The 72,089-nt window shown below is 40.1% G+C and overlaps 2 long non-coding RNA genes across 2 annotated transcripts; one reads left to right on the forward strand and one right to left on the reverse strand.

The window, feature by feature from the left end:
* Window positions 1-7,954: 7,954 nt before the first annotated feature.
* On the reverse strand, window positions 7,955-37,495 carry LOC120370598. The gene is made up of 4 exons (XR_005583822.1): window positions 37,114-37,495; window positions 13,181-13,380; window positions 12,641-12,818; window positions 7,955-8,121 (listed from the first exon to the last, which is right to left on the reverse strand). It is a non-coding gene; the product is annotated as an uncharacterized LOC120370598 (long non-coding RNA).
* LOC120370597 lies at window positions 12,141-13,485 on the forward strand. The gene is made up of 2 exons (XR_005583821.1): window positions 12,141-12,341; window positions 12,805-13,485. It is a non-coding gene; the product is annotated as an uncharacterized LOC120370597 (long non-coding RNA).
* Window positions 37,496-72,089: the final 34,594 nt, after the last annotated feature.

Consider the following 72,089-nt stretch of genomic DNA (forward strand, 5'->3'; position numbering starts at 1 on the left):
TTAGAGACATTGTACCCCGTTTTGGCATCCCTCTCATACTTGATTCAGATCGCGGACCCCACTTTACTGGTAATGTCCTTGGCCATTTAGAACAAGGACTGGGCATTTCACACTCCTTTCATACACCCTACCACCCCCAGTCTAGCGGGAAAGTTGAGCGTATGAATAGGGAGCTTAAGCTTACATTGGCTAAATACTGTCAGGAAACAGGGTTAAAGTGGCCTCAGGTACTTCCCTTGGTCCTGTTTCACCTTCGCACTCGCCCAACCCGTGTATTGGGATTATCCCCCTTTGAACTGCTCTATGGACATCCCCCTTTCAAAGGCGGGGTTGCTACCACGTGCTGATGTTTCACTATTGGGAGGGGATCATATGACCGCGTGCCAGTTTCTCTCCCTACAGGCTCGCCTCCGTACCCTTTGGAAAGCCTCACAGTTTTCCCAGACCGTGCCGCTGGAAGAACAGATCCACCTTCCAACCAGGGTCTGGGCCAAAAAGTTAGTTCGTGGCGACGCCCTCCAGCCGAGGTTTACTGGACCCCACCAGGTTCTTTTAACAACCCAGACTGCAGTGTTCCTGGAAGGACGCAAATCCTGGATCCACCACTCCCACGTCAAGCCAGCCGTAGTGGACCACAGTGACGGACCAGCAGCTCTTGCCACCACTGAGGACACTGCCTCTGACCAGTGGACCAGCTTACCTCTTTCAGACATCAGACTTAAATTGACTCGGAAAAAATGAGAGGACCTTTTATTCTGACAACTGTATGTTTTTTATTATGCCTTTTTAGTTTATTTTCTGCTTATGAAGATAATGCTTTTATTAGATATTCCCACGAGGTTAAAACTCGTATTTTAGGAAATAGAAGTAATTGCTGGGTATGTACTCAATTTCCAGTAAATGCAGAACAGGGACTCCCCTTCACACCCATTCCCCTGACCACTGCTAATATGACTTGGATGCCACCGGCTAGAATAAAAGATCCAGTCCAACACAATCTTACATGGGACAAAACAGGAGTGCCAATTAACAGATATCTCAGGGTAACAAATCAGACAGGATCACTGTGTTTTGTTAAAGAAAAAGGGTCAACTTTTGTGGGAACCAGTAAATGCAACATCTAAGGGAAATGGCTAAGAACTACTCCTCTGGCCAGCCACCTTATGATTGGTGGGGAGCCTTATGGAATTGGTTGCCTGGATTTGGGTGGGTTAAAAACCTCTTGGTGGGTATTGTTGGGGCCATAGTAATCCTTATAATACTGTGTTGCTGTATTCAGTGTGTTCCCTCCCTCATAAACTCATGTGGGTCAGTTTATTCTTTTTCTACTTCAGCCAAAGGCCTTACTCTCTCGAGTTGGCCTAGGCTGAAATCCCTTGGCTCCTTAAAATGGGGTGTAGCTGTTGGTAAATAGTTATCCCAATAGCTACAAATGGAGGAATGTTGAGTCTGAACTCTTTATGAACTGAAACTTAACTCAGACTACATGTCTCTGTCTGAAACTTTTAATCAAAAGCTTTGACCTGCGAACTACTCATGACACCCCCCCTCCCAATAAGTAGCCATCTCTTCCTTTGTCTTTTCTAATTTACATTTTAACCTGTTTTATCCTGTAGAATCTTGATTGATTATGCATGACCATTATGATCTGTTAATCACTTTGTTTACTTCTGTGTATAAACATTGATGCTCACCCCTAATAAACTTGCCACACTTACTCCAAAGCTTGGCTCTTAAGCTAAGGATGGTGTGAGCCCGTTGATCAACGAATTGTTGTCTGGTCTCTGACAGATTTCTGAGCCTTATACCAACTCCGCACAAACTCGGGTGCTGGAGAGGTGAGTAGGACTTGCTTTTTACCTAACACAACCGGTTAATGGCAGAATGAGGAATAGAATCTTTAGGTCTCCTGAGAACCAGGGCAGTGTCCTACCTAGAGCTGTGCAAAGGATGAAAGTTCTATTCATGGAGCACTTGCAAGATTTCAAACCCCGACTTTGTTGTGAATTAGAACAAACCTAAAAATTTGAAAATTCTCCCTGAAGGAAAGTTCGGGGGGGAGGGGGATTGTTTCCAGTTGAGCACACCATTTGATTTTGATTTTGACCTTTTGGTAATATATTAGTAATTTCAAAACAAAAAAAAAATCTGAGAACATTTCATTCTGAAAATGTTGAAATGTTATGATTAGAGCTTGGTGAAATTGTGCAGATGAATACTTTATTCACTGAAGTGTGCACTTTTCATCAGCCTAAAACTATTAAGAAATTTGCCGAATACTTTTGGCCAAAACCAGTCTTTGGTTTAGATTCACAGGGTGATAATGATAAGAGGATTTAGGTGCCATTCAGAAAACAGCTGGAGGAAGAGATGGTGCGAGCGCAGGTCCCCTTATAACATTTAGCCTAGTGGTTAGGGCACTCATCTGGAATGTTGGATGGACTTCTCCATGGTGAGTGCTCTAATCACCAGGTTAGTGCCTGCTCTGGCAGTAGACCTCTCTCAACCTCTCCTGCTGAAGCTGCTACGCTGTGTGTAAATAATGAAATAGTCATTAGAACAGGGATTTGAATTTGGGTCTCCCTCCCCCAATTTTTTGCCACTGAACCGAAAAATAAGTTATTCTCCCAACTCTGTTTATAACATTGTCAAAAACATTTTTCTTTGGTTTTCTCCCAAAATGAAATTCCACCAAAATCAACCCATTTTTGCAAAGCATCTTGATTCTAGCAGAACTGCATGTTCCAACTGAATATGGTTTTGTCAAAATTTCTCGAACCAGCTCTAGTCCTATCTATTGCAGCACCCAACTGCCCAATGTAGCACATTTTTGTATATATGCATTTTAAAAGCTAACTTTCTTTGTCTCACTTTCTGTAGCAACCTTAAGGTGTCAAGTTTTTTTCCTGGGAATAACAGAGGTGTCTTCTCAAAGGGTAACGTGGTGACAATGAGCTTTAAACAGATAGATATCAAAACTGTCAGGGAAATGGTTAACAGCAGGCTGAGAGACACACACACACATAAAGACTTTAGAAACATAGTCTCAGCCTGGAGGCTATTTAAGAACCCTGCATTAGGAGCACAGATGGTTTGTATGCTAAATTTATTAATGATTTGGGGGAGGGAGCGGATTGTGAGTGGGTGAAGTTTTCTGATGAAGCTCAGTTGTTTTGTTTAGTAAAATCTATGGAGCACAGGTGAGAGATTCCAGATGTATTTAAACATGTTGAGGGATTTGGGAGATTAAATGTAATGGTGATGATTCTCTGTTGCACAAAGCTCTTCACACCACTCCAGAGCATAAATGATCCCCAGAGATTACCCCTACAAAAGGGGTTTCCCCTGTGACAGTCCTGCTCCCAGGGGGCATGTTGAGGTCAAGCTAATGGAAGGGATGGGGAGAGGCTACAGTACTTTGCAATCTGCTATTCTGTGCTTCTCATGTCCCATGTGGGCCTATGGGAAGCAAAGTAAAAGCCATAGCAGCCCTGCAAATAGAAGAATACAGTTACCATCAGCAAGCCTTTTCGTAAACGGTTAGTGATTATAACAGGAAAGAACTATAAGCAAACACAAGAAGAGAGTGAACAGAAAGCTCCCCAACCTTTTAAGATTACAGGTGAAGAGCCTGATCTTCCCGAAAGCATTCTCGTCTCTCCATCTTCCATGCAACCGCTTCACCCTCAGAACCTTTACCCTGAGAATCAGTAAGGGGGAGGAGAAAGCTGAGCTGAAGTTTACACTTTGTTTACCTTCCTGTCACAGCTGAATTATGCAGCATATATCACCCGACTGGATTCAGTGCCATAGCAGCTCATCTTATCAGATTATTAGGGCAGCTAGAAGTTGTAGTAATGATATTAAAGATAACGACAGTAATCAAAGTTGATGCTTCAGGACCAAATGCGATGGCCTATAGGATTCAGGCACCCTCTCCCACTTTCTCTTATTTAAAATATACGACAGTAATGCTCTAAAATATTGCTTTAGCACTATGAACTGCTGTACTATTTTGAACCATTATATATTCTTACAAAGGTTTACAGCATTCCATGAGTACATGGTGTATTTTGGTTGTTTTAGTACCTTGCTCTGAATTATCATGCACTGGCCACTCCTAGAGAGGCAGAAAATAGGAACAGATGGACTAATGGGTGATGGTTACAATGAGAATAGCAAATGCTATGAAATATGTATCAGTTCTGAGCTTTACAACTGATTGTCTGCTTGGATGACCTAATTTAGATGATGTACACATATGGTAAATAGAATTTTTGGATTACATTTTTCGCTTTCAAATTATCTTTTGAATTAGAGGATGGAGACCACATTTACCTCAGTCATTTAACATTCCATTCCAGAGAGTTCTGTGCAGTGTAGGGTGACCAGACAGCAAGTGTGAAAAATCAGGATGGGGGTGGGGGGGGTAATAGGAGCCTATATAAGAAAAGGACCCAAAAATCGGGACTGTCCCTCTAAAATTGTGACATTTGGTCACCCTAGTGCAGTGTAGCTCCGTGATTTACTGGCTGAAACTTCCTCAGAGGCTGAACACAGGTTCCGAGAGTCCTACAGGTAGCCCATACACAAAGCCTGGGGCATTGATTTGGCCTTGTAGCCATGATATGAAGTACATAATACTTGGTGCTTATAGTCTGTCAACACTGCAGTGACACAGCTTTTAGTTAATACCCCTTATCTAAATAGCAGAAGTGGCAATGCATCTTCTCCTATCCTCCTATACTTGAGAGATATATCTGAAACCCATCAAAATGACAATGGGAGGGATTTCTATGTTTCCTTTCTCTTTTTGCAAACTTTGCCACAATAATAGTTTTCAGGCTTTTTTTTTAAACCACCATGAAGAGAAGTGTCTAGATTTTAAGGAATCATATATTTCTTGATGAATAACATTAAAACTACAGGTTTCAGAGTAGCAGCCATGTTAGTCTGTAGCTGCAAAAAGAACAGGAGTACTTGTGGCACCGTAGAGACTAACAAATGTATTTGAGCATAAGCTTTCGTGGGCTACAGCCCACTTCATCGGATGCATGCAGTGGAAAATACAGTAGGAAGATATATATTATATATACACAGAGAACATGAAACAATGGGTGTTACCATACACACTATAAGGACAGTGATCAGTTAAGGTGAGCTATTATCAGCAGGCGAGAAAAAGAAGCTGAGAATAGCTCACCTTAACTGATCACTCTCCTTGTAGTGTGTATGGTAACACCCATTGTTTCATGTTCTCTGTATATATATATATATATATATATATATATATATATATATATATATATCTTCCTACTGTATTTTCCACTGCATGCATCTGATGAAGTGAGCTGTAGCCCATGAAAGCTTATGCTCAAATAAATTTGTTAGTCTCTAAGGTGCCACAAGTACTCCTGTTCTTTTTATTAAAACTACAATAACTTGATGTATGGAGGGTTCTGTTATTTAATTTGATGGCTACTTCTACTCACTATTTAAATCTCAATAACCTGCGAGGACAAGATAAATTGGAGAGCCAGTCAAAACACAGACTATTTTAAAGGTCAAATATGTAAGCTATTACATATTTCTCTCAATTTTCAGACAAATATTCTTGATCATGGGCTTTTGTTTCCCAGGTTGGTCGTGCCTGTCAAAACAATTTAATGAGACAAAAGTGAAAGCTCCATTGCAAGCACAAAATTAGATCTAAGAATATAATGGGCCAAAACCTCACCTAATGTAAATCATTAGTGTAGTTTCATTTACTTCAATGGAGCTATGCCAGCTTACACCAGCTGAGGATCAATCACATCTGAAGACCTTCTGAGATCAAAGATGAATTGGTCAGAACCTCAACTGGTGTAAATTTGTATACGTCAACTGACTTCCATGGAATTTTACTAGTTTACATCAGCTGAGGATCTCGCTCCAGATATTCAAACGCATGGAAACAATCATGAAGTAAACATAATCATAAGACTTGATGTGAATGAGCAATGATTTACAAAGTAAGGGTCTGTATGATACTGCTGGTCAGTAATCTTATGTCTCTACCAGACAATGCAATGCATCTGGATAGATTTTTTGGACAACAAACATGACAATGCATTTTATCAATCATATTTTCAATGCAGGAACATTTAAGCATCACAGATTGCTAATATTAAAGCTATTTGCATTTTCTGCATATAATTTTGTCCTCATTTTGTAAGAAGTTGTATAGTCTCTGCTTTAAGACTCTGCTTTCTTCTTGAACTTCTGTAAACCTACATCAGCATAGATAGTAATATAATATATTACACTTAGGTAGCCTAATTCTCTGCTATGGTTTCATGCTAGGGTAATGACTTGATTTTAAAAGAGTTTAAAAGATTTTAAAAGAGTTATTCATACTGTCATATGATTTTGATATGTTTTATACAAAGTATGCCTTGTGAGGTATCATTTTAGATGTCTTGATTTGCTGAACATTAATATCACGTTAGTTTGTATGTACTATCATTGTATTTCAAGTTATGAAGTATTGCTATATGTGTTACTGAAATATGTTGTCAGGTTGGGAGATGCCCACAGCTGTCCTATCCCTTGCAACAAAGGAGCAGCTATCACTGGCCAGATGGGTGTTAATGGCCCATCAGGAAGAATCCACTCTCCCAGAGGCTGTACGCAATGGGGACTGCCTGACCAGTGGAGACTGAGCAAGGACTTTTCTAGCAGCTGAAAGAAAGTATAAAATAGGGACAGTGACATCATCACTTGGCCTCTCTCCTTCCCCATCTCAACACCTGGAAGATCATCTGGAAGACAAAGACTTTGAACTGGGGAGATTGGTCCCAGCTGGAAGGGAGTTTAGTCTGTGTATTAGAAATTGTGAGCTATTAGGGTCAGAGAATGTTTGATTCAAATCTGGCTTAGTCTGTTAAAGTTAGACTTTAGACGTTGTTTCTATTTTTATTTCTTAGGCCTTGTCTACACTGCCACTTTCTCACTCAGGGGTGTGAAAAAACACCCCCCCCCCGAACGCTGCAATTTTCAGCGCTGTAAAGTGACAGTGTAGACAGTAAACCAGCACTGGAAGCCTGGCTCCCAGTGCTGGTAACTACTCCCCTCATGGAGGTGTTTTTTTTATAGCACTGGGAGAGCTCTCTCTCAGCACTGGTGCCGCGACTACACAGCCACGTTAAAGAGCTGCCACGGCAGCACTTTAATGTTGCTAGTGAAGACGTGCCCTTAGGTAATCACTTTTGAACTCTATGCCTGCTTCTTATAATCACTTAGACTCTATCTTCCTGTAGTTAATAGATCTGTTTTATATTTTACCTAAAACAATGTGGTTTTGGTTGAAATGCCTGGGGAATCTCAGCTTTGAAGAAGTGGAAAACTAATTAATGAGCTTGCACTGTCCAAGGGAGTCTTGAGCAGTGTATATTTCTAGGATGCAAGGGTGGGGGGCTAGGGTGATTGGCTGGTGCTTCTCTCTATGATTCACGAGTGGCTCAGGGAGCATTAATTCAATTTAGCTGGGTGTGGGCTCCACATGTTCTTGGCTGAGTGATCACAGCACCTGGAGAGGTTTTGTTGCTTGTCCTTGGCATAGCATTGTATGAGATGACCAGGCTGGAGAGTTAAGGAAGCACAGTGGTCCCACAGTTCCAGGTTGTACCCTGCGGATCCCGTCACAGTACATATGTAACAAGCGCATACATTCCAAGGGAGGTCAAGCAACACAAGGTAATATCAATGAAATAAGAGGCAATACATTTAAAACTGATAAAAGGAAATGCTGCTTTTGCATTAAGCATGATTAATCCTTGGAACTCCCTGCTGAAAGTTGTCACTGGAGTCAAGCGTTTGACAAGATTAAACAAAGACAAGACACTGATAATAATAAGAATATCCACATTTATTTTAAATAGAAATATGTAAAGAGGATTTAATCCTTCAAGCTTCAGAGCATAATTAACCACTACTTGACTACTGCTTCTTCTCTGCACAGGTTAGTCCATAACTATCCATAAAGGGGTTTTGACATCTTCCTCTGAATCATTAGTTTTGGCCATTGTTAGAAGAAGGATAATAGACTGAATGGACTGATCCATCATGGAAATTCTGGTGTTCCTATGAAGAAAGAAAATATTATGGGCTCAATTTAGTAAAAAATAAATGTGGCATGATAGAAATACAAAACTGTCCCATTCTGCTTCAACAAACTGACATGATACAAAAGACCCCAAACGGATTTTTAGGATGGTTTGAGGTATTGCATGTACTCAATTTCCACTGAAGTCAATTGGAGCTGGAGACATTTGTGGCTTTGTAGAAGATGCTTCGCACCAGTCAAGATTTGCCTTTCAAAACAGTTAGCAATTGAAAGATTAGTTAACGTTTTCTTTGTAATCACTGTTGTTTTGGAGAGTAAAACATTGAGATTGTGAATATTCTGTTATATAAAAATACCATATTTAGTGAAAATTCAGAAACAAATCATGATTTCCTCATTTAAAACCATTCAGTAAAAACAGTTCAACTATTTAATAAAGCAATAATTGTTATGCAAGAACTTTAATAAACGGGAACCTGCAAGAATTCCACGAAACTCAGAAATTTGCAGATGCTAAGCCATAGTGACATATCTTGTTACTGAAAATGGTGTGTCCTAAAGGCCAAATAATACACAGAAAAGTCCAGTACTCTGAAATACAGAAATGCATCAAATAGGAAACCTCATTTCAAAAGGCAAATTGTCTGCATACATAAAAGATGCAGAAGGATGTACATATATCCTAGTATACTACCACATTACAAATTATGTTTAGTAATAAGGTTTTGATGCAACCAAAAGAAGCAGAGAAGTTGAAATATAGGCCGACACTACATTCCTAGCTCATGTCAATGTGCTTATTGTTTCTACAGCACATAGTGTAGAGGACACAGTCATGATGGATGTATCTCAAAGGGCCAGATCCTCAGCTGGTTTCAATCGGTGTAGCTACTTTGACTTTGCAGATTTTGAGTGCTCAGTTGAAGCAGGTTCTAACATTCTGAGGTGTTCTTCCCTTCAGTATCCTTCAATCCAACCCAATCAAATCACTTTCTTCTAGAGCTGTGAGGAGAAAGGGAATTCTACTTCATAGAGGATATTGATATTTTGAAATTTGGTCTCATACTGATTTGGAACAAATCCAGTGCCGTAATGAGGGCAAGGCATGTGAGGCACTTGGCTCGGCACAGAAAGTCTCTCCTTCGGCGGCAAGTCCTTCCCTCTGAGAGGGACCTGCCACCAAATTGCCACTGGCCATTGGCAAGGGAGAGGGGCGGCACGTCCAGCTCTTCAGCAGACATTCAGCATCGGGTCCCCCAGTCTCTCTCGGAGGGAAGGACCTGCCGCTGAACTGCCACCAAAGAATGGTGGCAATTTGGCGGCAGGTCCTTCCCTCTGAGAGGAACCCACCACCGAAGAGCCAAACGTGCTGTCCTTGTCCCTTGCCTCGGGTGCAAAAATCCAGTACTCTGAAATACGGCTCTGAAAAAATAGCCAGAATTTTGAAATTCTCCAAGACAGGAAATGGAGCCTGGCTCTGCGCAGTCCACCTGCTGGGCTACCTTGGAATCATGGAGCCTGGAAGCCCTGAGCTGCCAAAGGGCCATGAACCTGGGAGCCAGGGCTCCCCAGCAGCCTGCCACATTGGCTACTGAAGAGTGAAGCTAGTGAACTGGCAGGAAACCAGGAAGGTTTCAAAACCTGCCTGGCAGGCAGTATTCCAGTCGGACTTGAGATCAAACTATCTCTGCAGAATGCTTTGATTTTGATGAATCTGCAAATTCCAGCAAATGTTTTGCCACAGTTTTTCCAACCAGCTTTACTTTCTTCCTTGACCCTCTTCTTTCCTTGTCTCCCTTCTTTATCTGCACTATCTCAGGGGGAGCTCAAGGAGGGATTACGCCTAAGAGAAGACTATTTTACGTTCAGGTTCTCAATGATCAGACCTGATTATTGGAGGAGCTGAGCACCCACAACTCTAATTGAAGTCAACGGGAGCTGTGGGTTCTCAGAATCTCTGAAAATTAGCACCTCCAGAGTCTCAAAGTTGGGCACCTAAAAACGGAGACACCCACAATACAATACCATTTTTGAACAACTGGACCTATATGACTTGTTCACGGTCACAGAGAAAGTCTGTGGCTGAGATGGTGCTGTAACTCAGGTCACCTGACTCCCAGTCCAGTGTTTTGCCCCATTGGCACCTGCAGGGGGGGTGTGTTTTATCATTTACTTATCTGATTTTCTGTGCATTGGACCAATAGTAGAAACTTCCTCATTTTGCATTATGATTAAGAGTCAATATGTTGGGCCAAAATCTGCTCACAGTTACCCTGATGTGAATGCAGAGTAATCCATTAATGCCAGTGGAGTTGCTCTTGATTTTCATCATTTATAGCCACAGGGCAGCATTTACATTTCAAATATGGCAATGGGAATTATTTGGTAGAGAAAAGTAATAGTACAGACATTCCACAGGAAAAAAAGAACAAGATTCTATTAAACACCAGTCTGCCAATAAACGTCACTATCTGGTCTGTTGGTGAAACGGAGGATTTCCATCAACAGTATTGCTACTTGTTTTGCTAAGTAACAGCATAGCACCATAATACGTTTACGTTACAGTAACTCCATTAAAGTACATAGGATGAATGTTTACACAACGCATTAAAACAATACAAATATAAGGGGTACAATGAGAAAGTGATGTGCCTATTTTTATAGCTGAAGCAGAAATGCAAATGATGTGCTTGCAACATTTATACATTCTGCAATGTTGTGTCAAATGTTTTGCAAGATACTGGAACGTTTAAGGGTTTAATCTACTGTTTTCATCACATTTTATATTACCTTTATTTGTGGTAGAACAAATATATAATGCCCTATCTGACTCCCAAATCTCAACTTTTTAAGCTACAAAAAAGCACACTGTTTATTTTACCTACTTTTGTAACTAGGAAAGCCTCAATGCAGTGATATTTATAGAGACGCTTAAATAGCATCGAGTATAGAAACATTTTGTATTTTCAGATTCTTTTATTTTTTTATGAATTCAGTAACTGTATACAATAAATCTGACCTAACAGTGACAGAAAGTAAGAGAATTCTATATTAATGCTTTATAATGGGCTTATAGTTAAATAAATTTTATGAAAGCATAGGTGTCTCATTGTTACCAAGCCCGTTTCCCCTGTAGCAATATTCTCACATGATTAAGTTAGAGATCAGATTACCTTCTTATGCAGTATATACCCAATAGCAATTTAAAAATTCAATATCAGCTGTATTATTCTAAAGACTCATTCCATTTTCAATGCAAAATGAATACAAAATAAAGAGATAAACTAAATATAAAATGTAAAACATGGAAGAATTTATCACTTGCAAACATAAAAGCAAAAAGGGGTAAAAAAAGAGAACAAAACCAAAGCTATAAAAGAATAGAGAAAAATAGATAAATCTTCAGTGTTGCATTTTCCATATGCAGTTTAGTTGGGTTTTTATTAAGGCACATACGCTTTAGTACAGGAAGTGGGAATTGTATAATCATCTCCATAATGCACTTTGCTACTGCAGACTACATATCAAATTAATTTATACCTTTGTGCAAATTTTGAGCTCCACTTGATACAAAAGAAATGGGTGTGTTATTTCAACCAGTGAAGCAACCTATGAACCAGTCCCTTACTCATTGTTCAAAAGAGTTAGTAAATATGTTCCAGTGATGAATATTTAAATCTGGGGAAACAGTACAATAATGTATGAGGACAAGAATGCAGAGTCGTGATAGATGTTCATGTTGATGCAACTATGAACTCTTCTGAATGTCAGCTGCTGTGAATCAACCCAGCTGATAAAGGGCTGTAGCAGCTTGAGTATTTTGTGTTATTGGACAAGAGACAACATTTATTGATTTATGGTAGAGATCACTTCAATCACAACAGAATTACATGGGTACTCAGTGTTTTCCCACAGAACATACAGGAGTCAGTAAGCAATTGATGCAGCTCAGAATTTCCCCATGCAATTTATTCATGCATTATCACAAAAGTGACATCATAGAGTCATAGAATTTATGCCCAGAAGGGAACACCAGATCAGCTAGTCTGATTCCTGCATGTCACAGGCCACAAACACCACTCAGCACCTGAAACCCAACAACTGAAATTTGACCAAGGTATGACAGCCCTCAGGTGACTAAACAATTATGTGCCACAGGTGGAACAGAGATGTACCAATGCCTGAGATCCCTGCAACAACAAGAAATTGATTGAGATATCCCAGAAGAACTTGTCATGTAAGCCAAACCTCATGCTGCAAAGAAAAGCGAAAAATCCCAAGGCCACTGCCAATTTGACCTGGGGGAAAATTCTTTCCTGACCCCACATATGGTGATCAGTTAGACGTTGAGCTGGCAAGAACTAGCCAGCCAAACACACAGGAACTGCCATTTCACAGTTGGAGTTTAAGGCCTCTCTGCTACGTGATGAAATGGGTCATACTTTTCTACCTTCTCACAGCAGAAATAAAATGGCAGAGAAGAGACAGACATTTAAAATACCAGTTATTTCCCCAGTTTCCTGAGCAAATACCTACTTTTTTCCTTTGTCTGACACCAATGGTTGACGGCCTTAGCCTTTCTCACCAAATTAGACAGAAGGCAGAGGACTCAGAACACATCTGGGACACAATTTTAGAAACCCTTTAGAAAAATGTTTTCTGAGTTGACGTAGTTCACTGTTTCTTCTTTTTCCATCCAGTTCTGAGACGCTTTCTGTTTGGGAAGGCACAAAGTCAGCATATCAATTTATGGCTAAAATCCTGAGTGTGGCTGAACACAACCAACAACAGTTGACATCAATGGGAGATGCAGGTGCTTAGGCCTTCTCAAGGCCTTATGCAGCAATAAAGGAGTTTAGGGTAGAATTCACCTCTCCCTACACAAAGCCAGAATACTAAGGATTTGGGGAGGAAAACAGGAGTTGGAAGATTGGAATGTAGCACCCCCCAACCTGTATGCAGTTTGCAGGGCTGCATTGCTGGAGCTCCACAGCTGCCTATGGACTGGAATAGTGATTGCTGTATCCTTTGCCGGAAGCATGGGACACTAGCTTCATGTCAGCATGGATTCTGTACCCTTCTTCTCAACTTCTCCAGTGGCCTGTCCTGTACCAATGTATTTCCATCTAGTGTGGAGTCTGTCTCAGCAGTATGCAGGAGGCTCTCTTCTTTGGCTTCTGTGTTTGTTCCTCCACCCTACTTCATAAAAAATAGTGGGGCTCAAATGACATGCTGGAGGACCTTTCACACGTCCTTCACTCCACGGCAAGTTTCACCTTTAGTAAATAGGAGATCATAGATAGAGAGAGATAAAGATACATAATTGAGCATTTCTTTTCATGTACTCTATACCTTTGAAGTAAAACACAAAGAAAAGTGAACTTGAATTCTGCCAACTTATAATAATTTGAGGACAAACTATAGTGTTTATCATGTTAAGCAGAAAAGAAAAGTTAAGGTCCACCATGCTTGGCATCTGTCATTGATGCTACGAGGCTGAGAGAAGTCCCTGTTTGAACTACCTCAGAGCTCTGAGGCTGGTAGACTGATAAGAACACCCAGCAGAGCTATCTGTGGCTTTGAGGGTTGGCTGGTATTAACTGCCCTATGTCTGATTGCCTACAGTATTAAACATAATCTTGTATTCTTTAATTCATTTTAGTAAATACATAACAGCGGCTTATTCACACCATTATCATTAAGGTAGTGCCAACAGTTCCATTAAGAACCTGTTTCCAGGAGTTTATAATAAAAGTATTTGATCTGTGTGATGATGGAGGAGGCAGAACTTTCAAGTTTATTTTTACTTTAATACCTACTCAAAGTAATTCTGCACTGCTGCTTCCTGATGTGACAGGAGACTCCAGCGCAAACAGATATTTTAACTAAGACAGAGGATTCCCCCCTCATATTGACATTGTCTTTTTAACATTCTCAGCTGTTTAGTGGATGTGCTCTTCACATGAGAACTCTGTGAGGCTCTGATTTCACCCTGCCATGTTAAGATTTGCTTTACTTAAGAGCTATATTAAGACACAATACTTACATGACTAAATTAATTCCATAGATCTGTAAAGAAAATATGGGTAGATACTGAGGATTTGGGGAATGAAAAGTTCCTAGGAACTGATAACATAGTTCTAAACGGGATCCATTTGCTGTGAGACATTATGAAAACGGGATAACTCTCTCCCCTAGAACAATATGAGCCAGATTTGGGCCCAGCTTCTGCAACAGCCAAGGAACAAGAGGGCATTAGGCAGCCCTTAGTCCCTTGCATCAGCTACCCAGATTATAGGTAGCAATATGGGGGTGAAAGCAGTCTCCATAAGGCTGCTACTTACTCCAACCTTGCAGATGGGCAGGAGTAGAGAGAGCTTGGGTTCTGCTCCCCAGGAGACTGGCTAACATAGCTACACTGGTGCTCTGGGAAAGACCATAAGGCAGATTGTGACTCTGCCCCTTGCTCATGGCAAAGCTGTCATCTGTGCCCGGTGGAAGGAGGCATTATGCCAATAAAATCTTATCATACCACTGGGACCATGGATGAACAGTGTGTGCATCACTTTTTGCTATTCCTAATATCAACCACGTGCTCCCTTCAGCCTTTTGTTGGTATGCTAGAGTGTGTGTGTAAATGCTCTCACCCATTCCTGGGCCAGACAGGACCCCATCATTCGCATCATTAGGGCCCAATCCTGCACCACTAAAGCCAATGGGAGCTTTGCAACTGGCTTCAGTGGGTGCAGGGTCTTGGTAATGACTGCTACATGTGAAGCAAGCAGGATCTCCTCCTTAAATTCCCGGGCGCCAGCAACAAAATGATGGCTGCCTCTTGCATGGGTTTGCTATGAGACAAAGGTGTTGTATGATCCTTTCCCTTCTTTAGCACTCCCATTCAGGTGGCAGTCAGAATGTCTTGCTGGACAGGCATAATTTGGCCCTTCTTGTGTAAATATTTTGGTGGTGAATACCTTCCAGCCTCTTGGTCACATAATTAAAAAATATATTTAATCACAGAGGCAAATAATGAATTTAATATTTATGCATACATAAATTCTTGGCTTGTAACAGTATGTCAGTTTTTTTAAATTTACATAATGCTAAATAGTATTGCTCACATACCCTTGGATCTTGGTGGCTTGGTTGTCATGGATACCAATACATACTTTGTTTTCTTAGAGAGATCTATCAGATATGTGCATTTGAATGCTTGTGATATTTGCAGCGGGGTTATAGGCACATTCTTACAGTAGTAAATACAATTAAGCAACTGTGCTATTCATGCTTGAAGAATAAATACATTTTTGCTCCATACTTTGCTAAATCTTTTCTTTCTGAAATTTCAAATACAAAACAACCCCCAAAACAAATGCTGTCTTAGTCAAGACTGAACATGACTTACAAGAATCTGTTGGGTTTTCTTACAAGATTATATTATACAGAATGTAGGAAATCATCATACAGTAGAAAAAATAAGAGGGTACTATGAATCTATTTATTTCAAAAACAGCTTGATTTGCTTCCAGATACTGTTTTCAATAGATAAATTTGATGGTGATGGTATTTTTAGTCTAAAAAAATCCAATATACTCTCTCTCTGTCTCATTTCCTAACAACTTCACCTTCATGTGTTAATGGATGCAATGAAAAAAAAGTATGCTCTTAGCACTTGTAGAGTGTAGCTTAAAACTGGATCTGTGGATTTTATTTCTCTGAAAGCCATCATCACAAAAGAGGAAGAGCTATAGAAGTACTGTCAGTACACATTACATAGAAACATCAAGTCCAGGCTTGTGCACAAATACACCTCTATTATTTCACTACCTCTCTACCTACCCATCCATCCCACGCTCATTGCCATGGTACCTGAGTGCCTAATGTCATGATGCATATTTTAAAATAATACCTTGCTAACAATACAACAACTTAAACTTCTACTTTAACTTATAGTGATGAGAGATCTTAAATGCATTTTGCAAATAATATTAAAATATTGGAGCCAGATTTATCCCTCATGTCTGAAGCCAGCAGAATTGCACAAGGGATGCATTTGGCTTTGATGAATTCATCTGGCTGAGTCAGCCATTACGTGAAGGGAAGTATGTCTTATATTAAAAGTTCTAGGCAATGGGGCCTACAAAAGAGGTTGTGACGGAGTATACAAACCCCACACTGGGCTCAGCCAGCCCCACCCCGTCACATCTGTAAGAGATACAAAGACTGGAAAAGGAGTTAAAAGGGCGTAGAACAGCTCATTTGGGGCAGACCAGAGAAGAGAAAGGACCTTTACCTTGCAGGTCCTCAAGAAAAGGCTGAGGGAAGTCAGGATCTCTCCCATCAATAACTGCCTAAGGCAGGACTGAGGGAAGGCAGGACTTGTTTCTGTTATTCCCTGAGAGGGAGCACTTCCCTCTCTCACATACTGACTCAGTTTGTTTGTGTTAATTTCCCCCTTTTTTTTTAAATGGACTACCTTGGAAACTGAAGAAACCTGCCAGAGGGCCAAGGCACAGGAGGAGGCAGCTGCCACCCCAAGGGGGAGAGAGTTACCATGCCACATCTGGCTGCAAAGAGGCGCCAAGTGGTGAACTGACCCCCTTCACCCTCTTCTGTTACAGACTGAGAACTTTGGACACTAGCGGGGTTGTAGGAAGCTCAAGGGAGGGCAGCCTTACAGTGCTCCTCGCTGTCAGACTCTGGTCACTCTCATGGGGCTCTGGACCAGAATCTGGTGGAATGGGAGGGCCCAGGCTCCCCTACCAATTTTCCTCCACTCTGCATGTTGAAGGGCTTAATCCCCTCACCACTAGGCAATGCTCCCCACAAGTGACAATGATCACCCAGCTGTATTAATAAGGACTAGATCTTCACTTTATTTGGAAAACCCCATGAAGGGGGAGAGTAATAGTGCTCAATTGAATGAGGTGTTTACCGCTTAATCTCCACCTCACTGAACATCGGCCTTGCAGAAACAGCAAGGGGTAGGGATCTATGAAACCGAAAAAGGGAAAGAATCTGTTTGGAAATACTGAACTCACCTTTTTACAGAGATTAGCTCTCTGTGAACCTCTCATAGTGATCTGAGCTATAACTAGCCCACAAAGACAGTTTCAGTATCTCATTAAGCAACACCCGTCATCTGAGGTGACATGTACACTGGTGCTAGCACCCAAAATAAAATTGAATAAATATAGCCATGCTCCAAAAGTCCAAACTCTCTTGTAGTTGGCTGGTGTGAAAAGATGACAAGTGAATAACTATTAACATTTTCTGTTGGCTTGTATGATAAATTGTGAGGTTTGTCTTTGATCTGTCAGTTTGAAACTGAATAAAGATAATTTTGACAGTACTAAGCAGGAAACAGTGTATTCACAAAACAAAAACAAAAAAATTGTAAATCCAGAACTATCCAAGCAGCAAAGGACAATGAGGAATATAAAAGCCAGAATCCTTTCTTCACTGGTATCTTGAAGGACCCTCTTGAGTCTGTAGAGGTAAACTATCTTAAGAGTCTGCTGCTGAGTATGAAAGCATCAGATCACCAAAGCCAGAGCAGGCACTAATAGGACATAGAAAGCTTGTGGTTATTCTTAGAAAACAGCATGTGTCAACACTATTCATTGACAAGAGGCTGATCAGGTATGGTGCAGTCAATCGTCTCAACAGCTAATCGTTCCAAGCCAATGACCTCTCATCCAGCATCTGAGAGCTAAAAAAAGTCATTGTAACAACACTGTGCATTTTATATGTTTAGGTGTGTTCGCAGACATATCTATAGACTACATTACTGTAATAGGCAAAGAAAAGTAGGACTACTCTGAGCCTCTGTTTAAAATTAATGTCTTGACTAAAGCTCCATAACATTTCGAGCATGAAGTCTGCTTCTTTAACAAGGTCCTTGATTAGCAAATTTCAAAGAAGGATCAAAACCTAAGTAAAACCCAAATATTTAAAAGAGGCTGGTGTCATTTCTCTCCTTTGTACAAAAAAGAAATGGGAAATGTAATTCTCTTTCATTTATCCGTGCATGAACAAATTAGTTTCAGAAGCAATTTTACAGTAATTATTACCATCTCCAATGGATTAGATATTTCGGAAATATTCAGACTAATGTCAAGATCACAACTATCACATCCTGATTTTACTATTTGATGTTATAGTAATTTAAGTGTTCCAATAATTTGTGTGCATGACTAGACTAGAACAAAAACACATTTACAATTTATAAAGTTTGTGACATTGAAAATTTTATGGTAAAGTGATTTTGACCTTTGGAGGATATGAAAAATTCAGTGGTAACATGATCTTTATCATTGCAGCATGGCACGTTGATATAGTCTGTCATTTCATCTCATATTCTCTGATAATGATATATGTTTGATCTTTTATATCTGGTAATATTTAAGGGTCTCATAATTACAAATATATTTGGTAATCACTCTGATAGTACTGATATGAGAATTCATTTAACAGTTATATGAATGTCACATTTCCTTTTACAGGTGATACATTGTAATTACATGCAGAGTTAAAGAACAATGCTGACTTATTTTGTCTAGTTACTTATAGACTTTATGGTAAATAAACTTTCATTTTGAGATGTTTTACTACTTACTTTAATGAATGGTTACTGTGTTGCACAGCAACATTGTCTGTATTTCCTCTGGTTTTTCACTCAAAGACCTGGGTAAAATGTGCTGATCAGAAATATATGAGTGAATGAATTCCTCTTTGGAAAATTGTGTACACATTTAAGGTGGGATTTTTCAAAAGCACTCAACAATGGCTTAACTCTGCTTCTGTTGAAGTCACTGGTAAAATTCTCACTGACCAACAGCAGCAGAGACAAATCAGACCTACAAATTCCATCCTTATATTAGAATTCTGGCACTTACCTTGCAGAACAGGGTCAGTCCCTCTGTGAATGTTCGTCTTTCTTCCAGGGGACAGAAATGACTTTGTCTGTACAAAGTGCAAGCTGGTCTCCATAGAGAAGGTTCAAGGACTGGAGAAACAAGTATCAACCCTGCATTACATAAGAGAAAATGAAGATTTCCTGGACAGACATCAGGATACACTTCTGTGGGAACAATATTCTGAAGAATCAGAACAGGCTGTGCAGCAGGGACAGAAGGATGGTGAAGAAAATTGGCAGCATGTGACCTCCAGAAGAAAGAGGATCATCCATGTACCAGCAATGCAGATACAGGTGAGCAACCGTTTTCATGTTCTCTCCACAGGTACTAATGCGGAGAGTGGGCTAGATGATACATCTGAGGGAAGGGAGCAGAAGGAGACTCCACCGATTGGAAGGCATGAGATGCCTTGACAGAACAAGGAGTGATGGTCTCAAGTTGCAGTGGGGGAGGTTTAGGTTGGATATTAGGAAAAACCTTTTCACTAGGAGGGTGGTGAAGCATTGGAATGGGTTACCTAGGGAGGTGGTGGAATCTCCTTCCTTAGAGGTTTTTAAGGTCAGGCTTGACAAAGCCCTGGCTGGGATGATTTAGTTGGGGATTGGTCCTGCTTTGAGCAGGGGATTGGACTAGATGACCTCCTGAGGTCCCTTCCAACCCTGATATTCTATGATTCTATGAATATAATCATGAAACACACATACTTCGTGAAAGTCATATCTGCACATTTTATGCATTTCATCTGCTCCTATGCACACTGCATAAGAAAGATGTGGTGGGCCATACTTATGGAGGTGCATATAACTTATTTACCTCTGACTGATGACCATTGTTTCACATCAGAAGTCTGGTATATTAGTGCTATCATTGGACACGTGTTGTGGGTGAACATTTAATTCAATATTTGTGAGGTTGATTACACTGATGCTTTTATTATACTAATAATACATATTTCTATTATTTTAATACTTCATGCATGAATGATGATTGTTCACAGCTTATGCATCCAGAGACTTTGTCTTTATTTTTATATTTTTCCATTGTGTTTAGTCTGGATAGTATGTCTAAGATATTTCATGCTCATCTGGGGACTGACAATAAAAATTACTTGAGTGCTCTCAAATCCAAATGAAGTCAGCATGAACTGAGGGCATTAAGGTCTTACCAGGAGATGCTCATCACTTTACAAAGTCAGGTTCTATGAGTGGTGACAAAGTGGTCTTAGTATTACACAGGGTAATATAAGCTAAGACATAAAGGATAAAGTAGCCACTAAAAATCTCTATGAATTTTCACTCTTGGAAATAACAGCAGATGAGTCATCTTACAGTAATTGGCATATAAGATAGTACAGACACATCATCTCATGTAATACATATGTAGTAAAGTATCTGTTGCTATCTGACTGGAGTTTCAGCCACATATACGACATCTGAATATGCTTTAGATCAGTAGCAGGTGATGGGATTTGTTTTACTTCCCAATAAGCTGTAGACTCAAGTGAGTAGTGTCTGATAGCTCCTAACTGGTAATTACATAATTATTCACAGCTTAATGTCTTAGTTGTCACATAAGCCTACTGTACAGTGAGAAAAATTCCAATAATTTAGACTCTTCTGCTTCCTGCAATACTTATTTCCTTCCGTTTTGTGTGCTGAATGGCTAAAATCAGCAATTATAAATAGTCTGTTTTTTGCTCCAAGTGATATCATTAGTCAGTTCTAAGTGAGTCTAAGGAATATTTAAAACATGTTTAATACAGTCAACATTTCTACAGGATTTACTATGAAGTCAGCATTGTCTAAGGCAATTTATCTGATTTTCTTCTATTGAGAAGATGAAGGGCTGGGAGGATGAGCCAAACAAGAAGAGTGAGAGGAAAAAAGTTTAACTGAAGTAAAAGAAAATCTCAACACCCATATTTCAAATGTGTGTATATAGTCCCTCTTTCTCAAATACCTCCTAAAATCTCATCTTGATGAAAAAGCAAACTGACAATCAAGATTATTATAGGTACAATTAGAACATTTTTCCGAGAAAGACAACTGCCATAACTTTAACCCGTCTATAAAAAACAACCTCCCATTTCTCTGTACAAAGATAAAAAAAAAGATCTGACAGACAAAGATAAATGCATCCGCTATGCCTGCAATAGGCCTGATCCAAAACCCATTTAAGTCAATGGAAAAGCTGTCATTGATCAGGCCCATGGTGCCTCTGAAGGACAAATATAAACCAGTTGTCATTTTGGATTTGTATTGCCAATGATTAGCTTTCTGCAGTGGAACTGGAAACAACTGTTTTGCTACAAATGTTCCTATAAAAATTTGGAAGGTAGGCTACCCTTGTGACTAAAGCCCAGGATTTAGGATTAGGTGGTCAGGGTTCTATCCCTGACTTTACAACAGACTTGAATGATCGTGGGTGAAGTTAAGTCACGTACACTTTCTGGGACTCATTTCCTCTGTCTGAAAAACAAGAATAGTAATAGCTACTGTGCCTATGTCAAAGGCATGATTTGAGGCTAAATTCATTAATGCTTCAAAACACTTTGCAAAATTCAGGTGGATGGCACAACAGAAATACAAAGAATTAGTACTCTGGTGTATTATATCAAAGTGGGTACTGTTTTCTTTAGGATTATACTGATTAGGACTAAATATTCTTCTCATACTATCTAGAATACATATAATTTGAGAGTACAGTTAAAATTTGTTACAGTCTGAAAGACCAAGTGCAATAACTATAACCATTTTCAATAGCAAAATGCACTATTTATTATAGATGTCATGACTATTTCTGCTTATCCCAGGAATACTCTAATTGATATGGATCTGATAACCCAGTGAAGGAAAAATGGGAATGAGTTGGCAGGTGGCCTTTCGGATTTAAAGGGCACACGGCATATTAGCTGTGCGTTGCTTACTCACCCTGGAATACTAAAGACGTCATACGGTATACTATCCCTTGCAATTTTTCTTCTTCACTCTGATAAATATTCTACTCATATTCCAAAAATAAGCATAATTTTAAAATCGATTTAAATAAGTCAGATCCATTTGTGAGTATTTGATGTGTGTATGTAAGATATGTTTTTGTCTTAATGGTCCATATCCAATCTGTAGCTAGATTTCAGTATTAGAGTTTATGCCTTGGCAATGCATATAAATAAGAGTAATTTTTTATTCTACTACTAAGACATGGAAAACTAAGTTAGTGTTGCTTCCTGAGGCAATGACTTCAAGATAATGTTTCTTTTAACACTGGCAAAGATCTCACTGCAAGAACCCCACTTCCCTTAAACTAAATAATATTTGCTGATTTTTGTAAGGAAAAGCGTCTAGGCATATGAAAAAAAAATAGACCAAGTACCCGTATTAATATTTTAAACAATGAATTATTTAGACACTGAATCAAAATAAAACAATCCAGACTAATATTTCAGTAGACTGCATGCATCTATATGTAGATTTCACATCCAAGCAAATGGAAATACATTAAATTCCACCTTAAGATCTTACTATGCTAGTTCCACAGCAAATTAGTACTAATGATGACATCAAATGTCATTCCTTGTTAACCTTACCTGTCCAAACCTGCTGACGACTCTTTCCATTTCCCATACAGCAAGGCCAAAAATCCCTCAAAAGACTAGTTCTCTTCCAAAGCCTGTTTATTACATAGGTAGAGCATGTAGTAGTGAAGGGTACCTAAAACTTCCCATTATAACCTCCCTTATCAATTGCTTATAATTTTGCCAAGCTTTAACTGCTGGAGCTGAAATTTTCAATGCTTGCTATCTGCCTCAGGTTGAATACCTTCAGAAAGTTTCAGCAAAAACAAATACATATTGATATCGATATCTATATTTATAAACACATACCAATAAATGGAATTAGATTACTGGCCACTCTCTGATCCCAGTTACATCAGTAACTCCGCTAAAATCAACTGATTTACTGCAGATTTTTAGTGATGTAAAAGATCTGAATCTGATGTTTGATACTTTTGTGAACTGCCGCACATTTTCAGAATGGAGCTCCAGAAACTGGATATGTCACTGGGAGTTTTGCCTGAATTAGGAATGCAGGATAGCTCTACAATAAGGAATCAAGCACTGGTTGTCAGTTAAGGCTTCTTCTATAGGAACAATTTAAATACACTTTCTAACAATTCTCTGAAAAAACTTTTCAACTCAGGATAAAGGGAAATGATGTCTCTTGCTCAGAATCAGCAGGAAGAAATGAAGTACCCAATCCTGCTTCCACTGAAATCAATGGGAAGGGCAGCAGGTGTGAAGTTAGTGAAAGATAACATCCCATTATATGTTTAGTACTTATTTGTTGTAGTAGTTGTATGTCAGGATACCAGGATGGAGTCTGATGTACTTACATTTGCTGTGATTATATATAGCCTATAAAGGCTAAGAAATGCCTCATCAGTGAAAGTGTTACTTTAAGGCTAGCTTCAAATGATCTCTGTGTCAGTAAATCCCTAATGGTATTGCCAATAGATAATTGTGGTGTGCAAGCAAATCACTGCCATTTCAAATGGCATCTTGCGCACCATTTGGTATGTGGGGAGTGCAGTTTCATTATGCCAGTTAAACAGAGGAAGTCTCCGTGTTTCAAGACAGGTTGTGAGTGGTTCAAACCTAGCATGCCCAAGCCAGAAGGTTTATTACACAAGAGGCTGGTGAGTACTGTTCCAGTCATCAAAGAAGATTTCTAGAGTGGGGAATAGCAGACGAGAGAAACAGAGTAGGGCCCAAAACTGAATCTGAGCTTCAGATTAGAAAAGACAAACCAATGGAAGAAACTGCAAAGATTGACCCTGATCAGGAAATTCTCCTGCCTACACCCCCTTGAAAAAACAACAAACAAAAACAAACAAACACTGGAAATTTTGTACATTTAAAAACACAGATGGCCCTTTCATGTGAAAACAGCACATAAAAACCACTCTAAATAGGAAAATAATAACTCTGTAGAATGTAGAGTTTGCATAAGTGTTAAATTTGTCAGTGATGAGCTACTGCTCTCTAAAGTGACAGGAGACCACACTGAATTTCACAATCACCATTTTTAGTCATTAGGCTAAGTTAAAATGGGGACTGTCTGCCACAAAGTCACAGGTGCTTGTTCAGTGGCTGATTCAGCATTGCTTATGAGAGGTGGCACTAGTAACATCCTCAGCAATCAGTGGAACCACTTCACAGAATGTTCTAATACAATATTTATAAATGGTTGTCTGCAGCCCTGATTCTTCTGAAACTTTGACTCCAGTTCTCCCTGGGGTAGCATTTATCTGTTGCTAGTGATGTCTTATCAAAGGGCCAACAAAAGAGAAAGATCGGGCAAAAACTTGAAGAAAAGGATTTGAGGAAAAAGCCAGTGTAAAAAGAAAACTTTCATTTGTGTAATCATGTTGGGGTTTGGGGACATAGTAGATGAGGTCAAAGGACTCAATGAAGCCTCCAGTGTTTTCAGTCCTGGATTGATAACGGTCAGTCTTGACAGTGCAGTGTCACCAATTTCCCTGTTAATGAGATAGCAGAGGCTTCCTTACTCTGCAGAAAGCCTTCTTTCCAGATGGCATTGGGAGCATAAGAACAGCCTTTATTCTGAGATGGAGATAGGAGGAAGACTATTCCAATTAAATAATATATTGTGGTAGAAGGATTGCTTCACGAAGCTTCTTTTCACCTGGTCCCCATTATTCATCCCCCTTCCAATGAAATCACTCACTATGCTCCTACCTTGTGGAGAATTAAATCTTTGATCAGTGGTCTGTTTATGAATGACTACCATCTGATGATGTTTCTCTTCCCATAAGAGATTTGGACTGCAGAGAGTTTGATATAGTGTTATGTAGTAAAGCTGTCAGACAAACATTTAGACAGGCAGCATTGTCATTCTAGGCATTCCACCCACAACTGCATTTTTCTCATCTAAAGCTGTAGGCTTTTTTACGGGATACCATTGCCAAGTGGGAACATTATCCAGTCGTTCAATTACTGTCTATGGGTTATTTTTTAATGTGAGGAATGCTTGATACTTATACATTCCAGGGCTAAACCAGTTCCCAAAATGGTACATTTCTAAGGATATTCACAGATTTGATATAAAGAATGGACCATATCTGCACACCAATTTCATTTCTAAATATTTTATCATAGAATTTGAAAGTCTTGTAACTGTGTCTGTCAGATACTTTCATGCAATAAATAATTAATGGGTGATTATTTGTCTTTCATTGTACTCATTCCAACTGATTCACATATAGTCCAAAATATTTTACATGTCATCAGACTGTGTGTGATGAGTCATGTACTAGCTAGTCATGTGTAAGGGCCAGATCCAAAGCCCATTAAAGTGACTGGAAAGACACCCAGTTATTTCAAATGGGGCTTTCGATCAGGCTGTAACTAATTTGCCTGGCCCACAACCAGAGTCCAGCAATGTTCACCAATATGATGGTTCAATGGTACGACCATGAGACTGAACCCAGACATGCTTTTTCTCCTCGCAATGATTTCTCTCTTTTGATGCTGACAACTGGAGTCAGGAGAGCTTCAGAAAATCATTCAGGCTCTCCCTGCTTGGAAGCTTACACAAGCTTAATTAAAGTCAAATTTCAAACGAACGCATAAAAATAGGGCAGCACAAAATAATTGACTCTGGGTGGATTTTCAAAAATGCCCAGCATTGGCTGAACTCTGCTTCCACTGAAGTCATTAACTTCAAAGGGGTTCGGACAAAGCTATGTGCTTTTCAGAACCATTTGTGAGAAGAATGAAGCTCCTGAGGTATGGAGAATGGGTATGCATGCGGTGTATATCTGGGTGGAATTTAGTCCATTTTTAGTTCCTTTGTATCTCAAAGTTTGATAGATAAAACACAGTGACGGGATTTTCTTTGTTTTATTTATGACACTTTGTATCATTTTACAGCAATAAAAATTAAGAAATAATCCATTCAGCAATGCTTAGGAAGATAAACAAGCAGGAGATGCTGTGGAAAGATTTTAGTTTTATTTGCTATTTTTTGTTTTCTACTCAGATGATGCTTATTGGTTTGTATCAGAACTTCACAGTCTTCTAAGAGCGTGTTTGCAAATTCATAATATAAACAGGAAATGGGACTTGAAAACTGTTTGACTTTGGGTCAAGTTAAGAAGCTTGAAATGAGTGGGACATTCTTCCAGGTTGGAAAATATTATTTCATCTTAAAATATGCTGTATCAAATGTGCCCTAGCTTCACCTTCAAAATCTTGCTAAGATTTTCTCAGTGTGCTTTCTAGAAGAATGTTTAAGGAAAGTTATCTGACTGATACCAACCTAGTTTTCACTATACCAGACAATCCAGAGGTGAGTTTATGCAAATCTAAGGGGAAGAAAAGTTTGCTACACTTTCTTACACTTCACTCAGTATGTCTGTTACATCATTAGACTCCCTTCACACTTACTTAAGCTATGTCTACACTGCCCCACAGTGGGCACTGTGGGCATGAACTAAAAGGTTCCTAGTTCGCATTAATGTAATTCTGTTTGAAGAGAATTCTATAAATGTGAACTAGGAACCATTTAGTGTGAGCATGCAGCATCCACATGGTGGAGTTATAGAGTAGCACTTTGGTGCACACTGCTATTCACACTCCCATAGTCCAAACTGCAAGGCAGTATAGACAAGCCCTTAGACTTTCTTAACTATTTAGGTGACGTAAGCTCAGCGGGCCAAATTCAGAGAGAGTGTGTAGACTAGCGCTCCTTAAACTAAAAGAGAATTCCTTATACTTCATTCCTAAAGTAGTGTAACTTAAACTCAGAAGAGCCAAGAAGACACAATTTAAAGTAAACTCACCTGGCCTTTAATTTATATCGTCTTTCTGCCTCCTCACTATTTAAATCATGCAAACTTAGAAATTGGTAGAATGGGTAGACCTTAAGTAACTCTGAGTTTGAGTTTGAGTGTAATGGAGAATAAGTAGGAGGTGGTGCGCTAACGCACACATAAATAATTGTGCTCATTGCATTCACCACATGATGCAAAATATTGTATTCTCCGGAGTCAGAATAGCATAATTCATGTGTCCTTGGTGATTTAGGGGTGGATTTTTGCTGCTCAGCTTTTTCAGCCTGTAAAAAGTCCAGTTTGATCAGGCAGACCCTTATTTTAATTTTGGCGTGAGTTAGATAAATTTCCTCCTACCGTTCCCAAATATTTTAATTATTGAGTGACTCAAATGGGTGCAGATTCCCAGAGCTTCTGCCAGAAAAACTCTTAATTCTGCTGTCATTCTTCAGAAAAAAAAATCATGCTACAGCATGTTCAGGCAATCTATAAAAAAGAGCATGTGTGAATTGGCCATGCTCTTGCAACCATGGCTCTGTTATTAGTAATAATAAAACTAGAGAGAGACCTTGGGAGGTAAGGCACACACTGATTGGTTTCAGAAGCTCTGATAGGATGTTGACTGTTCTGAGATCTTTGTGAATGCCAGAGATGCAAAATACACTTTGATTCTGAAAGTCATTGCTAGTGGCTAATGCCGATGTTTTTTGGAAGGGTATCCAGTAAGTTGTGACATTCTTGTAGACAAGTATGTGTCTACATGTCACTTGCTTTGTGACTATATTTATACTCAGACTGTTTCGAGATTTGATTACTGAGTGTGACCCAGCATTGTATAAACATACCTTGGGGTTTGAAGAATAGCTTCAAAAAGGCTTGTTAATTGTGGTGGCCTTGTCTTATCTGTACAGAGAATTTGAGGGACTCCTTCCACCATTAGTCAGGACCTATGGTAACACTAGGAGGACTGACCATAGCATTTCTACCACCAACTCACATAGACCTCCTCTGAGCAACTCTAGATGGCATGGTGGCAAAAACATCTGAAGTAGTTTTTTCCTTAGTACTCCCATCTTTGATGTGGCAGGTGTGTGATAAATCAATCATGGTTGATTTTCAGGAAATCCTCATTTTAGACACAAAGGGTGTTCCAATGACCATGTCATTTGAACCCCTTAGTGCATAACAGGAAGAATGTGAGGAAATTGTTGAATAAGATTAGCAGTTGCAGTGAAAATCTTTTGAGGGTCTAGAGAACTTTGTTTAGTAGGTGGATAGTTATATTTAGATATGCTTAATAACTCCCCATACTTCTGTCCATTGAGTCCTTGCACCGAGCACCTTCCACAGTCTAACTGCATTATCTTTCCATAGATAGTTTTCTTTCTGTGACAGTTGCATTGATTTCTCATTTTTCCAGCATAGGTCTTGAACAGTTCACTATAGAAGGAGACACTGAGAAAAAGACACTGATTTGTGTTTCCTCCACCAACTGTAATTCACTGTTTTTGTTTGTTAGATTTATTCTGCCGATTTCCCTTGTCCCACTGCAGATGGTCTGATAAAATTATTGGTGCTGCTTCCATCATCCCATTTTTCAATTTTACAGGTCACTGCTGCTTCCGATGAGAGTTTTTTTGGCCAATTTTATTTTTAGTGGGTTTCACATTAGTTGTACTGTAGATGTACATGCGTGCCAAAGGCAGCACACAAACTGATTTTCAGTGGCACTCACACTGCCTGAGTCCTGGCCGCCAGTCTGGGGGGCTCTGCATTTTAATTTAATTTTAAATTAAGCTTCTTAAACATTTTAAACCCTTAGTTACTTTACATACAACAATAGTCTAGTTATATATTGTAGACTTATAGAAAGAGACCTTCTAAAAATATTAAAATGTATTACTGGCACGCAAAACCTTACATTAGAGTGAATAAATGAAGACTCGGTACACCACTGCTGAAAGGTTGCAGATCCCTGACATAAACGCATAACAAGACCTTAGAAAATTATATGTAAGGACACCAGCGGTACAAATCATACAAAATACACAAAGACAAGTATTTTGAAAATAAACAGGCGATAAATTATTCAATACTTTGTTAACCTAGGCACAGAAAAGAGGCTCTTGGGACTAAAAGCAAAGATTGAAATTGATTCACTCCCATGTTAAGGCTGGCTTCTGCCCATGGAAACCTAGCTCAAGTTCTGTGATGATGGAAAGTCTGCCCAGAATTGGGTCACGACAATGCAATGTGCCTGTAACCCCTGCTCTGCTAAGGTCCCAGCAGCTGTATAGTACCGGCCAAGCCCAGAGAGCAGCTGATTCTGTGCGTCTCTTCAGTAGTTGGGCTCCCATATAAGTCATCTTTCTCCTGCTGTGTTTCACTTGGGGAGAGTTATCTCACTACTCTCATGGTCCTTACTTTGCACCCATGCCTAGCTGGTGTCAAGAGCTGGCTGAGAGGAAGTTTACACAGACAAGAACTAGTCTAACCATTAATCACAGTTTATTTTAAAGAAAAACTTTCAATTTGTTGGCAGATTAAGGCTGGATCCCTGGAGCACCATTATCCAAGCCTCTGATTTTGGGAATATGGAACCCTGGGTGCAGCAGCAGCAGTTTATTGAGTGAGTGTGTCTATAGGCCTCAAACTGCTCAGCCCACTGCTCCTTTTGCCTTGAGAGTTGGTACTGGGTAGTCATCCGTGAACTCAGGGCACAGTCCACAGGTCAAGTGGAGCAAAAAGATCTCCTGCCATGTGAAAGGCCTCAGAGAGGTATGAACAATGACTCTATCTCTTCCTAATGATAACACATGAGTGACGACAAGAGGGGACCAATGAAAGATCACTCCCCTGGAAAGAAATGGGAGGGAGAGTCCTGTCCCTTAACTGAAGAAGAGGGAGAATGGATGGAGACCTAGCTAATCTGAAGCTGAGGGGGGGAGAGTGGAGTGAGGGAAACAATACTCTGTTGTGTCTCTGGGAAGTTAAAGCAACGAATATGGCAGCCCAAAGGAGACATAAAGGGGTGGAGAATAGGCAGAGCCATGGTTCCATCCCCACGATGTACTGATCAGGAAGTATGGTGTGTGTCTGGAAGGGATGTTGCAATGTATATATGGAGTATCTATCATTGTTATATAAGGATGGGTCTGGCTGAAGAGACCAAACATCACCTTCCATTTTGGAAAGTGAGTTCTGGACTGCAGGAGGCAGAATATGTTGTGGCTGGCTAAATCTAACAGCATGCTCACTGCACTGTTATGTAATGTTTAAATAAATATAATGCAATTGCTAAATACTTGCTCTCCATGCCTTAATAAGAACACAGTGTGCTCTCCCCATGCACACCCAAAGGCCTGGGAGGCATGCTGTAAACTGCAGGACTGTACCTAAATAACACAGTCTACTCAGCAGGGTGAAGAAGCCACAGAACTGTGTTGTGTGCTAAAGGGAGCTTTGTTTCAAATACCATTCCACAAGTAGCAAGAATTACAACTTAGTAATAGAAAAAGAAGAAAAAATACAGGCAAAGCAAATAGTTTTTGTTTAAAGGTACCCTCTCTTTCTAAATATGATACTCGTTTTTCAAATTTGTAAAAACAAAACAACAAAAAAACTAAAAAGTATAGGATCTTACAAAAACTCCAGCAAATATATGGCAGTTTAGCCTCTCAAAACCCCTCCCAGAAAATAATACATATAATTAATCTACAGCATTTAAAATACTTTATGCTTGTACACTGCCAGAATTATTATCTACAACATAGTGTGGCAAGCCTAGAATAAATGGCTACAAAGGGAGGCATAATAATTAGTCCCAGGGGGTTAAAAGGCCTCTCCCAATCCACTGAGGAGAGATAACCAGGGGGAAATAAGGTTCAGTTGGAACAGAGGTTACCAGGGAACTAATTAGGTTCAGCTGGCTCCAACTGCTGGAGACCTTTTTAAACCCTCTCTGGCATGGAAGCAGGGAAGCTACCAGCAAGTTAGGTGCAGCAAGGCTCTGAACCTTTCCAGCAAGGAAGGCTGCACTCTGTCCCCAGAAGGGGAGAAAACAAGCACCAGGGATTGACTGAGGGAAGGATTAGCCAGACCCTGTGCTACCTAAAAGGGTCTGCTTTGCCCAAGCCTGTGTCTCCAAGGCTAAAAAGGACTGAACCTGCTGAGGAGAAGCAGGTAGTTTGCCCAAGTATGAAAGTCTTTTTAAAAGAGACTTTATGAGCAATATGATTATATGAGCTTTCATAGCTGATAACAGAACTGGGACCCGTGAGCTGAGAGAAATATGTCCAAGTATTTTCATCCCAGTGAGAGTAAATATGCACTGTTTCTCCTTTAGATCCCCATGAATTCACAATGGAATTGACATTCAGAATAGCCAGAGTAAACACAGACATATGAAGAAACTGGAAATAAAATAGTGAGTAGATATTCCACCAAAACCCTGTTTCTCTTCCTTTTAAAAATTAACATTTTTTGTCTTTACAGAAATACCAATACCACCTGAGTCATGGTAGTACGCATACTTTATGTGAATAACACTAATGTTCCATACTCTTACTACTGACTGACATGCAATTTCATTTGCCAAGGTCTATTTGTTGATGAGTAATAAGAATACTAAGCATTTGCACAATACATCATATCAACTCCTAGAAGCCATTATGATGTTTCGTGTCAGCACGCTGTATTATGCACCTGTTCATTTTTGCATAATAAGAATAATTTGCACAAGTCCCATGTTGCTATGCATATATCCTATATCATTTATCTGTGTGGAGGGGGTAAAAAAATCAATTCCAGGCTGAGAATTCTGTCAAGACTTATCCTGGCAAATTATAAAAGCCAAGCTATAAACCTTTCAAACTACAGGATTATAATGGAATTGCCAGCAGATCCTTAACTATAGGATAGCATCAGACACCATTATAATACACGGTATATTTTTCTGCACACATACACAGACATTTAATATAGACATAAACTAGCCCAAAAGACTTCTGACAGAAGAGTGTCTGATGACACTGGACCTCTCATAAGTTGTTAAGGAATAGAAATGCTAGGAAGATAATAACTCGTGATCTGAAAAGTGTATGATAAAAATACTTCTACATAATTTAGCTTCCAGCTTTGTTAGATAGTAAATAATGCATGACTGAGAAAACAGAGGGTTGGTTGCTTCCATTACAAATGTCAGCGTGAGTAAAAGGTGATCCATGGACTGATCTATAAGAAGGACTGGACTGACAGTGTGTTATCTAGATTTAATACAGCAGTTTAATTAATCAGTAAAGTTTCATTTATTTATTCATCAGCACACAGCACATTCTGCGCTGTTTTCTTTTCATTACTGTGAATGCAATCTGTCCAACATGTTACTTTTCAAATGGGTTCTAATGGAGTCTGCTGTCTGAGAGGGCTCCTTTGTGGCTGGTCATTTTTTCATGGTGTTATTGTGATTACAGAGATCTGTATTAAAAAAAAGTAGGAAATATACACTCAGCCAGAGCAACTTTAGAGAAAGTATCCTCCTCTGTATTGCTGGTACCCACCAGATGTTCATATTTCCTCCCTGAAACTATAAAATGCAATACAATCTTATTATTTTTATACACCACCCTTCAATCAGAGCACCAAAAAATAACATGGAGAGAACAAAAAGCTAAAAATGAAAGCTTTTAGCCAGGATTTAAATAGTGAGATTCACCCAAGCTAATGACAGACTGTTCATCTCCTGCATCAGCCTGGCCATCTACCTAAAGGGATTCAGTCTGTGGGAAAGAGGGAATATCGCCACCATCTGCTCTCTTTCAGTGCACACTCACCTTAGCAGTGCACAACCCCCCAGCCAGCCTGCTCTACTAAAACTGAGGTAAAGTGGTCATCAAGGGGTTAACTGAGTTATTCAGAGTATTATGGGTTGGTGCTATGTTCCACCCCTCCCTTGCTTCCTTTTTTGGTAATGGGAGTTCCCTCACTCTGTTGTGATGCAATTAAATAAAGCAGCAAGTTCTCAGCCTACAGTCATATGAGTAAAGTTTATTTTTGTTGTTGACAAAATTAGGGGTGCCACTATATTGTGAAGCCTTCCTGCAGAGCATCTTTCAGGATCAGCTCAGCCTCTGTAAATCTCACCAGTTGCTCAGGTGCTGACTTAAGGACCTCTGACATTAAATGAGGTATGCAGAGGCTGAAGTGATGCGGACTTTGTGTAGAATGAAGGCTTGGACTGTGGTTGAGTTGAAATATCCAGCAAATGGTGAAATGAGCCACTCTTGTACTGTGGGCCATGATCTGTTCTTCATTTGCCTGGAATTAATATAACACGAGCTAACTGCAGTTTACAGTGTGTTATCAAATAGCTACTCAATGTGTTGAGCAATACGTCACTCACCAAGACATTTGAGTGGTAGTCCGTTCATAAGAGCTTTTCTTCCACATTTAATCCAAACAAATCTCACCATTGTTGGATTAAGGGCAGTCAGCAGACACAGTTGGTTTCAGTGGTTCCTTTACATTCTCCTTCCTATTTTATTGCAAATTTCACACTTGATCCTGTCTTGATCCTGGCAGCATTTGCACTTGGCCTAAATAGGACATGGCAGGCTCTGATCTTAAAAGTATTAATACTCAAATGAACCTTGTGGACTATACTTAGTATTTCTGACCTCATGTGGATTCTTATGACACAATGTCCCTTGTATGGAATCCAATAATATGCCAAAAATCATTTTGATAGTTGCAATCAGATTTTATGTGTGGAGATGTCTTGGGTTTTTCTGTTGATCATCCATCCATAGTTGCTGTCTTAAATTGTTATAAGGTTTGTTTTTTGTGTTTCTCTTTTGAGCTTGCTTGTCATATTTTGTTTCAGAAATGGGTTATACTTGAGTTGTAGCAACCTCAAACTCCAAACTTTTGTTTAGCTCCTGGCTTTAAGTTTATAGATAACACTGCAAAGAGTTTGCTGTAAGAAGCTTTTTTTCTGGGTCTATAGAGCACATTTTTTAAAGTACTCTTATAACTTCATGGTCATTTTCTGAATTCTAGCTGGACCTTTGCACAATGGTTTCTGTAATATAGCTTTCAAAAGTTTGTTGTCTGTTTTTACTTCACCTGATATCTATGAAACCACTCATTACCAAGTATGAGCATTTTTATTTTACTTTGAGAATAGTTCAGTTCAGTTGTATGATAGTCAGTGCCTGGGAAGGATCTGTCACTTGGTGTCCATATTGCAGAAGTGTACATTTGTATCCACTGAGATTTTAGTGTCTTTGAAATTCTCAGAATATGTTAGTGTACAGGAGCTTGTGGGAAAACTTTCTAATTTCCAAAAAAATTTCTCTTGCCAGGTTTGAAGGTTTAAAAGACAACTACTTTTAAGCTGAGATATTCAAGTATTTTAAAAAATCATCTGCAGAAACTGACAATGAAAATGCCCCACCTCCATCCAAATAGTCTATCAAAAATCTATTAACTTTTTAAAAAGTTTTCAAAATTATACACACACACAAATCTTGGCTGAGACCAAATATAAGAAATTTTCAGTCCAAAAAGCAGTTTTTGTAATCTGTTGAAAACAGGAATTGAGAATGGAAGTGCCAAATCAAAATTAACTATAGCATCACTAATGTAACAGTAAGATGACTTCCCTGCAGGATTAAGTATAAAGAGAAGCTGGGTAGCGAGAGAGTAGGCTGTTATTTAAACACAAATAGCAGCATGGGGGTATAGAAAATTACAGCAAATTAATTTGCTTTTTGTTCTGTAATATGAGTGGATGAGGGTTCACATTACAAAAAATACTGTCACAATATGCTGCACTGTGGGAAGTCTTAGCATAGAGGCCAAGGTTTCAATTGATATGGAGACTGACTCAGTCTCAGCCTGAGAGCTGGGGCTTTCGGAACAGCAATGGGGCAGTGTGGAGATGTCCTTGTGTGTACCTACTCTGTAAATAGAGGGGTCTGTGTCCTACTCTGTCAAAGCACTGATCAGTTCAGTTGAAATGCAAGCTACAGCAACAACAAAACAACTTCCCTGTTCTCGGGCTAACATTTTCAGTTGTTGTTTTCACAGATTGAATTTTGTACAGCACTGAGCACATCATCTTTACTTAACACTAAACAGATAATGTTCACAATAAGGAATCGGTAGCTGTAACTAGTAAAAGTTAATGTACTCATTAGGTAGTAACCATATTTTTAAAGCTTGCTCTTCATTATTGTACCGTTGCTTAATCCAAAAAAAAAAAAAGGGGTGAAAGAGCTGGAAAAGGGAGACTGTATATTGAATTATTGCTCCAACCACCCAGAACACCTGTGGAATTTTATTTATAAGATAGCATAGAAAGCTGTATATTTTCTGCTACTGATTCTGGCCCTAATCCTGTAATTGATAGCGCATGGGCAGTATTGACTTCAGCGGGGCTCTGTGCAGGCTCAGCAGTCCATTGCAGCCTATGTTTTATGCTATGATGGAGCATACATCAGGATGGAAAAACATACTGCATTTACAGGCATACAGTTTGTTCACGAATTTACATGGGAGTTTATATTGATATTGTTCTTATTATAATACACTCTTCAAAGAACCCAATTAGTATTGGGCCTTGTTGTGGCAGGTAAAGTAGAAATACCTAAAAAGACAGTCTTCACTCTGAATAAATAAATAATCATGAACGATGAACATCGTGTTAGTTCCATGGTGTGATAGACCCAGGCCAGTTGGGTACAGCAGAATAGAAGAAGGCAGATATACTGGCCACTGGATTAACAGTTTTCTGTTCCCTGACTGACCAGAGCAGGGTCTGCTCCAGGCTGATGAGAACCCCTGACTCTAATTAACCTGCAAAGAGTCAGGTGAGGCCATTAAGCTAATGTGACCACCTGACTAGTTAAGGCCCTGCTGATACTATAAAAAGGGCTCACTCCAGTCAGGCAGAGGAGAGGAAGTGTGGCTGAAGGCCTAGTTAATGAAGACACCCTCAAACCATCAGTAAGGGAGCCCTAAGGTAAGGGTGAAGAAGGGAGAAGCAGGAGAGCTGTGGGGAAGTGGCCCAGGGAAATGTAGCAACTCTGGTAGTGAAAGGTTGGCTGCCAACAGCTGCTACCATTAGGGTCCCTGGGCTGGAACCTGGAGTAGGGTGGGCCCGGGTTCCCCGCAACCCACCACTACAGGAACATCTCCTGGGAGGGGAAGTCAGGCCCATGTCAGGACAGGAGGCTAAACTGTTCTGAAATAAGCCCCCAGGGACAACAGAGACTGTGGGAGTTCTCTCACCAACCTCCTTGCTGCCCCAAGATGAAAAGGGCTCAGTAGACTGTAACCCTACCCTAGAGAGAGAAGGGCTATGTGGAGGGTCACAGTGAGCCACTGAGGCTAGCATAAACTGCCTGGAAGTGCAGGATCCACGGGGGCAAGGTCAGAGCTCTGCCATAATGGTTATAGTCAGATATATAAATATATGTTTTTTCAAATTATTTATATATTTTAATGTATCTGGAGATATATAATGTCTTAAGTGCAAATGTGATGCCCTTCTGTTTGCTTAATGTCCTGAATACTCATCTACAGCTGTTCCAATGTCTGTCCCCAGCATGATCAAGTGGTATTTGGATGTAGCTGATTATCATAGGCAAATGTGTTGTTTTATTTGCCAACTTGTCAGTTGCAATGTCAGTGCTTCCTGTTCAGAATGGGCTTTTTTCCATCTCCACTGCAAACCCCCTTACCTGTACTACAGTTATCTCTCAACTAACTTTATCGGTTTGGTCAGTTCAACAAACTGGTTGGATTGTTTATTAATTTGCATCTGTGACCTGTGCCTGGGATGGACCATACTGAGACTGCCCCATTCAGGGCAGACTGCAATAAATAGGGCAGACAGTCCCCCAAACTGGCAGTTTAGTCCATAATTAGATTCACCAAGCCAGTAAGAAAGAGGTTCCGCAGTACCATACTGGTTAACAAGAAGTCAAACAGAGTCCCCTTTAGGCATTCCAGTCATTGGCTCCCATTCAGACAAACAGGTCTAATATAGTGAGGGGTTACTGAAAACCTAATTCACCGTATGCGAGGTTCTACTTATCTCAAAGCATCAGACACTTACCCCAGGGTCAATATGTGTCAACTCTTCCCCAAATATCTCACTGTCAGCCAATCATTAGTAAACTAACTAAAGATTTTTTAATAAGAGAGTTATTGAATGGTTAAAAGATGATATACATTACAAATGCTTGTGAGGCCCTTATATCAGGTTTGTAGCAATGATGGATGAGTCTGCTGGCTTGCAGTAGTCTTTCTGGAATCAGCCCAAAATGTTGGAATCCAAATGCAGCTTAGATGTAAAGTCTGTTACAGTCTTTCCATGCATTTTCCAGGTATTCCAAATAACTACTTGAAAGATCTCAGTCCCATAGCGTAAAGGTTCCCTGTTTAAAGTTCAGCAGATGCAGAATCAGGCCTGTGGTTTCACTTTTATAGCTGAAGGGAGCTGTTAAGTGTTTTGAGCACAGCATGTGAGTGAGGATTCTTCTTTGTTGAGCACACACCGACCCACCACTTTGAAGTTAACATTCAATTTCCTCTGCATACAGGTAATCTAGTTACACTCATTTGCATAAGGCAATTAGCCAGTCCTTCATTATAATAGAGATAGATAAGCTGAAGACAATGGAGATAATATTATTAGTTTCCTGCAGTATCTCATATCTTTGATATTAAGGTTAACTGACCACAGTCTCATACATAATGTAAGACAATTAAGACATGAAAAGGATTTAGCATCTAGAAGCTAATTTGGTTACATTGGTAAACGTCTAACAGGATACAGGTACACAGATAAATACATTTAGCATCTACCCTTGACTTCTATTACTACAAATGAATGGGTTAATGATTGCTGATCTAGTACATCTCTTTGAAATTCACATACAATTGTAATGCCTCTTGTCAAGTTGTTTTGGGTCATGCACAGGTTGGGTGGTTTGCCACTATCATTCATTGAAACTATGACCATTATGATAAATATGCTTTAAAGTGAGTTACTTGGATAACTGTCTGTCATGATGCTACCCAAGCTGTAAAAGATGGTTAGTTTAGGTAAAGTTCTAGGGCCAGTTTCTTAGCTCAGTTATACTATTGTAACTTCATTGTTAATTGGTATTTATTATTTGTACCGCTGTGTAGCTAAAAGATCCCAATCAGGATTGGGGTTCCATTGTACCAGGTGGTGTGCACACGCATTCCTGCATTGGAGAACATCCAATCTAGGGCCCTATTTCTTCAATGTGTAGCACATTGGCAGCTTTGGTGAGCCATTGGTAGCACTTGGCAGCAGAAAGTGTGTGTTAACAAGCAAGAGGAGTGGAGAGGAAAGAGAATGAGGGTGTGACCCTGGCAGACCAGGTGCCAACTCTTGCCAAGGCCTTAGGCCTCAGCCAAACACTGCCAAATTCATTACTGGGAACCAGTCTGTTTCCCCTGTGTGTTAGTGTGGTTACGGTGGGTATTGCACTTATAACAATGTGTTTAACGTTTAGACCTTATGAAATGCTTCTAAGGCCCTGTCTACGCTGGCAAGTTTCTGTGCAGTAAAGCAGCTTTCTGTGCTGTAACTCCCAAAGTGTACACACTGCCAAGCCACTTCGTGCACAGAAACGGTGCAGTTGTAGTGCTTTTAAAAAAACCACCCCAAGGTGAGGTGTACAGATTTCTGTGTGCATTGCCAGTGTAGACACCGTGGTCAATTACAGCGCTGTGATTGGCCTGTTCTCGCCTCTCTGGTCATCGGTTTGAACTCTACAGCCCTGCCCTCAGGTGACCAACCATCATCCCCACCCGATAAATTCCTTTGCTGCATGCATTAATCTCACTTATAATATCCTTATCACATGCTGTAAGGTAATATTTAATTTTTTGCTTTGTAAGTGTAAAAAAAAAATGTTTGCTCTGAAACTGTGATCCCTGTCAGGAGGGACTGTTGTCTTCCCATCAAGAAGGCCTGTCAAAACTAAATGGGCCATTGTGGGACATCAAAATACAAAGATTTCATTAATTGCTCCCCCACACCCATGAAGACACAATGTGTAAAAGGGCTTGTCCCATCAGTTTCAATTCTGGAAGAAAGAAAGAAAAATAGCTGACAAAGGTCTGGAGCGACAAAACAGAAGCAGAGATCAGAAACCCAGGGTCAATCTGGGTTAGCCCTAAAAGTCATTCAGAGCTGACAGATTACTACAACTGTCACCTTTTGTGTATATATGTTTGACTGCTTTAACCTTACAATAACCCTCTCATTTATTTTGAGTTAATAAATCCTTAGATGGTTTATTATAGGACTGGCTACAAGTGTTGTCTTTGGTGTGAGATATAAAGTACAAATTGACCTGAGGCAAGTGACTGGTTTCTTGGGACTGGGAGCAATCTGAATATTTTGTGATCTTTGGTATATAGCAACCAGCTATCACTAAGTCCAACTTGCATGGGTGGCAAGACGGACTGGAATGCCCAAGGAGATTGACTGTGACTCCATGGTAATACTGTTATAGTGCGTTAGGAGTTCACATTTGTTACTGGATTGGTGATATCTAATTATAGAACACACAATGAATTTGCGGTCTCTCCTTTGCTTCTTGACAGTCTGCCTTGAAGTTGGCATTCACGGCAACGTGACAGAGTTACAGTTTGACAGAGAGTTACAGTAATAAGCACATAGACCAAGGGTCCCCAACGCGGTGACTGCGGGCGCCATGGCGCCCGTGGGGGCATCTAAATGCGCCCTCGTCCTGGCCGGTGGTCGAGCATCCACCGGAATGTCACTGAATTTCGGTGGCATTTCAGCGGCGACACCTCTGGATGATGCCGCTTGCCGCTGACAAGCGACGTCATCGAGAGGCGTCGCCGCCAAAATTCAGCGGCATTTCGGCAGATGCTTGACCGCCACCACGGTCCTTCGTCTGGCACCCGCCAGACGAAAAGGTTGGGGACCACTGACATAGACTTACATAGCTTAGCTATCTGCATCATTTGGTGGTTCTGAGTCATTTCCAATGTTTTAAATATATATATATCCACGGGCCCTCTCTCATCATTATCAGTTGATTTCTGGTGGGCTTCACTTCATTTGAATTTGCCCAAGTGTAGCTGAGAGATACTTTGCCACAGGTAGAGTACAATGGTCATAAATCAATTAATTGCCAACTGAGGGTTTTTAAAATCTTGCAACTCATTTATCTGAGTAGTATTATTGCACCATCTATAGAGCTAGCTATAGAGTGGGAAAATGTATTTGCAAGTTGATGAAAAATTGCAAAACATCACAACAAATAATCATGTGACTAGCTTTTGCCTCAGGTCTCTAGGGACCCAGGCTAATTGAGGGTTGAAAAGTGGGTCTTTGAGAATGCAAACTAATGAACTCATATATTTTGGAGCTGGACTTTCAGAGGCATTTTTTTAAATGTCCTATAATGTTTCAATCAGTAATTGGTCTCTTACTGTCAGAGTACTTTCAGTGTTTCTCCTTTATTATTTACTCATGTAATGTGTGATAAAATAAATGAGACATCTGCTTATAAGTACTGCTGTATGGCTAACACTTCAGAAGGCTACAGGCTTCATTTTCACTCATCACACACAAATTGGGTAGTGAAGGGCATCCAGATTTTATTTTCCCGATTCTTCATTTTAAAGGAAATTAAAACTGACTATTACTTTTCTGGGATGGCACCAAAATGTAAATTTTACTCCAAAAGTTGGATTCTCTATTGCTGTGTTTCTGATCCGGCATTTGGATGACACTTGCAAATGCGTATGGAGAGACATTGTCAGCTGGAGGAAGCAGTCACATACATTCAGGTGCCTGCTTTTGCTTTTCAAAACTAAAATGGCTGCAAAAAATAAAGATTCTCAACTGGTGTAAATTTGTGTGGCTCCACTAAAGCAAATGGAACTATGCTGATTGATTGCCTGCTGGGGATCTAGCCTAAAATGTTCCAGAAAGAAGTGAGTCTGAACATATAGCAATATTTTCCACAGAGGCCAGATTGGAGAAAAAATGTGATGGTTCTTTTCCAAGCCCTACCCACAGGAGGCACTGCTTGCTGTACATTGTGTCTATGTTCAAAACATAATCCTGCATAATTATAGAATGCTATAAAATCAACATGGCACACATCAAATGGATTAAAAATTGGCTGACAAATCTCATTGTAACTGTAAATGGAGAATCATCATTAAACGGGTGTGTTGCCAGTGGAGTCCCACAGGGATCAGCTCTTGGCCCTACATTACTTAACTTTTTTATCAATGACCTGGAAGACAACATAAAATCATTCCTGAAAGTCTGCACAAAAATGGGTGGAGTGGTTAATAACAAAGTGGTCAATCACTGATTCAGAGTAATCTGGATAGTGTACTAAACCAGGTGCAAGCAAATAGTATTGTTTTAATACATCTAAATGTAAATGTACATCCTGGGAAGCAGTGACTCTCAAAAAGATTTGGTGGAAGTGGTGGATAATCAGCTGAATATGAGCTCCCAATGTGATGCTGTGGTCAAAAGAGCTAATCCGATCCTTGGATGCATGACCAGGCTTTGGCTTTGGAATCTGACTCTGGGCTCCTTGGACTTGGTGCTCCCTTGGTGGGGTCTTAATACACCTCACCTCAGTGCCTGGAAAAATCATGGAGCAGGTCCTCAAGGAATCCATCTTCAAGCACTTGAAGGAGAGGAAAGTGATCAGGAAAGGTCAACATGGATTAACCAAGGACAAGTCATGCCTGATCAACCTGATTGCCTTCTATGACGAGATAACTGGCTCTGTGGATATGGGCAAAGCGGTGGACAAGATAGATCTTGACTTTAGCAAAGCTTTTGATATGGTCTCCCACAGTATTCTTGCCAGCAAGTTAGAAAGGTATGGATTGGATGAATGGACTATAAGGTGGATAGAAAGCTGGCTAGATCGTCGGGCTCAATGGGTAGTGATCAACAGCTCAATGTCTAGTTGGCAGCCGGTATCAAGCGGAGTGTCTCAGGGGTCTTTCCTGGGGTTGGTTTTGTTCAACATCTTCATTAATGATCTGGATGATGGGATTAATTGCACCATCAGCAAGTTTTCAGATGACACTAAGCTGGGGGAAGAGGTAGATACACTGGAGGGTAGGGATAGGGTCCAGAGTGACATAGACAAATTGGAGGATTGGGCTAAAATCTGAGGTTCAACAAGGACAAGTGCAGAGTCCTGCACTGAGGAGGGAAGAATCCCATGGATTGCTACAGGCTGGGGACTGACTGGCTAAGCAGCAATTCTGCAGAAAAGAACCTGGGGATTAAAATGGACGAGAAGCTGCATTGGTAGGAGCATTGCAAGCAGATTGAGGGAAGTGATTATTCCCCTCTATTTGACACTGGTGAGGCCACATCTGGAGGATTGCATACAGTTTTGTGCCCCCACTACAGAAAGGATCTGGACAAATTAGAGAGAGTCCAGCGGAGGGCAACGAAAATGATTAGGGGGCTGGGGCTCATGATTTATGAGGAGATGCTGAAGGAACTGGGCTTATTTAGTCTGCAGAAGAGACTAGTGAGGGGGGGATTTGATAGCAACCTTCAATTACCTGAAGCGGGGTTCCAAAGAGGATTCAGCTTGGCTATTTTCAGTGGTGGCAGATGACAGAACAAGGAGCAATGGTCTCAAGTTGCAGTGGGAGAGGTCTAGGTTGGATATTAGGAAAAAGTTTTTCACTGGGAGGGTGGTGAAGAACTGGAGTGGGTTACCTAGGGAAGTGGTGGAACCTCCATCCTTAGAGGTTTTTAAGGCCTGGCTTGACACAGCCCTGGCTGGGATGATTTAGTTGGGGTTGGTCCTGCTTTGAGCAGGGGGTTGGACTAGATGACCTCCTGAGATTTCTTCCAAACCTAATCTTCTATGATTCACCAGGCTTTGAACATGGCTCCCCCTTTAGTGAGATCAGATGCTCCTTTGGGCCCTCCTTCACATGTTGGGCTTAGATCCTTGTTTACTGTGGGTGGGGGAAAAAACTAATGGTATTCTCCCAAGCCCACTCAGTGCCAAAATGAGCTGTCACTCATAGTATATTGTGCAGACCTCCCTAATATAATCCTCCCTCTTCATTACATGCTTTGACTAGTGAGTTAATAATTAATTTTGACATTTAAAGTATTATCATTGGCATTGAGTTACCACCCACTTGTAGGAATGGGGCAGTTCACAACTCTCAGAGCTATTGATTCAGGTTCTGCAAAGGCAGGCAGATGCAGTTACATTCAGCTCACATTTTCAAAGCTATCTCGCCACCCTAACAGCTAAAGACTTATGTTTATTTTAAATGTATGTTTGGATTCTGGAAGACAAGAAAGGAGCATGAAAGAGGTGCTTGTATGCCACACTGCTGCATATCAGCTGAATTCAAGCCCTGGTTTCACGCATGAGATAAAAGCATTATGACTGGATGGCTCAGCATGTGCTTTCTGATATTGAGGGGCATTTCAATTTTATGTTGACATTTTAAATCTAGATTTGGCTGGTAGTGACTAAATATCACCAGCTGATACTGTTTAGTGATCTGTATGTAATGAGTTTGGTCTTAGTCCATCTCCATTTGTAGAAAGTATCCACATCTCTTGAGCTATCAACCTGCTTAGTATTTTTGGCACTCTTGTTGGCATTGTCCTGCTGACAGGTCAGGCCTTGACTTCTCTATCTTGTCACCTCTAGTGGTATTTCCTCTCTGTCAGAGATGAGGCCATTTACTGAGGCAGGGTGAGAGAACAGGCATTGAGTTTGGGCCTCTGCTATGCCTATTCTGTGGTTAAATGGGACATCCTTTGGCATCCTTCAAAAGTGCTGTATTCTCATACATTTATAAAATAAAAATGATCAGAGAGTCATTCATATCTGTCTCATCTTCTCCAGCTTAAAAGTTGATAGAAAATTATACTAGAGGAAAAGACTAAAGTACACACGTAACCTTCCTGATATGGTTTAAACACATGAGTAGATCCCAATATAGCACACTCAGTAAGTTCCTCACGCTTTGAGACTTGTTTTAGGAATTGCTCTGTTTATGCACTGTCTTCCACCTCTCTGTTCCTTTCTACCTTGTTCATAATTTCAGCGAAGGAAATCAGCCAGTAAAAATTTTGGGCCTAAAAGCCAATATCCTCAGTTTCTCACTGCTTTAAAGAAAACCACCAACAGTTCAAAGGGATTTTTTAGTGCTTTAGTCCCTCTGCCTTTCTGAAACGGCTGTACATTCCAGGCTATAAGGCCCCTCTCATTCAGAATAAGCTCACAATGGAGAGATGTTCTTTTGGACATTGCCAGACATTTCAACAGCTCCATTAGCTCTTGTTCTTCGAAGAGTTTGAACTTTTGGTGCCCACAACAGCGACATTACTTTTGGTGGGTTTTTCAGGTTTATCTTCTATCGTATACCCAGTGGGAATATTAGCCTTGTGAGGAAGAAAGAGCCTACCAAACAAAAACCACTACAAATCATGAAACAACAATCCTGAAATAGACCTATCCTAACTAAACAAATAACCCCCCTGAATATGGTACCAAATGCCTTTGTTAAAGCAAATGCAACAGAATGTGCTCAATGTTCCTGAACATATATCCTCTTAGAGATAATGTGGAGACTTAGTGCAGCTGCACTATTTGTTCAGCTGCACTATTTCAGCATTAGATAAAGGAGAAACCAAAAACTTCTTCCAGAAACTTATTTGATACAATGACTCAAAGGCAGGTCAAGGTCAGTAAGACTAAGATCCTCTCAATTTGAAATTGTGCAAGAAAATAATTCATGCCTGGCATGAAGTCTCTTCTCTCCGTAAACCCAGAGACTAGGATGTGATGCCATGTGAGGGGAGATTCTTCTCCTGATCTTTGGACTCCCAATTATTCAGGTAATAGCTATGAGATGCATAAAAATGTCAGTGCTACTAATGAGTGCAAAAACTACATTGGTCTAATATTAAATTTAATAAGCTAAAACAAACGAAATCATGCAGTGATATGGCTCAGGTTCTCTTAACATTTATGCATCTACATTGCACATAAGTAATATTTTTTATTACTAGTAGAGGTAGCCAGAGAACAACCTTTCATGACAAATTTTGAGATTTCAAAATTGTATTTGTTTCATGTAGGAATGAAAAGAAAACCATTCAGATGTTTTTGCAATATTGAATTGTGTCAAAAGATCCATTTTCAAATCTAAAGAGTCAAGTTTTTATTTCTCTCACTCTCTGGAAGAGACCAGAGAGTCCACCCTAGATTTCACCAACATTCCTATAGAAGTTTTGTTGATATAAACGCCACAATATGTTTCAAATGAAATAAAATGGCATATTTTGAAGAAAAAATTGTATCAAAAATGTTCTGACCAGTTCTAATAACTAGTTACTGTCAAATATATTCCTAAATATAAGCAGTACAGTTTGTGAAATGTGATGACTTACTATTACTCTGAGCGCTTTGAGCCTTTTTCAGAGGTTTTATATCAGATTTCAAAGCAGGAGAAGCACAACTTTGGTGGTGGTAGCAGGGGGAGTTGGAAGTGCTTGGATTTTTTGAAGGATAAAATGTAAGAAATAGTCTATTTTGAAAGCATTTGTTGTGATTACTTCCTATATCTTCATAGCAATTTACACAGATTTATTACAACATATCACCAATACCGCCCTCTTATGTGGGTGGTCATTAGGATTTGAACTTGGGATTGTCATAACTAAAATCACGAGCTGCTATGTCTTGAGCTAATGAGGTGATTCCTCCAGCTAGTTGTTTTAGTAGGTTCTTCTCCACTCACATGGAGCAGTCACTAGAGGGGACAGGCACACTGAGCTAGATAGGAGGAAAGACTCTGTACTAGGTGGGTTACAGTGTGTTAGCAGATTGAGAAGTGCTTCATTTAGCAACAACTCATTGACCTGGCAATGGGAGGCCAGGCATGTCCCAGGGTCCTACAGACTCCTGTTCTCTGCTTCTTCCAGGAATGCTCACTGCGGAGGTGCAGATATAGCCCATCCCTCCCAAAGCCGCTGGGCCCTGCTGAACTGTTCTTTCCCCCTCTCCAGGAGAGTGTGAGAGCTACAGGTGCCTGCATGGATCCAGCAGTATGATCTGGCCCTAAATTAGCAGACTGTTATAACTACAGGTTTTGTAAAGGTCATTTGTGTGACCATATTTGTAATAAGTCAGGCAGGCTTTATCAGTGATGTCCCAAAGTCTTCCATGGAGATGGACTTTTTTGGGAGTTTATACAGATGAACCAGAAAATGAAACCTGACTCCTATACCCCCTGCCATCTCCCTCCTCCTCCCCTTGCTGTGACACTGCAGGAGCTGTGAGGTGGCTGGGCATGTCCTGCTGCACTCCTCTAGGGGAAGCCAGCTGCAGGCTAAATCACTGGCTTCATCTGTTTGCTTGTGATGGGAGGGGAAAGGTGTTGAGAGGTTTCCAGGTGGCAGCAGCCACAGCATTGCAGAGCCAGTGTGGCTCTGCATCTGGAAGCAGGGACTGCACCTTCCTTACTGAAGCAATGCCGCCTTGTCTCCACCCCACCCCGCAGCCCCGCCCTTTCTGCCCCTCTCATTGACTTTATCCAGGCATTGGAGCTGACAGCCACCCCCTATGGACAGGGACCTGCTGGGGCAGCCACCACTGCTGACTGCAGTGGAGCGGGAGCGGGTGTCTTCCTGCCTTGCTCCTGTTAGTACTTTTTGTAACATTAATTCTTACTTATGTCAAATATTTACTTTTTTAAATTTAATATTCTTGATTTTTCTTTTTAAGAGAAAAATAGAACTTACTTTGTTTAATTTTTATCATTTAAGGCTGAGGTTTCCAAAGGAGCTTAAGGGAGGATCCTGGCTCTCACTGAATATCAGTAAGATTTGGGTGTGTAATTTCTTAAGGCACTTTTCAAAATCTCAACCTAAATGGCTCATGTAGGCTTTGAAGTTCACCTTCCCTGGAGGTGAATGGAGAGGAGGAGTAGGCAGAGTTTGCAATTCAGAGGGTTCTGTGAGGTAAGGGGGAAAGGTTACATATCTGCTACTGTTGTTTAACTGAAGATAGTTTTTTGTTTTTTTTAATTTCTCTTCTGCCGTGTTGTTCTTGTTATATCATTGTCTGTTGCTCATGCTCAGGGCCGGTGCAACCATTTAGGCGACCTAGGCGGTCGCCTAGGGCACTAGGATTTGGGGGGCACCATTTTCTTCGGCAGCGACCGCGGTGGCCAGATCTTCGGCTGCCCCGGTCGCCGCCGGCATTTAGGCGGAGGGAGCTGGGGCAGGGGAGCACGGGGAGGGCCTCCTGCAGCAAGTAAGGGCAGGGGGTGGCACAGAGGGGAACTTCCCACCCTAGCTCACCCCTGCCCCACCTCCTCCCCGAGCACGCTGTGGCCGCTTCACTTCTCCCATCTCCCAGGCTTGCGGGGCCAATCAGCTTAGGCACTGCAAGCCTGGGAGGCGGGAGAAGTGAAGCAGCCGCGGCGTGCTCGGGGTGCTCGTGTGTGGAGCAGGGGTGAGCTGGGGCGGGGGGGGGGTGCGCCTCAGGGTGGAGAGTGGGAGTGAGGAGCTGCCGCAAGGGGGGCGCCTCAGGGTAGAGTGGGGGAGCTGCTGCGGGGGGGCGCCTCAGGGCAGGGGCGCTTGTGGGGGGAGGGCGCAAGGTGGAAGTTTTGCCTAGGGTGCGAAACATCCTTGCACTGGCCCTGCTCATGCTAAGTTTTTCCTCCCTTGTACCTTGACTCTCTCCTTCCTATCATTGTTTCTGTCTTTTATTTTCTTTTCCTATTTATACCTCAATTTTTAATGACTGTCTTTACATATTCCTTTCTTTCCTTATTCTCCACTCACCCATATATTCCCAGTGGAAATTTTCCTGATTTTACTTTAATCTCTAATTAGAGACATCACCTTGAATAGATTCCAGTGTTCCCGCAAAATACCATATTTGTTTAAGAGAGCAAACTAAAGAATACTGTCAACAATAAAGTGTACTTAAGTGATATCCAGTCTCTTTAAACCAGACACAATGGGTTCTTTCCAGGAAATATACACCAAAAAGGAAATCCTGTCTTCTCATTTTCATGCTAATACTTGCACCCAAATTCTTATGCAACTCTGAAGTGAATGGAGTTACAATGCAAGGAATTTGGCCACTATTTAATAAATGTCTCCTGATCCCTTGCTGTGTTGTATCTGAAATCCTGCCTTCTAGTTCCCCTAATCTCCTTTACTTTTCACCACTTTCATCTGAGTGTACCTCATCATTATTGCTGTGATGCCTCAGATCCTTAGGTAACCTTTCCCACCTCTTGTGGACTAGATCAATTCTCCTGCTTGAATCTCTTTACCAGCATAAGGTGTGTTTTGTAATCAAATCCTCATAAATGGGTCTATGCCATTTTACTCCTACTGGCAATGGGGCTTATGTTTTATAAATACATCAGTAATCCATTGGAGGATTATATTATGATCATGGAGATGTCACTATATTCCATGCAACCATATTTCTTAGTATATGTTTGCAGCTTCTGAGTACTTGAAAGTGGGGAAAGCCAGATCTTCTCCTGGTGTATACTGGCCAATGGAGTGAGGGCAGTTTACACTATCTGAGGATCTGGCCCTACATCTTAGTGCTCTCATATGAGGGTTTTTTTTTTTTTTTAGGGTGACCAGATGTCCTGGTTTTATAGGGACAGTCCTGATATTTGAGGCTTTTTCTTATATAGGCGTATATTACTCGCCCACCCCATCCTGATTTTTCACACTTGCTGTCTGGTCACCCTAGGTTTTTTTTAATCTGTTTTCTCATTCTACATTTGGCTTCTGTTTGCTCTATAATAATACTAGTAGCATCTTTAGAACCTACAGTATCAGAATCATTGAACTAATGAAATTTATGGAAAAACAATTAAAATACACGGAAGCACAAGACTACCGCTCTCTCTTAGACACACATACAAAACTGAGGAGTCCTGAACCAGTGTGTATCTGAAGCTCAATATGCAACCAGTTAGACTGCTCCACACCATTTAAGAGCTGAGAAATGTTAAGGCTATTGAACACTGAATTTTCACAGCACAAAGTTAGCAGAGATGTTTATGTAACTGATAAACTGGGAAAATTCACAACATTGAATGGTCCTCAAATTCACACTTCCACATGTGTCATAGTCTGGTGTTAATATACTTTGGGCCATAACACAAACCATGTAAGAATATTGGCTGGGCAGGAAAACGTGTGAAGTTTCTCCCGTCCTCTACCCGCTCCATGCAGTGTTTACCGTTTATCTATCTAGGGGTTTTATTCCCTTATGGATGACGATAAACTATTTTATAAAGGAAGAAAGTTGACAATTTGAGTTGTTACATGTGGTGTTCTCTTGAATCAAGTGCAGTGCCCACTGTATGATAACTGAGCCAACCCCTGTTTATATTTAATATTCATATAGTAGTTTATGGTTTGTTTCAATTTTCAATTACTTCCTGGTGTAAACTGAGACAAGAAGAAGAAATCTCATGAGAGAAGAGACTACTTCTTACTCAGCTGGAATATGAACCTATTACAAGAGAGGCTATTTCTAGTCAGATTTCCATCCTAATTTGGTTTGGATAACTTTAGATAAACTTCATATGAGAACTTTTGTATGTTCATTTTAACTATAGCAAATATTTGACACTTTTGTAACACAGGCAGACAAGAGTAGCAACTATTAGAATATGTTATCATGCACAATAAAATATATTACAATTTCCCAAATTGCAAAATGTCTCCTAAAACTTTTCATGAAAAAGGAATACATATGTAAAAATATAGAAAATAGATGGCTGTGATTAGACAGAAATATGCACAGCATTTCATGTAACTTGTCCTCCACTTGAAATATTTAAAAAAATGTTTCCAATTCTGGGGGTGGGGGGAGAAAATTCCTATGCTGAATGCGTAAATATAATATCCTAATAATAATTAAAATAAGGAAGATGATAAGGAGTGTAATGGCAAATAGTCACTGCAAGAATATATAGCTTCCATCTGAGAAGATATACAATATAGAGGAGAGAGAGGGAGAAATTCTATGAAAGAGAACATGAGACATAAGCCGAAATGAAAGCAAAAAGATAAGTGGGAAGATAATTTCATTCTAGTAAGTGTTTGAAGTTGTTTGAAATCATCCCACACCTCCATTCAATCTGTGGGTAAGTTTCACAAAAGAAGCAATTTCACTCATGTCTGAAGACCAGCCCTGCAAAGTTGATGGTAAAGGATTGTCACCTTCCAGGCAGACTGAGCTGTGCAAGATACAATGGGAACAGCAATACATTTCTTTGCAGCTTCAGAAATATTTTCAATTTAACTCAAATTATTTAGTAAAATATATTGTGGCGAGTAAGATACCACAATGCCTCGTGCATTAAAAAAATCGCCTCCAGAAAAGTTTAATTCGTGTACCCAGGCTGTAATATATGTTCAGTATTATAGACGAGTCCTTTGCAATGCTGATGCTCATCACTACCATTTTGCCCTCCTGAATGTGTATAGTTCTATTAAATTTGGAACCACTGAAACAAACATATTGATCAAATAATTTGCTAAATGCACTCTACCTCAGAGGTAATTATATTAGGTAATATGGGCTTGATTCCTCAGGGTGCTGACTGAGCATTCTGTCCCTGTTCCAACACAGCACTTAAGTACATGCTTAACTTGAAGCATGTGAGTAGCCACATTCACTTCAAGGTGTGCCAGGAGTGAGTATATCACTCCGAACTTGAGCTGGCCAAGAAATTTTGGCAGAAGCTTTTTCTCAGTGAAAAAAATGCAGATTTGGCAACACCAAACGTTATGCAAATTGGTGTTGGGTTTGCCAAATTGTTCATCCTGAAACAATTTTAAAAAATCAAAATGTTCTATATCAATATTTTTTTAAATGAAATGTTTTGATACTTTTATTCAAAACAACCTTTCATTTAGAACTATCCTTCAATTTTATTCTTTAGAAAGACCTTAAAAATGGAAATAAAAACAAAACATTTCATTCAAATAAACTTTTTTTTTTAAACTTTTTGGTTTGCTAAAAAATTTAAAACATTCTAGTTTCAAGCTGACAAGTTGCTTGTTGTTTTTCGGAATTGTCAAAGAACAATAAAATAAAAGCAGTTATTTGTAAATGTCTACTCCCACCCCATTTTCTGGTGAACCTGTGAAGAACGTATATGGTAGAACTAATATAGCAACAGCTGCTCCTTGTGCAGAGAGAATGCATCTGGCCCCCTACAGAGGCAGGGTTCCTGCTCCTCACTCCTAAAGTGCCTTATAGGTGCAAACCCTATTAACTAAAGCTGGTTGAAAAAATGAAATTAAATTATTCCCCAAAATATTCAGAAATAATTCTTCATTGATTTTCATCAGAAAACTGTGAACATTTAAATTTTGGTGACTAAATTCTGTGTAACTATTACATCTATCTCAAGGTATATTTTTACACTCTATGGCTGTGTAAGAGGCTTGGCTACAATCAAAACTTGCTCAAAATCATTGTAACAATCTTCCACAAACTTTGCAGACCTGGAGAGAAGGCAGGGGAAAAAACAAGGGAAAGATGACTTCATGAAGGCACTGCTTGAGGACCTTAGAATTCTAATCAAAACCAAGTTGACTGTAAATAGGCGAACAACCAAACAAGAGAGTCAGTATAAAGTTTGCAGAGAAAGAAGTAAGGCACTAAATATTGCTCCCAGGATTGGAAGAGTAGAAGAAGGAGTTGAATAAACATAGCAGGGAATAAGATCTAGCATAGGGAAAGCAGGTCCATTAAGAAATGAGGAGGGAGGTGAAATTAATGCTGACCCAAAGTCAATGGAATATGGGTATCCTATTTAAAATCTGTCTTCAGCAAGAAAAAGAGAGATGTTTGGACAATTAAAAAGTCATTTTGAAAGTAGCTCTTGACTAAAGGAGTATCTGGAAAATGTGATCATAAACAGTGTATCCAGCCTGTATGATGTCTAAGGGAATCAGTAAATTAACTTAATGTATCTCATGCAGGGCCGGCTCCAGACCCCAGCGCGGCAAGCACGCGCGTGGGGCGGCCCTTTCCCGGGGGGGGGGGGGGGGGGGCGGCAGGCGGGGCAGTCAAGCCTGCGGGAGGTCCACCGGAGCCCCGGGATGACCGGACCTGCCGCAGGCATGACTGCGGAGGGGGTGCTTGCCCCGCGGCTCGGCTGGACCTCCCGCAGGCATGACTGCGGCAGCTCAAGCGGAGCCACCGGACCAGTTAACCTGCGGGAAGTCCAGCCGAGCCGCGCGACCAGCGCCCCCTCCACAGTCAGGCCCGCAGGAGGTCCGCTGCTCCGGGGCGCCTCCCGCGCATGACTGCTTGGGGCGGCCAAAAAGGTAGAGCCGCCCCTGATCTCATGCCATTGATTTTTGAAAAGCTGTAGAAATCAGCATTGGTACCAGAAGTTTGGAGGGAAAGTAATGCAGTGCTGATATTCAAAGAGGAATGCTCCCAGCAAATATCATCCCATAACTCTGATTTGTATCCCAGCTCAGTTAATGGACAAATATCAGGAGAGAAAATTCACAAATTGTTTAGGGTTAGATTGTGCCTTTGAGATACTGCATGTAGTAAAGGGGTAGTGTAGAAGTGCAGTGCTCAAGGGGGATCATCAAGAGGCATTCTTTGCCCCAGAGATCCCTGCTGTATTGTGCAAGTTACTAAATCCTGAAAAGAGTGCAGCATACTCTCCCCAGCATGGTTGTGCATGGGAGACATAACCATGACTCTGCTCATTACGGCACCATGCACTTTATGAAGTGTTACTCCCAGGTAGACAGCAACTTGATGATAATTCCAGTTTTCCCTGAGCGCAAGGATTGCAATTTTGGGCTCCCTTTATGTGAGCCACACAAAGAGGGGGAGTCTCCTTACTCCCTCCCCCTTCACTGCATGACCACATGGGGGAAGAAGCACAAACTTTCCCCTGGAGGGTAACTGTCATTTTAGTGATTTATGGAGGACAAATGTTGGCTGACAATTCAGATTTTTTTATATTTATAATGAAAAGAAAGCAAAGGGTTTGGGGTTTTGTCAAGCATTACAGTGTCTCATCAAACATTACTCTCCAAATGTATTCAAATTTTCTTGGATAGAAAACACACACACCATGTATCAGGTGCAGGGGAAGCATAGGGAGCCTTTCACTTTGCATAGCCCTTGCTGACCACAGGGGCTGATCCCTAGAGGTATGTCCCCGGGAGCATATTATGCCCTTCATTTGGCACAGAAGAGCAGGCAGGAGGACTGTTCATAGCCCTCATCTCTCTGCACAGGGAAACAGGGTGCATTGTTTCTCTGAACATTGGATAACTCAGTGTGGAAATAAATAGTTAATCCAGATTTATACTAGTGCAATTAAATTTGTCCCATTACATATCATTTGTGATTAATATGAATCCACTCCAAGGAGAGTTTGCTTCACAATACTATTCTGAGCCATAATTTTGGGAGTTTATTTGTATTGGAGTTAAATAAATATTCATGAGGAAAAGCCATAAACTGTCAAGTTATCATGCAAATTATCACAAAGCTGGAACATAGGATGGGAGGAAAAGGTATTTTCTAAAAGAACTTGCAAGTACAATACCTCATTTTTGAAATATTCATCTTCAAAAAATAAAATAGGGATGGATTAATGGTCTAAGAACCTGAGAATTCAAACTTCCTTGAACAAAGAACAAAGTACCGGTAGTTAAATCTGTCTTCAAATGTCCCTGTTTTCTACAAAGAAATAAAATTTTGCTTCTGTCATCATTTCAAGAAAGTACTTTTTCCACAGTGATTTCTTTTCCAAAGCCAAAAGAGTTGAAATCTTGCAAGAAGAGGAAAAAGCATTGCATTTTCAGAAAAAATAGCAACACAGGCTCTTATTTTTCTGACACAGGCTGTACTTATTTCAAACAAGAAAACAAGAAAGAAACTAAACACTTTTCAATTAAAAAAAAATATTATTAGCCTACAAAGGAGACAATGAAAAAAAGTTTCACTCTTCTAGACAATGATCCACCATCATCTTCAAAGGAAACGTCAGTATGATATACAGTATGTCTTGTTGCTGAGAGAAGAGACTGTTGATAAGCGTAATGGCTCATGTTTTTACAGTAATGTAACAAATGATCTGGGGCAATAAAAATTTTGCAAATTGAAATATATGAAATTTATCACACTCCCTGATTTATTTGGGATGCATTTTACTTTTGCTGCTTTTTCTTCTGTAGAGCTGAGGTGGAATCTCAATTCCGCAACCTAGCGATACACACGGGTGACCCAAAATCCTCATTCACAGGCCACCCAATTGTACTGCTGTGGCTTCACACAATTAATTTTAATAAAGCAAAAGAATGCAAGCTTGTTTAAAAATATTTGAATAGAACTATTAATATCCTTATCTAGCTACCTAGCTTAGATTTTCCCATACTCTCCATTACTGTAGTATCTAAGGCACTGATTCTGCAACTGGCTCTGTGCTGGCAGCCTCTTTTGACTTAAAAGAGGATTAAGTGTTTGGTTCCCCCCCATTCTAGAAAACTCTACTTAATTATTTCAACTCAGAGTATCTTTCCAGACATGGGGAGTAGTACAGTGTCACCATTCATTCCTGTCCGTGACATGTTCCTCTGGGAATCCCAGCCTGGTCATGTCACTGTGTACAATTTCCCACCATCAAGTCAGTGGCTGGCCGCGAGGTGGGGCTGACCTTGGTTGTGTTTGCATAATTTTCTTTGGAATCCTGTCCAGGGCTGGTGCAACCCATTAGGTGACCTAGGCGGTCGCCTAGGTCGCTAACATTTGGGGGGCGGCATTTTGGGTCCTTCGGCAGCAACCGCAGAGGCCGGATCTTCGGCCGCGCCAGTCGTCACTGGCATTTAGGTGGAGGGACCTGGGGCAGGGGGGCACGGGGAGGGCCGCCTGCAGCAAGTAAGGGGGGTCACGGCACACAGGGGAACCGCTTCCCGGCCCAGCTCACCTCTGCTCCACCACCTCCCCTGAGCATGCCATCTCACTCTGCTTCTCTCCCTCCCAGGCTTGTGGAGCCAAACAGCTGATTGGCACCGCAAGCCTGGGATGTGGGAGAAGTGGAGCAGCGACGGTGTGCTCGGGGAGGAGGTGGAGCAGAGGTGGGCGGGGAGCTGCCGTGAGGGGGGGTGCCTCAGGGTGGAGAGGGGGAGCTGCCACAGGGAGGGTCTGGTGGGGCAGAGAGCTACCACAGGGCTCGGGGAGGGGCGCAGTTAGAAGTTTTGCCTAGGGCGCAAAACATCCTTGCACCCGCCCTGATCCTGTCACATGTTTTTCTTCTGCAGTGTCTCCCATCCCCATCATAATCTTGTTGATTGTACCAATTCTATACCCTTATTTCACATCCTACTGGTCCTCTTAACTTCTTCTTTGTTTTAAAATCATTCAACTTGACACTTGACACCTTTTGAAGACCTCTCTTCTCTACTGCCTCCAGCCTTCTGATGTCTGTTTCATTTAATGCAGATGCTTCCAGTCCATGCAGTAGTAATCTAAACAGCAGGAATAGATAATATAACAGCTGAGCCACTAAAAGTTGATGCTACCAAAGCATTAGAAAAAATACACAAGGCCGATATGTGACCAAGAGGAGGTACCAGATGACATGTTAAGGGCAATAATTGTATCAGTCTTGAAGAACAGAGGTCCTGTTGATCCAAATAATTACAGAGATATATGCTTATCGTCAATACCCAGAAAAATCATGATGAAAGTAGTTGTCAACAGATTAAGGCCAGTTTTAGAGGAAATAGTAGGTGAGGAACAGTAGGGTTTCAGACCAGATTGAAGTTGCATTGATCAGATATTCACACTCCAACAGCTGATAGAAAAAAAGTAAGAACGTTTGCTGTTTTAATTGACTTTACAAAGACATTTGATTCAGTTTGGAGGGAAGCATCCTGGAAAGTAGCAAAATCATACAGAGGTTCAGATAAGATATTTGCAATTATAAAAGCTATGTATTAAGACTTCTGCATTGCTGTAAAAATTGGTGGGAAATTAAGCAATGGTTCATGTCAAAGTTTGGTATAAGACAAGAGTGTGTGGAATCATCTTTTTAATCATATTCTTAAACTTGAAATTAAGAAAACGCTACTAGATTGGTTTTTGTCTGAAATAGAAGTTGGGTATAGGTGGGGAGAGAGACTCTATGCACTTATGATGAGGTCATCCATCCATTAGTGCTACTAGAACTGTCGCTGTGATTTGTCCAAGACTAAAGCCTGGTGGCGAACAGTCCAAGACGTCAGCAGATAGAGTGTATGACTATCATCACTTTCTCTGCTATTTTACGTAGAAAGGGAGTATAGGAGATGGAGCAATAGTGGAGGGATGTTCTCCAACAAGATATATGTCAAGTATGTCAGTCCAGTCACTTTGCTTTTATGTTGTGTGCCTCTTCCATCCTGTCTTTATCTGCATTGGTTATTTAGGGTCTTAGCTTGTGAATACTTAGTATACAGAATATTGCACCAGTTTCATTAAAACCGTATGATGTTAAACTAATTTATTAAACTAGTACAATTTTTTGTGTGGACCCTGTTATATCAATTTGAAGCAAGTTTGTATCAGTCCATCTAGTGCAAGCTAAACTGATAGAAACCGGTTTTATACTGATATAAGAGTTTAGTTAAGCCACCGTAACTTCTCTGTGTACACAAGCCCTTTATATTGGGCAGAGTCCCTACTGATGGCTCACTGAAGTAATATAAATATTGTTACAGTGGGAGTGATATGGGAGATCTGCGACTGACAAGGAATCCAGGGAAACTACAAGGCTACATGTGAGAAAGGAATCAAAGTCCCATTGACTACAGATGGTAGTCACCATAATGCCCGATAGGAAGAATTTACAGGATTGTGTGCCGAGTGTCAGCTTTTGGGGCTGAGATCTTGTCATCAGGCATGTCTCTAAAGTGCCAAGCACACACACATGACCATATAAATAAATAATAATAGTATCTCATTTGGAAGATGACACTTAGGGAATGAAATGATCAGCATTTCTGAAGCTGCATTTCATTCATGCAAAAACTGAATACCCATAGGCTTCCTGAGCAAGAAGATGAATTCCATAGCTTTTCAAACTTTGTTTATTGTCAATGAAAAAAATGAACTAGACTGTTTTGAAAATGTCAGGTAATTCCAAATGCAATAACCTCAGGTCTGTCTAACAGTTGATTCTTGCTTGACTACCGAGCTGTCATTGTTTGGATTCTCTCTGTAAGAGCCACCATGTTAATTCATCATTTTGGACAGTGATACTTTCAGGAATGACATTGTTGAAGTATCATAAAACACTAATTAGCTGTCACTGTCATATTATTCCTAGAAGTGTCACTTCCCAGAGGTGTCTCTTTTTTTTAGGAACAACATCAAATTTCACTGGTCAGAATACCTGTGTGTTGGGGAACTGTGGATTGACGCCTCTGTTCAGAAGCCAGCTCAAGAAGAACTAGCTCAAGCGAACATTAGACCAGTCTGTCTCAGTTATTGAACCATTTGAATGTTCCACTGCATTGGAAGCAGAGTGCCAGTGTGGAGTGAATACACTCTGCCATGATTTCTTTCTTCCTCAAAGTGCTTTAGTTTCGTTTATGGGCCGGTATCTATTGTCCTTTTATCCTGACTTCTATAGTTAGCTCAGACTATTCATTCTACTGTTCCTGCAGTGATTCCTTTCTCAAATAATCCTTCCAGTTTGCTCGCATTTCTTCTCAGACCAGGCACCCTATATTTCAACTGAAACAATATTTATAAGACAGCTCTATGTAATATCTTTTGAAGAGAACACCATGCCAAAAATATAGCAAAATGTGAAGCAAATCAGAGTTAAATGTCGGTCATAATGTACCATTGTCATCTGTGAGTTTCTCATATCTCACAAGTTAAGCAGGTTCAAGATGGGTAGTACTTAAATGATAGCTCTCCCAGGAAAACATAGACTGTTGCAGGAAGTGGATTCCCTACTAAGTGGTGGAAAACACTTTTCTAACACAAAGTGCCCACTGTTAAATGCTATGCTGTTGGATGTGCCAGGTTCAAATGAGATATAAAAAAAGGTTTCCAAGAATTTGTAGCAATCAAAATTTCCATGAATTTTTTGACAAGAGCAAGACTGTTACTCCAGTGTCCTTGCCAAATTTCAGTTTGGGTCATTCGGTCTTCCTGAAGTTTCCTCTACAGTTTCAATTGGATATGATCTGCCTCTTCACTTCCTGCCCTGTTACTGTGTTTTCTTCAGAGGTGGCCATTTTTTCTACCAGGCATATCCACATTTTAATGGCTGGTGATGTGATTATAGAAAAAAATAAAGACACAGTAGAGCTCTTGGGGTGCACGGCACCATATTAATAGAAGATATGATTACAAGAACACAATGCGGATGAAAATGAATAACATGGATGAGTCACGATCTTTCAAGCTGTAGACCAGAAATATTTACTTATCTAGTAAAGCTGCTATTTATGTCCATTGCCTCCAATAACAAATCTTCATTAACTATTTTTGATTTTGACATATTGATTTTGCCCGCTTTATCTGTGTCCAAACTTACTCTGTATATTGTGCAGTATTTTTTTCTTTTCTTACAGTCATTACCTGACATTATTCTTACTGATTGCCAGTGTGCTGGTTCAGGAAAACTAAAGAAAAAGAAATACAGACATTGCTGTACATTTCTGAAAGATTCTTGTCTTTTAAAAAACATTCAAATCCAATACCAAACATTATGGTTTCTTTAAAGAGAGTGGTAAAAATCGCATTGTAATTACAACGTAATCTCAGCTTTCTTTACCAGTGTTTCAAGCCCTAATATCTCAGCTGGGAATATCTAGGTTGGGATTCAGCTCTCAGTATGGTGGTAGGAGGATGTTTTTTAGAATACAGGTAATAATCTCTTGCTTTTTCTCCTTTTCTTCACGCCAACTCAGGCTCCCTTTTTGAAAACATTTTCTATACAATAAGTCTTGCGGAGGCAGTGTCTTTAGTTTACTGATGGCGGAACAGAGCACTGACTCAGCTATGTAGCTAATTTACTTTGTTTCAAAATGCTACCGCATTTTATAAAGAAAACTTAAAAGAAAATTAAACTCATTAAAAAACTCATAAATTGTTTTTGCAACAAAGCAATTAAGAAAGCTTGCCTATCCGGAATGGCGGGCGACATTCTAAATACCAAAAAAAAAGTCTAAATTACCTTCTGTTGGAAACAAAGTGAGAGCTATCTCTTGTGGCTTAATAAGAAATGGAGGATTTAGAATTAATAGAAAGATTCAGCAACCTCCATAGTTAGGTGTTGCTAAGAGGTTTGCTGAACACTAGCAGAAAAAATATGAAACAATTCAAAAGACCACTTTGCTAACTAAATTAAAATGCTTTACGAGAAACAGAAAGAAGCCAAGGATTTTATCTTCTTCCCACAATACATGCATACACAAAGGTATGGTAGGGTCTTCTTGCATTGTCTTAGCATCAAAGTACTGAACAAGAGCAAGGTTGCCATGGGAACAAAGGACTAACACAGAATCAATGGAATGCAAAATATGGGAACAATCCTATAAACCCGTCTCTCATATGAGTAGTCCTTACTCACATTAATAGTTCCTTTGAATCAGTGGGACTACTCCCATGAGTAATAGGGGTTTTATGGACTTAGTGACCGGATGTCCTGATTTTATAGAGACAGTCCCGGTTTTGGGGGCTTTTTCGTATATAGGCACCTATTACCCCCTGGCCCGATTTTTTACACTTGTTATCTGGTCACCCTATCAGGACTGGGCCACAGGCATAAGGAAATAATGCCATATTATTTGTTAAAAGGATAATCAATGACACTTATGATGATGCTAGGCCCAAGACAGAGAAACTTGCACTAAAAGTTTGACTTCTCTTCCCCTGAATATGAGTTTTAACATGATCTGACACCTGAACATCTGCCCGACAGGGAGGCTCCTTCCTCCCCACTCCACTATGGTTAAACCAGGGAACTCTGCCTATCTGAGGGCCTTTTTCAGGACAGACAGGAGAAACTTGTTTTCAGGGACTTTCTATGACAAAGTAGGTGTATAAGATGTTAGAAAAGTGTTGGGATCTGAGACTGCTTCAGGATCACTGGGCTTGCTTCTACTCAAGTGTCCCTAAGATGCTATCTTCCAGCATTAGGCTATGGCAGAAAGATTACACTGGGCCTGGACAGAGAACACTGCAAAACTGTGAGCTCCTTTAGCTTTCCATGTCTTTCCTAGGAGCATTTCCTTGATCAGTGGTACTAGGTCCTCATATACCATGATGATGGACATTATATAAAGAAAGGATGGATGGATGATGTAAAAGCTGTAGACATTTCCACAGGCTCAGACCATCACATCTAAGCCACCTGCAGAAAACCTTGTACACCCCGTCTACCAGAAATCCTGCTATGAAATTGTTGATAAAGGTGGACATATTTCATACCCATCAAATTTCCAGTACTGGAGCTAAGTAGCCAGCCAGGTGCCTCAAGTAGTTAGTGTTCCTTTCTGAAGGAGACCCTCACAACAGAGAAAGTGGTTTCCATTGGTAGAAGAGGGCCAGCCAGGGAGTGAAGCAGCTTGGCATCTGCCTCCAGATTTCAGAAATCTAATGCTAGAGCAAGCTGGAAGTAAGCTGTGGGAGATAGTTAGCACATGGTACAACCTTTCATTCAGCTCTGTTTGTCAAGAAAAACCTTTCTTCTAATGGCTATATGAGAGACAAGCTGGGAGAAGTAATATCTTTTAAAGGATCAATTCCTGCGGATGAAAGAAACAAGGTTTCAAGCTACACAGAGCTCTTCTTCAGGTCACAAATGACTACACAGAGTTTGGATATGAGGCAGTGTCTGTCTTGCTTCTGAATTTTCCCTCACTTTTCCCAGTTTGCCTTTGACCATCTGGATGAGTGGAACAGTTCTTTCCCCAAAGAGCTCACAATTGGAGGCCCTGATTCTGCAATGTGGGTAGCATGTAGGTGGAGTCAGAGTATCTGCATGGGCAAAACACTCTATCTGCATGCTACACAGAGCAGGAGCAGTGCCTAACATGTGAGTACACACAGTGGAAAGGTAAAAGGAGGGGAAAACCAGGATAATAAATAATAGAAACATAAGGATATGTAGACTACGTATATGCATAATTGTCCAGGAGGAAAGATACGATATTATATATATGTATATCCAGCTGGCCAACTGCATAGCCAAATACCAGTCTGAAATGGAATTATTATTATGCATGCGGTGATAGAGTTTGCATTCCTATTAGCGCTCAAACCCAGCTGACATACAGAATAGATGAAGTATATCATACTTGCCCCACATCTGTAAGATGGGCTATTGCTAACTCACCTCCCCATGACTGTGGCCCTCATAAATCCTGTAGGCTTTTCCTACTGCTAATATGCAGGCCCATTTTACAGATGAGGCCAGCAGACGTATGGTGTTTGTGCCATGTGTTGGGACTGGGAGTCAGGACACAAGTATATTCTCATTTCACCTCCACTGTTGTAAATAAGGAATAACTTCAGTGAAATCAGGAAAATGTACCATGGTTTAAAATCATGGAAGTGAGATTTATGAACCTATAAAACATTGGAAAATTTTCAGTGTACACATTTTATTAGCTTTAGCAATCATGTCCTTTGTTAATAATTATCAAAGCAACTCTGAGTACTTGAAGTTCACATAAGTAAAATTTTTGAAAGTAAATTGCATACATCTTTGAGAAACATGTATTGATTTTACTACGTCGATTTGAGTAATAAGTGTCTAATATTTTTTTCATGCATTAAGAGTGAGGGAAATGTATTTTTTTCCTCTCAAAAATCTATTGTTAAAATAAAATGGTATAAGTTAATCAATCTTGTGATAATAGCTTTCAGGACAACTACTGTATTTGACTTCATTTTTTATTTGTCTACAGAGCAATACAAAAAGAACTGGGTGTGAGAAGAATAAAGTGTAGAGATAAAATTACATTGATCTATTGTAAAATTGCAGTGGGTTTCTTCTAGCAGCCTTCCCTTAAAAGAAATATTAAGTTAAATCACTAACTCCATAGTTAAGGAATAACAGTTGTTAGCAAATTTTCTGAGCAAGTCAGATTCACCCCTATGCAGAGGACCAGCATGAGGTCCATGCACCATTTAAATCCAAAATCTTAAATTAAATTTAAGTGAAATATAATCCAAAGAGTGGCCCTCTTCATAGGAGTAAATTTCTATTAATGCCAACATACGAGAACTAGGGCATGTTACTTTATGTAACTTTGTTCATTTTCTTTTTTTATACAAATAGGGCTAGATTGTGACTTGCACAGCATGGCTGGACAGGGGATTAATACATGCCCTTACACATCTATGCAGGCTGCCCATACCTTAGGTCAAGGCATACTAGAAGGAGCAGCTGAGCAGGGAATGGATGAAGTCTTGGGTCAGCACCTCTCCTATTTACCGGCCAGCACAGCTGAGTCAGTGTGGGGTTTGTTTTAACTTCTTGTTAGCAGAGGCCAGCAGGAAATTACTCCTCTCACATAACTCCAGTGCAAGGTTAGACACAGGGGAGTAAATCCTAGCTTCATTAAATCTTACTCTGTTGGGGCCAGAATTTCATCCAGGATCTTCGAGTCACATTGACTCCCAGGACTGGGTTAGTGCAATTTACACTACTCCTCTTCTCTGGGCTGCGTCGAATGTAAAAATCGGACCAAAATTCATGAGTAATAAACTGCTCTGATGAAAGAAATTTACCATCCAGGGTTGGTCATTGATAATGCCATCTATAAATTAAGGCTGAGATTAAAGTAAAGAACTCTAGTACAGCTGAAAGGGCTGCAAAATATGATAAGAGTATATTTTTAAGGAGTTTTCATTTGAATGAAAATTAGTTTTGGATCTTCATCAGTGTATTCAGGGTGAAAATTACTCTAATGTCTACAGAAGGGAGATAAAAAGGAGATCTGTTGAAGAAGAAATAATGAATTTACACTCCTAACATTCATTTTAAGGTGCAGAAGATACATTACTCTACATTATGCCTATATTAGACTTAAATAAATTTCATTATGAAAACAAGATTAGAGGAGAGCAATGTAATTTGAAAACAGACCATACTTATATGAATATTTATAATAAAAAGCTTTCAGAATGGTAATGTGACTGTACTTTTGGATAATTAAATACAAAAGTTCCTTAAAATAATGTAAAGACACTGATTTAAACCCAGAAAATCAAGGTAATTCAAGGCTACCCCATCACCCTTTCACTCCTTCTGTTATGCATACTGTTACAGGGCTGTATCATAGACCTCTAATCTTTCAAACCATATGAACAGCTGGTTGTAATCCGTAGGCATAGCAGGGTGTGATAAGAACAAAGTGGGAGCCCTAACTGTGAGTGCCTTTATTTCCACAGGTTCAACTTATATCATGCATTGAAATGTATTTGCGCCCCTCCACCCCCCACTGTGTAACTGCTCACAGAACATTACTGTCATCCCATTAGTGCACCAACAATGTTACTGTGTGCTATATCCTTCTGTATAGTGTATGTCACTTCATGTTCTTTCTATGAAAAAACTTGCTGAAATCAGCAGTGCTAGTGTACCAGCTAATTTCATAAAAAAGAAAACAGTGATACATCCACAAAATATGTAGTGCAGTGCAGTGACAGATGTTTTGATTGTGTACGACATACTAGCAGAGACACCATGCAGTATGATGCTATGCAATATATCAAGTATCAGAGGGGTAGCCGTGTTAGTCTGGATCTGTAAAAGCAGCAAAGAGTCCTGTGGCACCTTATAGACTAACAGACGTTTTGGAGCATGAGCTTTGTGGGTATTCACCCATGAAAGCTCATGCTCCAAAACGTCTGTCAGTCTATAAGGTGCCACAGGACTCTTTGCTGCTTATGCAATATATGGTACTCGTAAAGAATTTTTACTATATCGAGACCCATCTATGCACAGTAATGAAACTTTTTGCAGTCTAAATAATGTATAGCCTGAACTGCTTATGTATAGATGATCCTATAAGGTGAATATGCCAACCATATTCCTCTTCTAAAATGTATCTCTTGCAACATTCCTATTATACAAAGTCCCTGTGACATCAGTGTTGCAAACATCCCATTCATTTCCAGTGAGAATTTCTTATTAAAAATATTTTGAATAAAAGCACCCATCCATACAGCATAATTTATGCCTTCATAAAAAGGCTTTAATAGGGTGCTGATAGCTCAGACTTGGTTTTCAGTAGCAGTTTTAAACAGTCTTTGAAAAAAAGTGAAAAATGGAAAGTAGAGCCAGGCAGATTTGTATAGTGAATTTTAGAAGGGGATATTCTGAGTCCATGAACAATTGCTGCAAATGTGGCAGGTATCATTGTTTAAAAACCTGCAGAAAGTTAGGGATTTAGAAAATACCATAACAAACCAGGAATAATGAACTTTAAAAATAAATGCAAAATGTATAGACGTGCCATACAGCGGCTGCTCTTTCATGGTATTTGATTGTGAGAGGCTCCATATCTGCCCCACTTGACATTCATTTTTACATAAGCGACAAGTCAAAACAAAGCCCTTGGGATGCAAGAGTAAAGAGTGCTCTTGACTCTATTTAATGGAGAGGGAGACAAAGGTTCATCTTTGCTCTGGATCTTGTATAGTCACTTACCCTCAGTGCAAAGTGCTGACTTACAGAAGACAGGAGATTTTGAATCCCAAATTTAACTGGAGGGGGTTGATTGTTGGCGGTGAGAAACCCGTGCACATTTATGGCACAATATAAATAGTGTTAGTGGTAATAATAGTAGCAAATACTAGCAAAAGAATATGGCACCTACTGCATCTGTCTTTGCTCTTGTTCTCTCTACCCGCTGCACATTCTACTTCTGTGTCACTTAAAGTGAAGAAAAATACCTTTCACTTTGGCCTAATGATTTGAGCAAAACTGCAGCATCACAAAGTCGTTTACTTTTGTCTTTTTGTGCAGCTATCAAAGCACGCCTTGTTTTTTTGCTTTACCAGTGAAGTTTTCAGCGCTAGTTTAAGGGGGGTAGCATTTAATGAAGGTACTGTCCATGTTCTCCTGAGCTTTCTTAAAAAGTTAACTATCAAATGGTTAGTCTACGTGTGGGGCCATTTCTATGTACAAGTTCGTTCTGAAAACGAGTAAGCCCAATTTTTGGTCAAATGACTAGCAAGACGCAGGGGGCACATTTTAACTTCACAAGAAGTGGGTGGGGAGAAAGATTCCTTCTCTGAACATTTAGTTTTGCTAGTGGAATGTGCTTGTAGGCTCAGCCTCCATGGGATGGGGGAACAGCACCAATTTACACCACCAGGAGCATCTCACAGGATTTCAGAGTCACAATTTCTTCCCATCTTCCCTCTGCTCCAGGACATAAGTAATCTGGTGCCTCTGTTTACCAGTAGCAGATTAACTCCCCACTCCCTGCACACTGACTCAGCTGTGCTTAGTCAGGGCTCTGCAGATATTCCATATTTCTTTGCCTGCTCCTCATCCATTTGCTCTTTCTTCCATGTCTGGCATAGCAATCCAGGCCACAAAGGGAAATGAAGGTATTTTATTCTCACTTAATCTTCTACGTGGTAAAGCTAGGCCACAATCTGGCTTCCAATGTATATCAGTTTGGATAATAGAGTACCAGATTATGCCCCTAGATTTCTGCATGAGAGACCCTCCAATCATAGAACTCACTCACATTGGAAAGGGTGTCACATGCTTAGTTTCTGTAGAGTATCCACAAAGCCCGATCCCTTTTCCCTTGACTCAGTGGATGGTCCTTTGTGGTATTCAGGAATCTGTGAGTGGGGGCAGGCTAAGGGGGATGTACATCTTCCGCTAAGCCTGCAGGGAATCCACACCAAAGTCTATACAGCCTAAAACTGTGTTAATTTTAATTCTTTTGCAGAGCTCTCTTCCTTCCAAAGGAAGGCTTGCAGGGGCAGGGTCTGGAACTCGGGGAATGTGGTCTCAGTGGAACTGGGAACCACAGCAGGGGACCCTGGCACTGACATGGTTGCATGGGGCACTGAACAGATGGTTCTATTCCTCCAACAGATTAATAGGGATCCACAGGGTTTGGAGGCCAGGCCCACTGCTAGGAGGCAAATTCAGCCAACAACCAAAGAGACTGGGGGGGGAACTCAGACAAGAAAAACTTTTCAGTGTTTCTCCTGCCCTGGACCGCCCTTCTGCAGGTTTTTCCAAAGGAGAGAGTGATTTGGGCCAGAACTCATATTTATGCTGACAGCTAATTTGCAGCTTAATGAAATTCAGAACTGAAAAGATAATAAACCTTAAAAAAATGGAGCTGGTAAATGGAAATACTGTCAGACCTTTAGTTTTAATAGCAGTGCTATTGGGCACCAGGGCTAAAATAACAAAGCTAATTTTAATGAAGATATGAACACAGATGAGCTCATTTATCTTCAGCAATTATGGTGCATTTGTAGGACTAATATCTAAATAGAATTCCAACCATTTAAGATCATATGTATATGTACCTTTCAAGTACATTTATATCAGCATGTTGAAACTAGACCTATTCTAATTAAGTATGAAAATACAATTCTTATTTTCTCAGTTTTATTTCTAGGAAATCCCGGTTAAGTACACAGCCTAATTTAATAGTTTAGGTTTCCAGGACAGCATATTCCGGGCAAAAGAAATTACTGAGTAAATATTAACCACAAATTTGTAATAGACAAGCAACAAGAATATAGGTCCTGATTCCGCAAAATACTGCAATGAAACAGTGCACATGCTTAAAGTTAGACATGTGTTCAAGCACCTTGCTGCGTTAGGCAATAGTAAGAAAGAAGTAATAGTACATGACAGAGAGTGTATTCATCAGACAATAGACTTATATGCTGTGAAATAATTAATGTACACCAGGGATACTCTTATATCAATTAAAACTAACTTTTTAAACAGTGTAAACACTGAAATATAATATATTTTTTATTAAATATGCATCCCCAACTAAAAGAGTTTGATGTGAGTGCTTTTATTTGCTCTAAAGATTGAACTGGATATCTCAAAATATGCTGGTATTGCTCTTTTTCTTTCTCTTCTCCTCTTCTCCCATGTTCCACCTTTCCCTCCAGATGATTAGGACCAAAATGAGTAGGACTGCCAAGATGAGCAGTAGTAGCAAGACTCCAAAGGAGAAGGTGCATACACTCAGCTAAGAAAAACAAGACTGGTGGTTTCTCCTGAGAAGCCCTGTTAGCCATCTGGCTCTGGGGACATGGGGTGGGGTGGCATGGGTTGGACAGGTGTCAGTCTGTATGGGACAGAGGATTTTAGCAGGGAAGTGCAAGCCTGCCAGTCACACACACATGACACCAGAGTATGTGGCAGCAAGACCATCGAAAATAACACCAGGCAGAGTTCATGGGATGTTATCTATGAAGGACAGTCTGTAAGAGGTATGTTTGGGGAAGTCAGGTTGTAAGAGGACAATTTAATTGATTGAAGCCTTTAAAAAGTAATTTTATTTGGACAAACTGGAATAAAAAAACCCCACAAGTTCAGAATTAAGCATCTAACTAAAGAAAACCTGGATTCCACTAACATATATTGAAATCATAGAAAGCCTGAGTTGTGCAGGAATGCAGCTATGAGAAAGGTGTGAATTGATAATGAATGACCTACTTATAAACCATCAAGTGCGATGCTTAATATATTGCTTGTGATATACCAAAGTGTAAAATCTTGTATTGCAATGGTAAACCTTGAGCTCTGTCAGAATAACCTGAGTGAGAAGAATCTGTTGTAAAAATTGCATGAGGAAAAGAAAAGAAACGAGTGAGCTTAAGGCTCGGTTTTGGGAACTAAAAGTTAGATTTTCTGGATCTTTCTACTGATGCACAGAAGCTTAGTAAAATGTCACTTTAGGAAAAAATTGAAGCAAATCTTCTTACTAATTTTGATTATAGCTACAGTAGAAGTTATATATCAACAATTCATTTTCAACCCAAAGATTAACGGCCATGGCTACGGGCAGAATTTTGTGATGTGGAGAGGATGGGATTGAGTACAGGACTGACAGGAGGCCTTAGAATGATGAACTGTTCCCCTTAGTAGCAAATGTCAAAACAGAAGAGGGGATAGGCATTGATAAAGAGGATAAATATTGTCAGTTGGGAAAAATGAGTTCATCATTAAAGAATGAAATAGCATTCTAGTGTTTAAGGAGCTAGAACCAAAGTCAAGGTATAATGATAAAAGGATTTGACTGAGGATACTAAATCAAGGATCTATGAAATGAATGATCTACTCTGAGGTATATGATGCTGCATGGTTTAGGTGGCTTATGAGACACAACAAATCATACTTAATGCAGAATTTGGAAATGAGAAAAGAAGGGAAAGAGTGAGAATATGATGTTTCTCTTGAAGGGGAAGAGGAGAAGTTTGAAATAAATGGGAAAAAGTTTAAGGCCAAGAAATTTTGAAGATTGAATAGGGTATTGTATTTTCTCTGGAAATTTCAAAACAGATCAGTCAAGAGCTAGAAGAACTAGAAGATGTTTAAAAAGTAATCCAACAGGTGAACCATAAATGTCAGGTAATAGTTATTGGGAAGCATTTGATAAGCAATTTAGGAATTGTCATTCACAAACCATGAACCTGCCAAAGGGGAAACAATCAATCAAATGCTTTGTTTGTCCAAGAGAGGCTTAGCCTGCTAGTGGGTCTGTGAAGGCTTGCCCAGAGGAAGGGGGAACAGGTTATTGAGCCTTCCCCCAAAGAGACTACTTGAGTTACGGGAAGCTTCTTGGGGGAAGGAATATTGTTTGAGAATGTTGCTGGTGGATCATATACTTTGAGGAGGAGTCCTTAATAGTTTAATATATGTGGAGGACAAGTTCTTAATTGGTTATTTGGCTAAGTTTCAGTTTAACATCCAGACCTGCAAAAAAGCTGCTCTAGTTAAACGGTTGAGATGATTGAGGGGGATAGCCTGGCTATATGAACAAAGGGTGGCCACATGTTAGATACAAGTATGGTGAAAGGATGCAACTGGCAGATATGAGGATATCCTGCAGATAGCCGTTGGTCATGAAGTGGGGGGCGGGGCATGCTGACTAGGCCAAGTCCACCAGGATGTCCTACGAGGATGCTTCTCCTTCAGAACCGCTGTTATCATCCTGCTGTTGCTGCCTGACAGGTCCCTGTGGTAAGTGGTCTCTCTTTCTCTCTCAGTTGACTCAGGCAAGAGGAAGGAATCATAGTTTAAAATATTATCTGTTTCATGTAAATAGCCACAATATAATGCTCTTTTTCACATATGTCTCTGAAGTGGCAATTACAAAGCTGCATGCACAGCATCAATTCTGCCAGCACTGGGCTTTAGTGCCTTATGCATGGCCTTGCTGTACTTTGAGGATACTGGGTATTTTTCAGAAAGTCAAACTGGTACATCTGTGGACTGATCCACCTGTTAGCAGCAGCTGAATTCATAGTGGATGGGGTAAAAAAGAGTATTTTCTCAATCTCACTCCAGAAGCCAAGAATCATCCAAGCTGTTGGGCCTCAAAGCAACATCAAAAGGCCTCTGCTAGTTACACATCCTTACCAGTGGCACTAACAAAAGTAATACACTGAAATGGACAAGGGTAAATAACTGGGATCAAAGGCATGATTAATGGTTATGGGGGTGGTTAGTGGTAGCGTGACATAAAATGAGAAAAATGGATTCCCTCCATGCGCTTGGCAGGTAGATTACTTTTGCTGTTTATAGGATTGGGTATGCAGCAGCTCCCAAAAATCCCCTAGCTAAAGACCCTGCAACCAGGCAATCAGTCATACAAAACAGAGATAAGTGACTGCATCCTTTCACAAATGAGATTGAGTATTAACTGTTAGTCAATTTAGTAAAAAAAAAAATTAAACTGTGCTCCTAAGACTAAAGCAAACTGCTGAATTAAAATAAACTCAAAACCTAGAGATGATCTCTCAGGGCTGGAGCAGATTAGATACCATATGACTTAAGTGACCAACCACTCAGGTCAGATAACAAATTCCAAAAAGTCAGAGTATTTGCTGCAGAAAGTTTATGAACAACCAGTTGTCCCAATTACTTTTTGTGACATGTGCTTATCTAAAATGATGAATAATATAGATTATTGTAAAAAGTATGTTTGTGTGGAGAACTTGTGAAGAGAAGGTCCCAAATCCAGTGAATAAATTGATTACAATAATTATTTCAACCAGCTCTAATAAATATACTGGGTGAGTTAACTGCAGAGGTGACCATTTTTATGATTCTGTATCACTCTCTCTGGAACCACATATCTTTTTTTTATTATACTGAATATAGAATCATAGAAATTAGAGACAGAAGAGACCGCTTAGATCATTTGTTCAGTCCCCCTGCCAATGCAGGAGTTTTCCCTATAGCATAATTTTCACTAGCACAGAAATTATCAAGTTTACACCGATTTTATATGGACACTAAAGTATTCTGTCACCATTTCTGAAGTTTATTCTTTTGTATTATAAAAGCAAGCTCAAAAGAGATTTGTGATGAGAGATAACAATGCAATCAATACCATATCATTAAAACTTGATATTTTTAATTTCCTGACTTTCGGAAATATGTTATTTCAACAACTTATTAATTAAATGTAAAAACATGCAACTTTTTAAAGCAGTGTTTTCTAAACAGACAAATTCGATTAACCTTAGATCTTTCAACTGTTCTAGCCATGTGCGGTCTAGGACTCAAGTCTAACATCTTACAGGATACTGTTCTAAACCTGTGCTTTTCCCACATCATATTATAAACCAGCAAGTGCCATTGCAAATGGCTTGTTTTTTATTTCACTTTAACAAACGCATGTATTTTAATAATTTTGTATTTATGCAAGGATTATCTAATAAACTAAAGAACTAAGGCTGGGTTTAAGTATATACCATAAATACTAACTCAGACACCTGAATGAAAAGTACTGTGTCTGCTGGTTGAGCTCACTGAATAATTTGCAATAACATTTTTCCCAATCAATGTAGGCTTTTTTTTTTGGCAGATTATAGTTTCCACAAATATAAAACATGAGCCTGCAAACACTTACGCACATGCCTACATTTACTCACATGAATAATTCAATTGACTTCACTTGTTGTTCTAAATTTCCTTATAATTTCCTTTTTTTTTTTTTGCAGTCTATTGGAGACCTCAGTAACTTTGATACATCTTGCTAGGTAGGGTGACCAGAGAGCAAGGTGAAAAATTGGAACGGGGATGGGGCGGGGGGATGATAGGCGGGGGGATGATTGATAGGTGCTATATAAGAAAAAGCACCAAATATTGGGACTGTCCCTATAAAATCAGGACATCTGGTCACCCTACTGCTAGGTGACAATAGTAGAAGAATCATTACTTCAGATCTATATCTGTTATGGAATCCCTTTAGAAAAGGGAAACTAACTGTTTGGTGTTGGGGCTGTGACAGCGACAGCAAATTCCAGAATGTCTAAACTGAAAGAAAGGGATAAAATACATTTTTTTTCTATTTTAACCATAAAACCCAAGAATTTTAGCATGTGTACAAAAGGATATGAAATACAGAAACTTGGGAGTCAGACTGCTATGCAGGGTTGAAATACTCATCTGTAAGAAATATGTGGTGGTGATAGGTAAGAAAAGCCACAAATGAGTTACATGTGGGTCATCCCAAATGATTACCCATAAAGCTTTTATAACACACCACACTATCATGGGATATATATATGTGCCACGTATTTAACAGAAGAACTATTTTGGAAATGTTAGAGAATTTAAAAAGGATTATTTTTATTCCTTCTACTTGTAAACACCAAGTTGTCTTGATTAGAAGACTATTCCTTTCTGTGGAAAAAGCTAAGGAAACAAACCAGATGTGGGAGGTGTTTCCTTGAAGGTGGTGAAATGGGTTTGGTGGGATGAGATGAGAAATGAACTTGTGTGCAGGTCTTGGAAGGAGACAAGAATTTAAACTCATTTTGGAAATATCTACAAATGACCTGAAATAACTGAAGGGCATACTTAGACAGTTTCAA

Source organism: Mauremys reevesii, linkage group 8 (genome assembly GCF_016161935.1).
Source record: "Mauremys reevesii isolate NIE-2019 linkage group 8, ASM1616193v1, whole genome shotgun sequence".
Lineage (NCBI taxonomy): Eukaryota > Metazoa > Chordata > Testudines > Geoemydidae > Mauremys > Mauremys reevesii.